General features: G+C 49.2%; 1 protein-coding gene and 1 non-coding gene across 3 annotated transcripts; both read right to left on the bottom strand.

Annotated features, from left to right (window-relative positions):
• Positions 1–2,030: 2,030 nt before the first annotated feature.
• On the bottom strand, positions 2,031–2,142 carry LOC114114293 (U5 spliceosomal RNA). The gene has a single exon (XR_003589115.2). It is a non-coding gene; the product is annotated as a U5 spliceosomal RNA (small nuclear RNA).
• Positions 2,142–58,775, bottom strand: UXS1 (UDP-glucuronate decarboxylase 1). Of its 2 annotated transcripts, none has more exons than XM_015094365.3 (15): positions 58,651–58,775; positions 45,537–45,564; positions 44,280–44,328; positions 43,224–43,267; positions 39,212–39,272; positions 25,976–26,156; positions 19,437–19,541; positions 17,142–17,201; positions 15,444–15,565; positions 12,251–12,370; positions 11,738–11,781; positions 8,304–8,364; positions 6,656–6,713; positions 4,960–5,063; positions 2,142–2,963 (listed from the first exon to the last, which is right to left on the bottom strand). In XM_015094365.3, the coding sequence occupies exons 1-15, from the start codon at positions 58,742–58,744 to the stop codon at positions 2,832–2,834; spliced, it is 1,263 nt and encodes a 420-aa protein (XP_014949851.2). In that variant the 5' UTR covers positions 58,745–58,775; the 3' UTR covers positions 2,142–2,831. The 2 variants fall into 2 exon arrangements, with proteins under 2 accessions (XP_014949851.2, XP_014949849.2); XM_015094363.3 differs by having other exon boundaries at positions 44,280–44,343.
• Between the last annotated feature and the right edge of the window lie 12,943 nt (positions 58,776–71,718).

The raw sequence follows: 71,718 nt of genomic DNA on the forward strand, positions 1-71,718 counted from the left end.
TCCATTTATTTAGTTTTGTTATTTCTATCACTCTAGAAGAGGGATCAAAAAAGATACTGTTGCAATTTACATCAGAGTGTTCTGCCTATGTTTTCCTCTAACAGTTTTATCAATACCCAGTGTCACATTTAGATCTTTAATCCATTTTATTTTTGTTAGAGTATTCTAATTTCATTTTTTACATATAGCTGTCCAGTTTTTCCAGCACCGTTTATTGAAGAGACTCTTCATTGTATATTCTTGCCTCATTCGTCATAGATTAATTGACCATAGGTGCATGGGTTTATTTCTGGGCTTTTTATCCTGTTCCATTGATCTATATTTCTGCTTTTGTGCCAGTACCATACTGTTTTGATTACTTTGTAGCTTTGTAGTATAGTGCGAAGTCAGAGTGCCTGGTTCCTCCAACTTCATTTTTCTTTCTCAAGACTGCTCTGGCTATTTGGGGTCTTTTGTATCTCCATACACTGAAAACCACAAAACTGTCACCATTTTTGCTTCAACCATCAAAGGTAACCCAGAAAACTTGAGAAGAGAAAGAAAACCTATTCCATTTACCCATGTTTTTACTTTCCGTGCTCTTCCTTCCCGATGTCTCAAGGTTCCATTTTATTGTTTCCTTCTTGTTTAGAGAGCTTTTCTTTAGTCATACTTCTAGGGCAGGTCTGCTGGTGAAAACTTGTTTTACTTCTGAGAATGTCTCATTTCCCCTCCCTTTCTAAAGGATATTTTCACTAGAACTCTGGAATGACAGTTCTTTCAGTCCACGAGAAACGTGCTACTCACTTCCAGGTCCCCTGGTTTCTGAGGAACTTGCTGCCATTCTGTGTTAAGACATCACCACCTGGAGGAAACGAGTGTTCTCTCTGGCCCATTTTTAGGTTCTTTTCCTCCAGCTCTAGTTTTGAGTCTTACTGTGAGGTCTTGGTGTAGACTCTTTTGGTTTTATCTTATGTTCATCAGCATTTTGAATCTGAGCCTTTACGTGGCTTTGCCAAAGTCAGGAAACTCTCAGCCCTTTTTCTTGGAACATTTTTTTCAGCTCCCCCTTTCTGTCCCTTGTTCTTTGAACATATTCCATGAAAATCATGGGGAAGAAAGTTGAAGGAATTAATCTCAGAAGAGTTCTAGATATTAGCCATAAACAAGGTGAGAGAATTCTGGAGCCTGGGGCTTTGGGGTTCTCCCAAACGCACTACACAGCCGAGCACCATGGAGCTCCATGTCTGTGTGCTTTCCTTGGTGACCCCGGGCACTACCAGTAGTTCCCCAAAAAAGGTGTGTCACTCAGTTCAGGCCAAAATAATGACAACTGAATATAAGAAGCTATCCTCAGTCCTCTCCCTCTCACACCTTAACACTCCTACTCTGCATGACAAATACAACAATACCACAGCCCCTCTGTGAGCCCAGAGATTCTGACTGGAAAAACAGGTCTGATTAAATCATACATCCCCAGGAGATTCTGAAGGACAGACAAGCCGAGGTCACCCTGGTAAGTATGGAAACAAGCACAGTGCCCCGAGTCGTGCTTTGATCCCTTTGATGCCCGTGCAGGATATGCCACCACCACGCAGTACCAACTGACTCAAAACTGTGTCGCTTTACCTGTCTACGTGTCCTCCCATTTGTTATAACAGGAACTGAGAAAAGGCGAACACGAAACTTTGAAAGAAGTCTTAGTGAAAGTGGAAGTTCTCAGTTTCTACAGCACAGGTCGGTAATGGCACTTCCTTTTCTCCATCTGGTCTGTGCTCCCAGAGAAGGATACACAGTGACGCTAACCTTGGTACACACAGCAGAGAACACTGTATGCATAGTTTCAGCCCACATCCATGCATCACCTTACATATTATACCAACCTGGATGTTTACAGAACTTTCTTTAAAATCAAATCCACCATTATTTTTTGTAGCCATTCAATCTTTAACATTAAATTCTCTAATATTTTTCTTAACATTCAAAGATGCACCATGCAAAGTAGAAAACCAACTGTTAAAGTGAGCTTAAATTTCTTTTTTTGTTTTTTTAGCCTTGCAAGAGCAAGGCCTCAAAAAATTGGGTACACACTCAGAATTGTTCCTCTTAGAAAAATTAGTAAAAGGCAGAAGATTTATATTGTCTGAAGAGAAACCAGAGTATGAGTTTCAATATTTTATTAAAATAGCATATTTAACAACTGTTAACCAAGAATATTAATTTTGTCCCACCCACCCCAACCCCATATGCAGCACAACACAGTAGTGATTTCAAATATCCTTGATCGTGGTAACAAACAGAAACATTTCAAAGTCAAGTTTGCAACTAAAAACTAGACCTTGGAAAAATTCTGCATTAGAAGAAACATCACAAGGCTCTCGAGCAGAATTCTTTTCTCTGCCTGAGAATTAATGCAGTATGCCACCCACCTGACATTACTGCTGGTCTGCTTTTTCTCCTCTATGCATAGAATAACGTCTCATTTATAAGTACCCACTTCATAAATAAATCGGCATTTTCACCTCATTTAATGTTCCTTTTCAGCTTCACAAAGAAACCAGTAAATAAAACTGTCGACGACAGTCACGACATAGGCTCTCACAGCAAGATAAAAAACTTGAAAATATGCAGAGATGCATCGACGCTATTTTACATAAAAAGATTTTAAAAAGTGCAAGGCAAAATCTGCAGTTTTTTAGGGGAGTTTTTAGGCACATCCATTTCTTAAAGCAAGCTTCAGTATGAATTCCAGTTTTTTTCTTCATGACACCTGTTTTAGTCTTTCTTTAAAAAAAAAAATACATCCTGTCAAGTGTGAAATAGGGCATCTACGGTCCCGAAAGGCGAGGTTTTCAGTTATGGCGTGTCCGTCCTTTTTTTATCCTTGCCGGCTTTGGTTTGGGGATGTACTGGTTATTTGCCTGGTACTCAAGTTCTTTCCGGAAGTAGTGGATGGCTTTGTTTAACCCTTCCTCCAGCGGGACCTGTTTAAAGAGAGGGTGAGGATGAGGGGCAGCCCCGCCTGCATGGTGCACTGGACCACCAGGTGTGCCCTTCTCCTTCTCAGGAGTCTCCACGGAGGAAGATGCTCAGGAAGGCAGCCAGGTAAGAGCCACACGCCTGACTCTCCTGGGGACACCCACCCTCTGGACCTTCACCCCTGGGGACCTGACACCTTCTGCTCTGTCACCACCCCCATGGGACCCGAAAGCCTCTGCATCATCACCCACCCCTCCGGGGACCTGACACCCTCTTCTCTGTCACAGCCCCACCCCACCCCCTCACCCCCTCACCCCAGAAACTGACACCCTCTGCTCTGTCACTCCCAGGGAATCGAAACCATATGCACCTTCACCCCTGGGGACTCTTCACCCTCCGCACAGGGACCCGGGACAACCACTGGGCAGCCTCATAATGTGGAGGCCGCCAGAGCAAACACGGAGCAGGAATCACAGCAGGTGCCCACACTGTGCAGACACCACGAAGGACAGGGAAGCAGCAGCCCAAGGGCAGCCCACCTGGAGAACCTGGGGGACAGTCAGCCCGGGGAACGGGGGACCCTCACCCCAGGAGGAGGGCAGTCTGCTCAAGGGGCAAGGGACCCACACCCAGGGAGCGGGGGCAACCAACCCAGTGGGGACAGATGAACACACGCTCCGGGTGGGGGGGGGGGGCGGGCGGGGGGGCGGCAGTGAGCCTGGGGAGAACCCAGACCCCAAGGAGAGGACCAGTCAGCCCAGAGAGGACTCACAGCCCAGGAGGGGGGCAGTCAACTGGGGGGAAAGGGGGTGGGGAGGGGGACCCAGGCCCAGAAAGGAGAGCAGTGAGCCCTGGAAGGACAGTCAGCCTGGGGGATAGAGGGACCACAACCCTAAGGGGGCCAGTCAGCTCAGGGGGAAAAGGGGACCCAAACCCCAGGTGGACTCACTGAACCCGGGGAGATGAGGGGCCCATGCCCCAAGAGAGGGGCAGTCAGCGTGGGAGGACATGGCGACCTTCACCCGAGGAGGGAGGCAGTCAGCCTGGGGGTATGCACTCCTCAGAGATGGGGCACTGAGTCCCGGGGGGACAACCCATGTCCCAGGGAGGGGGGCAGCCTACCAGGAGGAGACAAGGAGAGCTTTGCCCTGGGGCGGGAAGGAGACCTTTGCCCAAGGTGGGGAGCAGTCATGCCCAAGAGGGGTGGGGGACCCAGGTCTCAGGACAGGGTCAGTCATTCCCAGGGTCGGGGGACAGGGGATTCTCATCCCAGGAAGGGGCAGTCAGCCCGGGGAGGACCCAGGCTGCAAGGTGGTGGGCCATCAGCCTGGCGACTGTGGGACCTTCATCACAGGAAGGGGCATTTAGCCCACAGGGTGTAGTCAGTCCGGTTGGGCCAGTCAGCCAGTGGGATAGGGGACCCACATCCCAGGAGGTAGGCAGTCAGCCTGGGGGACCCTTGCCCCAGGGGGGCAGTCATTCTGGTTGAGGGGGGGCCCATGCCATAGGGGGTGGGAGTCAGCCTCTGGAACCTGGGGACACCAGGTCAAGGGCATAGCACTCCTGGCTTGGGGAGCCACACTGGGAGGCCGAAGGCCTTTAAGAGGGCAGGAAAAGCTGGGAGGTCCGCAGTTTGCAGGCTTTGGCTTCTCATTTGCCCACCCTGCTTGACCTTGGATGAGGTCAGACAGGTAACGGACACCAAGTTGGCCCCCCTCACCCATGATACCCTGGCTGAATGGACGGCCAGACCCTGCAGGGCTACTCAGTTCTAAGGCTGCACTGTCGCCCCCTCAGTGAGGCTTTTCAAGTGGAGCCAGCGAAATGAGACCCTCGATGGCAGATGCCCCAAGAGTCCAGGTCACAACCCGTAACGGAGGAGGAAGGACACAGGCCTGGAGAGGACCCTGCCAGGGCCACCCCACTCGGCAGTGCCCGTAAAGGATTAACATGGGGAAAGGCCTTCTCCAGGGGGCAGCGATAGCCCCGACCCCATCTTACCACTGGCTCCCACCCCAGCATCAGCTTTGCTTTCTTGATGTCTGGTTTCCTTTTCTGGGGGTCATCCTGGGCTTCAGAAAGAAACTGAATTTCACTCCCACTGCCTGAATTTAAGAAGAAAAAAAAAACAGAATCAGGAACCACTGAGGTGTGATTTTTATACACCTGCACAGGAACACAGATGCAAGTCAAGTCCCACCTGCACGGGAACACAGATGCAGATGGTGTGATGTGTCCAAGTCTTCTCACTCTGACTCCACAGGCCTGAGCCACCCTGAGGTGGGTGAGTGGGCAGGCCCCACACTGACCACCACCCTCAGCCAATATGGCCCACTGCCCACACTCCAGATGCGCCGACAAGCCATCCTCCAGGCATGAACACCCTACCAGAGCCCCTCGCCTGCAGTCAGGCTGCCTAATGAGCAGCATGCAGGGGAGTGAACGTGGGCCAGCCCTGGCCAACACCTTACATGGGCCTGCCCACTGACACCCTACAAGAGCCACCCTGAGCCTACACAAAGATGTCCAGCCACCCTGGACAGACCACATGCAGAAGGACGGGAGCCTGGCCGGTCCAGCTTCCTTGCTGGGCCCACACCCTGCCAGCCAGCGGAATGAAGCCATCCCAGCGACCGTTGGCCAGGCCTGCAGAGGGAGTTCCCACTCCAGAATCTGGAGTGAATAGAACAACTGCTGTCTGAAGCCACTGGTGTTTGGGGCTGGGTGTCACACAGCCGTCCTCCTGGGATTTAGACAAACTTCTCCACTTCAGCGTGAGCACGACTCTGAAGATCTGGTCATGTGCAGGCTCTGCTCCGGGACATGTGGGCAGGTCTGTGGGTCTGCGTTTCTCACAAGATGGTGATGAAGCTGCTGGCTGAAGGGCCTCACTCAGGGTGCCAGGGCCCGGGGTCCAAGGTGAGCTTCCCCACTGGGGAAGGGTGGACAGACCCCCAGTGGAGACGCCAGGTAAGGATGTAAACAGAGGCTACTGAGATTTCTGTCTCAGGAAGACTACCCCGTCCTGTCCGACTGTCCAGGCCCACATCTTGCTCACGCAGTTTAGCCAAACCCATTCCAATCTGGTTGTGTCTGAAACTCTGATTTCCTGATCGACCGTGGGAAGCAGACTCTCCTGAGACAGGCTCCTGGGAGCCCCAGGATACCTGTGACAAAGGGCACAGCCCGTGGACACCAGCAGCCCACGGACAGCTGGAAATACACAAACTGCTCGTGGCTTAAGAGCACACCCTCTCTGGAGCCACTCCCAGCATCCACACTGCCTGCCCGCTCAGCCAGGCCTGCACACGGGACCTAAAGCTGGCCACCAGACTGTGTCAGGAGCACACAGGCCAGCGCTGCCCTCCTGCTCCCTGCAGTCCTGTGCTCGTCATGGCCAGCATGTGGCACCAGTCAGCGGTCACCAGTGCAGAAATGCTGACCACGTCACATCTCAGGCACCGGGGACAACTGGACATTCCCTCTACACAAAGACCTGATGTCACCATAGGGACCCAAGCCAGCCCCTTCCCCTTCATCTTTCCATTACTTAAAGCATCTCAAAACAGTGGGGCGCTCCTGACCCAGTTCTGCTTCCCATCCAATTCAGTCAGCGAGTGTTAACCATGCACTTGTCCAGACAAGGTGTTACTAACTGACAGGCCAGCTTCACTCAGGGAGGCCCCGTTCTACTCACCAACGAGGTTTTTGATGAGCTGAGCAAATTCTAGGATGGTGTGTTCTTCTGGGTTCCCCTGAGGAGGAGAGGGTCTCTGGTTAGCAGTGTCGATGCAACAGGACGCCACCACCCACGTCCTCCGGGGTGCCTGCAGGCTCACGAAGTCACTGGACTCCCACCTCCGTGAGGGTTCCGCAGGAGGCACAGCACAGCTGGGGGCTACACTATGCCTGTCCCCGCCTTGGCCTTGGTCGGGGCCAGCTAATGGGGACACGTTCCCTGTTCCAGGTACACGATGGTGTCCAGGAGCAAAGGTTCCGTAACAGCAGTGTTGCTAGGCAGGAAAGCCTGGTTCTGCCAGCAGGTTCCCCCGGGACACTCGATACCCTGATGGGGCACCATGCTCACCACCTCGGTAGTGAAGACCCCTGAGCTCAGACACAAAGCCCAGAAACAAAAGGTATTCAGAGATGTGGGCTTCGGGCAGCCAGCAGGAGAGACAGGACGTGGCTGAAGGTGAGCTGACTTCTGGGGGGTTTGAGGAAAATCATTTTCTCCTTCTCTTCCTCCCCTATACCTTCTAGCAGCCTTAGCTCCTTCCGTTCCTAGTACTGCTCATCCCATCATGACAGACCACCATGAAGTCTGGCAATTGAATGTCCTAAGTACTCTTTGTTCTCAATCTCCTAATTTCCTCTGAAGCAAGAAGATGACAGAGGCAGGCACGGGTTTTTTTGTTTAACTGCTAACTCATGTCCGACTCTTTGCGAATCCTGGACTGCAGCCCACCAGGCTCCTCTGTCCACGGGATTTTGCAAGCAAGAATGCTGGAGTGGGTGGTTATTTCCTTCTCTAGGGGACATTCCCAAATCAAGGATTGAACCAGCATCTCCTGAATTAGCAGGCAGGTTCTTTACCACTGAGCCACTGGGGAAGCCCCTCGTACCATAAATACATGGAGATTTTCTGCCAGCAAGAACCAAACACGAGCTGCTCTGTAGAGAAGCATATCCTCTGGCATAAGGGGTGAAAGGCTGGAGGAGACAGCAGGATAAACCACCTCCCAACCCTTCCAGGAGTGTCTGGGGCTACAGGAAGCCAGACATAAAGCTGTCTAAGGCGGGTCTGGGCCTGCAGCCCTGACAAGGGAGGGAAACCATCCTAATCCTTCACTTTCTATGTCCCTGGAAAGCGAGCTTTATAAAGACTAGCTGCGGGAAAAGAAGGGGATGACAGAGGACATGGTTGGATGACATCACTGACTCACATGAGTTTGAGCAAACTCTGGGAGACAGTGAATGACAGGGAAGCCTGGCATGTACAGTCCACTGGGTCACAAAGAGTCAGACATGACTGAACTACTGGACAACAAAACTGCACGATACATGACGGAGAAAAGATATACTAACACCCCCACAACCAGAAGAGGCTTTGTGAGCTCCAAGACCTGGCCTCCAGGTGGATGGAGTCAGGTTAGTGTTTATTATGCGGTTCATCCATCTGTTGCAGACACCTTACATCTTGGCAAACTCCTGTTTCATTCTGTTCTATGATTTTTCCTCTAGTGCTGGTTAAGTGGCAAACAGGCGCATGGGCTAAGCTTGCTGACAGCAAGTGAACCACAGCAGGAACTGGACTGCTAAGTGGGCAGTGGGGATGGACTCACCAGGTTGACGGGGCTGCTGACGTTGCTGTTCATGAGTGCCACAAGGCCATTTACCAGGTCACTGGAAAAGAGGGGAGGCCACTCAGGCGCCCGCTGATGCCCACAGGTGTGGTGCATCAGACACAGGCCACCTCCCGGGAGGAGAGATGGGACATCAGAGTAAAATCCTGCACGACAGAGGGCGTGGAGGATGCTCAAGTATTCTAGGAGACAAGGTAGTGCTAGGGAGCTGCCTTCTGTGGGCAGGTGTAGGTAGACGACTGGACAGGATGGGTGCTGAGAGATGGGGCTGAGTCCCCTACGCTGTGTATTTCTGAAACTGTTTAACGATTAAAAAGTAAAAGTAGACACACATCCGAAAGAGATGGTGTTTATGCAAGTTTCTGAGGAAAGACGATGTTTAACGTGAACCTAGGTAGTTGACCCATACGGAAAAGCAGATGATTTAAAAAAAAAAAAAAAAAAAAACCAAGCTCCCCTGCAAAAAAAAAAAAAAAACCAAAAAACTCCAGTATGTGAGTCCTATACTGACAAGTCAGATAAAGCAGACAACCCTGAGCATTAAAACGAGTTCCCTAGCACTCTGGGCCTCACCTCCACCCCAGAGCCCTCAGCTCCCAGAGGGGACGGTCGGGGTGTCTAGATGCTGCCAATGGACCGTGAGCGACTGGGCCATGATGCGGACTGTGAGGAGGCAAACTTCCCCTTACCAAGGTTTGCTTCTTATTTATAGAACCATTAAAGAGTGGTTTTGTCAAAAAAAAAAAAAAAAAAAAGTGCCTTTGTAAAAATGACACCTCAGTGCTACGTAAGCACAGGCTAAGGCACTCCCCAAGCTGTGTTTCCGATGAGGCTGTGGGGGTTCTGCACACGCAGCCACTGGGAGCCTCTCCTTCCTCCTCCATCACAACCAGTAAGGAGCACGTTACTGTGCTCACCTCCGAAAGAACATCTTCATTTCCCCCTCTCCTTTAAATCAAGGGGAAAAAAAATCGAGGGGAGGGGGTTGCTATTTAGCAAACACGATTTTCTAGGATCTTGTTTACAACCAGTGGGTGTTTTGGGAACATGCCTGAAGTCCACTCTGCTCTTGCAGATCAAGCACAGATGCAGATAGACACTCGGTGACCCAGGATGTTTCCTCTCTGCTAGAAACGAACACAGGCCCCTCCATCACTATGGCGGTAGTGACCACATCCCAACTCCCCCTCTGATGACACACGTCTCTGCCTGTTTGGAATGAAATTGAAAGCTGCTGTTCAGTAGCATCCATGGGTTTTTAACACTGAAATGGAGGGGGAGTGGTCCCCATACTAAGCTGGAAGGTGATAGCATCATGTAATCATTCGGTGGAGGTAGAGATGAGGCATGCATCTTTTATGCAACAAACCATCCACTTCTAAGGTCAGAGTTGCATAGATCATATCCATTTAACCTGAAGTTCTTTTAAAGTGTCATTTTGACAAAGCTACTTTCTAAGACAACACTGCATTGCCTCTGTGATGGGGTGAGGATGCAATCTGCCTACGAGAGCACCAGGCACAGACAGGACAGGACATCAGCGCACAGGCCACCCTGAGACCCCAACAGTCACTCAGAGACTGTGCCATGCTGCTTCAAGGCAATCGTGGATTTTGGAAATGGGTAACTTAGTTCAGCAATGCAAGGTCCCGACACTGTGCCTTTTGATTAGTAACTGTGAAGTAGAAGAGTCTCAGTTTCTATAAACTAGCTTATTTAAAACAGCCTAGCCCTGGTGAGCTGACCATCTTGGCCAAGCCTTGAACAACGTAGAGTGGAGGCCAGGGAAGCTCATTCCCCAAGTTTGGGGAGGTCGGGGAAGCCTCATGTATCAGGGCCCAGTGACCCCAGAAGCAAGACCAGCAGACAGCAAAGCCCCATGAAGAGATATTCTGCCCAGAAGGTCCCCAGCAACACTCCAGTGACCGCATCAAGGTCTCTAAAACACCAGACACTGGTGTCTGGTCAGTAAGGGGCACATGGGCTGTGCAGGGTGGGCAGCAAGGCGTGTCCTGTCCTGGCTGGGACAGAATGCAACCCACGTATCACGTGATGCTTAAAAGACTTTAACCATCAGCAAAAAAAAGCATCTGAGAGGCTACTTTAAATGATTTCATATCTGATTGATGCCTTTGAAATAAGAATGTGTTTTGATTGATGTCTTGTTTACTGTACAGACTTTGGAATATTCCACGAGGTGGTATGGCTGGAGGAGTCTGGGAGCCTTGATGAGGCTGTTGGAGAAGATTCAATGTGACTAAGATGCCAAGATCCCTGAGAAGTGCGCAGAGGGGTGGGGGGGTGGGATGGAGATGTTTCACTAAAGCAGGTGGTATCTGATGCAGACACACCCCTCCCCCCAGCAGTCCCCACACTGACACAGACCTCGCCCATTCCCTCAGAGTGCATGGCTCTGAGGTCAAGTGCCCTGACCTGGAAACAGGCTGCTAGGTTGTGCTCAAATCCCTTCTTAGAATATTTGGGCAACAAAGTGGGCCAGTGACAAGATGGTCTCAGGCACTTTGCCCTCCTGGCCAACATACTAACAGGTGTGAGAAAAAAACACTGCTCATTATATACATTTACTCACAACGTTCCTCTGGACTGAATGTGAAAACTCACAAACACTTGCATGGAAAAAAAAAAATCTATAGTGGTTACATGTTTAATTTTTTCTCTCTTTTAAGCCAGGCAAAAGTTAGGGTGACTCCCTGGGCCGGGGTGGGGCTGGTGGCTACCTGCCTCCACTTCCCCTGACAGCACCCCCGGGGTGGCCACAGGGCACCAGGAATGGCGTTTCCTAGTGCACAAGGTACCAAAACACACAACTAGCATGTGCCCAGTGATTCAGGACACCACAGAACGATGCAGGACTCACCACCTCCTGGCACGTGGGAGAACAGTCTGGAAGATGTAACTGCTCACACAGTAACTCTTAGAATCTAGACTGCACTGTAAAACTTGTCACCAACCAAACTGGCTGACAAAAAAGCTAGATTTAGGAGGATGACCGAGAAAATGTAAATATTACCTGCGAGATAATTCAACAAAGTTATTAAAAATGCCTTTAACTGCGTGTAGTTTTGACACCACACTCCTTGACAATATGACACTCGGCCTTATCTTTCCCTCAATGATGACGATCTCGTCCACCCAGGAGGCCGTGTCCACAGGGTCTGATTCCAGCATCTGCGAGCCTGCTGGATGCAGAGGCCAGCGCCTCACCAGGCTGACCTGGAGCCCCCGGGGGGCCGGCAGGGCCGGTGGGTCTGCCGACCAGACACTAGGGGGCAGCAAGGGACCAGCATGTCTGACCTCCGCTCACAGAGATCCCAGGCACCCACGGAGGAGCAGAGCAGTCAGTCCAGCCCGAGGCGGAGTAGCTCACATGGGAGCTGCGCCCGGAGTCTTACCTGACGTACTGGAAGGCCCTCGTCTGCGATCCAGATCCGTACACCTGCGGGGAGATGACAGTGAGGGTCCTGAAACCGCAGACAGGGACCTCAACCCTGATGCCCTCGGGATCCAGAGGCTGCGGCTCCAGGCCCTGCCAGGTCACGTGGGAGAGGGTCCAGCCCCCATGGATGACACCCCAGGGTCCTACTGTGGGAAGGCGGCCACCAGACCTGGAACCTCCCCCAGAGGCACCTTGAGGGGCCCTGAGTTCAGAGACACCCCTCCCAGGGGGAGGGGCCAAAAGCATGTAGAGGGGTCTTCACAGGCAGACCCTGTGCCCAAGGCACCAGGGTGTCTGTGGCTGGGGACAGGGTGACCTGAGCCCGTCCTCAGTCACAGCTCCCAAAGGCTCCCTCCCTCCCTCAAGGGCAGCAGGGACATGGGACTCAGGGCCAGCTCCCCTGGATGGGACGCCCTTACTCTGAGCCCTCCCCAGACAACATCCCCACGCCCGCCTGCTGGCCACGCACTGTGAGCGGCTCCCCCTGCAGAGCCTGCAGGATGAAGTTGCTGACCACCCGGCCATCATTCATGTGCATTCGGGGCCCGAAGGTGTTGAAGATCCTGGCCACACGCACTTCCACGCCCTCCTGCAACAGAGAGAATGTGAGCCCCATGCCTCGTGGCTGCTCCTTCTGGATACAGGGGTCTTGCCCTGCACACACGGGATGTGTGTGCTCTGTAATTAAGCCTGGAGTCTGCAGAGTCACCCCAAACTCACAGGAGCCCCTGGTGTGAACACACTGCAGAAACCCGAGGCAGTTAATCGGGGCAAGAGGAAATGATGGGTGTACATTTTTTGCCCCAGGAAATAAGTATCTATTTTCTCAACAAGCATCACGCTATGCATCTCTTTCCCAATCTCTTTCACATAGTTTTGTGTGAATTCATCACTCAACAGAGATTTAAATGTCAGTGAATGTTTAATAGCTGATTTGAAGGAAAGTAAGACAGCACTTTCCCCTGGGAAAGGACCACATTGTACCTACATCCCCTCTGTTCTGCTGAAAAACTCTTCTGTTTAGTGAAAAAATAGACCACCTAGCACCTGATACAGGCGATCAGCTCAATGCCTGGGAAGATACACGCTTAACACTGATCACAGCAATGGGAGTCCCACGTGGTGAGATTGTACAACTTTCACTCTCTTCTGCACGTTGTTTCCAACGTTCCTATTTTCATTACAATCAACATCTATTACTTCTGTAATTGGGGAAAACACACTTTCAAACATGTAATCAGGAAAGTATGTATTTTTTAAACCCCCAAAGCCTTCTGCAAACTATTAATTTCACAGGCTGCTTTGTCAGTGATAACTGTTTCTATCACCTACTCTGAAACAGTGAACTCTTAGAGCAACCCACCAGACAACAGACATGTGTCTCCTGGACTGAAGGGCCCCCCCACCAGGAGCAGGTGAGGGCTGTGGAGAGTGGGGACCCACACATGCCCCCAAGCCCACAGGGCAGGCCTTGCGGGGGGGCACTTCCAGACAGCTGGGACGCACTGCTCACCTGGGCAGACACAAGTCCTGGGGCAAGTGTGCTGACCAGAACCCACAAGTTACTTGGCACTGTTGGCCCAGACCCCAGTGTCACAAAAACTGCTGAGCCTATGTCCACGGGCAACTCCTAGACCGGACACCAAGACAGGGATCAGTCTGCACACTGTCCCCAGGGGGATGCCCACTGTCACCCTGCCTGCCATGTGACTTCTGCACACAGGCACCATCATCTGCTCGGGTTCTCGGTGGGCAGCCCTGGCAGGCAGCATCTGCAGCAGATGCGTTGGGCAGTGAGTGACACCTTCTGAGGGCCACCACCCAAAGGACTCCCAGTGGGTACATTACTGTACAGATTTTCAAGAGAGTGTGACTCTCTCAAGACCTGTGTGTGGGCCACAGGTCCTGGCATACAGTCAGTGCTCAATAAATGCTGGCTATGCTGCTACTAAATACCCTCAGTTATTATGAGCTCATCTCTTAATATGTACACTTACAACATTAAGTTACACTACTAATTTTTTAACAAAAACTGAAAGTTCAACAAAAATGACCTATTTGTGCACCATCTTTATTTAGCTCCGAAAAGCCAAGAAATACTCCCACAGACTGAACACAAAAGAAAACAGCCTACAGTCTACAAACTTACCACCCAATAAAGTGTAATTATGTCCCCTCACGCACTTGAGTTAGTGTTCTTAGGCACCAATACACAGAGGCTGTTCCTGGGAGAGACCGGTTTAACTTTTGGTGTCAAAATACTCTGGGCTCAAAAATGATACAGGTAGCACTGACATAACTACACTACCCTGTAAAACAGACGGCCAGCGGGGAGCTGCTGTCCAGCACAGGGGGCTCAGCTCGGTGCTCTGCGATGGCCTGGAGGGGTGGGGTGGGTGGTGAGGTGAGGTGAGAGAGCCTCAAGAGGGAGGGGATATATGTACACGTAAGGCTGATTCACGTTACTGTACAGCAGAAACCAACACAAGACTGTAAAGCAATTATACTCCAATTTTAAAAAAAGATGATATAGGTATGTCTTTTCTAAAACTGATTAAAATAAATGAATAATACAAGAGAAACTTTGAAAGCGATTAGTTCTGCCAAGAAATATGAAATATGCAGAAAAATGTAAATACCTACATCAGCACAAGGTTGTTCTGTGGGTCTTCAACACTTGTAAACGTTAAAAATATAAGGGAAAAAAGGCTCTGGTAATTGCACCCCCCTCAAAAAGAAACAAGTGTTCAGGGCCTCCCAGCCCAGCCCTGAGTTCTTGGCACTGGGTACCCAGGAAGCGCCCACCCCACTTTGCACAAAGCCCATGGCCAACTAAGCTCCAAATGGGCCAGGATGATGAACCCTCAATCCAAGGCCGCTCCCAGGATGGACGCCTGCTAGTCTCTCAGTCCTCAGAGCTCTCGGTCTCAGAGGTCTTGTCTCTCAGTCCGAGAGAGAGAGGCCTCTCTGTCACAGAGGCCTGCCCTGAAAACACCTGGCCACAGTCATCTACCTACATGTCCCTCCAGTAAAGAGTATGTCAGTGAGGACCCCAGAGCTGATCAAGCACAGTGGATGGCCTGGACATCTCTTTGGTGTCTGCACAGCCTTCAGGTGGGTGGGACACGGCCTGTGAGCAACAGCTCACGGCCCAAGGCAGACAGCGGGAAGCCAGGTGGGAACCCAGACCCCCACTCCTCAGCTGGGAGTGAGCAAATCCATAACACGGAAAGATCCATGGGCAGGCCGCAGCACGGGGTGACTAAGGAGGCAGGGACTCAGAGGGTGAATAACAATCCCTGAAGATGCCCACATAAAAGCAAAAATGAAGTATACCCACTAGATAACAGAAAGAGAAGTAAAAAGTTTAAAAAAAAAAAAAAAAGTGTCCACTGACCCAGAGGCCTTGGGAAAAGCAAAGCACTTATTATTAACTGCTGATGGGCGGTTAGTCATAAAGCTCATCCAGCCACGCTGGGGTCTTCAAAACCCAAGGCTTCATCCCCAGAAATCATTTTTTAAGAGAGACATGGGAAAGGCTGCTGACAGCACGGTTAATTTACGACAGTGGGGAACCGGGGAATCTGTCCCTGGACAGGGTCAACCACGGTCAACTGTACTCAATCCAACAGTGACCTGTCTACACCACCAGCCCCCGATACCTGCTTCATGTAGGCATAGCACATGGTCTCGGCGACTCGCTTCCCTTCGTCATAGCAGGCTCGGGGGCCTATGGGATTCACGTGGCCCCAGTAATCCTCGGTTTGTGGGTGGACTTCAGGGTCTGCGGGAGAGCGGGGGATGGCGGTGGAAGAGGAAGTGCTTTCAGAACCTCCCTTTGTTCAAGCTCACATGTTTTACAGACAATGGATAATGATGATGCAAAAGGGAGTTTGGGAAAGACCAGGATAAGCATCTCACCTGGAAAGACACCTATCAGAGGGGATTTGGGATTTCTGCTAAGGGCGTGGCAGGCTGGACACCCACAGAGAGGCCCTGAATGCCGCAGAGGACCAACAGAAAAGGGTGGGCACAGACACCTGCTCCTCGGCTGGCACCAGTGGAGAGGAAATGCCAGAGGTTCAGAGGGGGTGCCAGCTTCACCCCCTCACAAAGCCGCTTTGCTACTACAACAGTGAGGGTGCAGGGACACATCATCTCAAACCCGTCCCCCCTTCAGCATGGGGGGCCGGCAGACCAGACGGGGTTGCCTGCAGGCACCACTGCTGGAGCAGACCCGGGGACCTCTGAGAGTCACCCTAACATCACTCACAAGCTGACGTCAGAGGCGAGATGCTAAGTGAGGGTAGTAGGGGGTGGTGGAAAAGACGTCCAGGGCAGGATAGGGACCATCAGGGCACTGAGACAGGAACAAGGACACAGCCTTGCTGCCTCTGGGACACATGCTACAAAGGGCCTCCTGGTACCGTGTGGGGACCTGCCAAGCTCTGCAGAGTCCAGAGGCGGGAAGCACAGGGACACAAGGTCCCCACCTCTCAATGCCCCTTCCTGGAGCTGGTGGGAGGAGGGCACTGCCTGGACGTCAGAGTTGTGAGGGTGTTCTGCCTTGCCAGTGGAGGCAAAGAGCAGAGCTGCGTCATCAGAACTGCAGCTTCTATGATTTTTTTCACTTGGTTCCCTTATTTATTTTTTTAAAAGGCATCTCTTCCCACATTGCCCTCTTACTTCCTGGCAGTGACAGCAACGCCTGGAGAAAATCACACTGCATTAGCATCTGGTTTCTGGTGCATCCACTAACTGGTTCTCCAGAACCCTGTGCCTGTGGGCAAGGGTGGGCAGGAGCCCCTGAGTGGACGGGGCCCTCAGCCCCATCTGAACACTTATATCCTCAAGGTTTAGGGCGGGGAGGGCAAAGCAGGCGCCAGGGTTTTCTAGCTCCGCCTACTTAAGGCTCTCTCAGAAGCTACCCTAAAACAGCGGAGGCAACCAGCACACATTTGTCTCCCCACCATCTGTCTCCTAATCCCTGAGCTTTCAGGGTTTGGAGAGCGGAGGGGGTGGGGGGTGAGGCTGCTTTCACTGAAGAGCAAACCCTCTGGCTGAACCAGCAAAACCTCCGTGATCTGACTCCTGAGGTGCCTCTGGAGCAAAGACACTTCTGCGGATTTTTAAGTGGCTGCTGCTTGTTGGCAAGGTGACATAACCCAGTCCTGGTGGGGGAGGTCCTGCAGCAGAAGAAGAAGGCTCATCCCACCCGGAGGAGGGAACCCCCTGGTCGCTGCCCTCTGGAGAGGAACAGCCGGGAGGGCCTTTTGGAAACAAGTCTAGACTCACTGGTCCCATTTCCCTCCTGCTATGACAGGAGCCAGCTCCAGGGGGCTGGCCTGATGCCCACTCACCTCCATACACCTCTGAGGTGGAGGCCAGGAGTAGACGGGCTCCAACTCGCTTTGCCAGCCCTGCAGAAACATGACAGGACACCGTCAGCTTCAAGGATCAAAGAAAACACAAACGCACAGGCAATTCAAGGAATGTTTTCATACAAATGGTATCTGGTCATCCGTGCATTGTACGTTATCCACTCTTACTGCATCTACTTTGGAATCTAAATTCAAACTGTAAGAAAAGCACAAATGAACTCCCAGAAACAGCAGTTAGCTGGACACATGTAACTGTAAACAGGGCCAAATGCACGGTCTGTGGGCTTTATTATAAGGTATGACTTGGGGAATTTTATAAAGATCCCTTCATCTGAACGTAGCAACCAGCACTCCATCAGGTAACTACCCCCACCCGTGTAGGCAGAGGGCAAGGTCCTTCGAACCCTGGCTGCCACTCTCTCCCTGATGGTCAGCCTTCTATCCTCTGCTCCCCACGTGCCCTGGGCACCTCCCACTGTGCCCAAGACCATCTCCTGTTCAGGCACCTCTGCCCCACTCCCTCCTTCCTTTGAGGTCCAGCTTCCGCAGTATCTTCTCCAAAGCAACTGGCCATGTCCGTGTCTAGCTCTGACCCCTTTTCGCCTTCACCCCTCCCAGCAAGAATGGACTAGAGCATTGTCACCTGCCATGCTCAGGTCCAGCTCTAAGACAGCAGTCCCCAGCCTTTTTGGCACCAGGGGCCGGTTTAATGGAAGACAATTATTCCAAAGACGCGGCGGGGGTGGGGGGATGGTCTGGGGACAATTCAAGCACGTCACATTTATTGTGTACTTTATTTCTATTATTATTACACTGTGATATACAGTAAAATGATGACACACTCCGCCAGGTGCAGCTTAGCTGTCACTTGCTACTCACTGGCAGGGTTCTGACATGAGTCTGCAGCTGATTTATTTGGGTCTCTGCAGTCACTCCTCTCTGCTAGTGATACTCTGTAACTGCAGCCACTCCCTGGCACTAGCATCACCGCCTCAGCTCCACCTGAGATCAACAGGCAGTAGAGTCTCGTAAGGGGCTCTCAACCTAGGCTCCTTGCATGTGCCGTTCACACTGGGGTTCATGATCCTACGAGAATCTAATGCTGCCCCTGACCTGACAGGAGGCAGAGCTCAAGCAGAAATGAGAGTGATGGGGAGCGGCTGTAAATACAGATGAAGCTTCACTCACTGCTCACCTCCTGCTATGCAGCCCGGTTCCTAACAGGTCATGGACCAGCACCTGGGGCCCCTGCTCTAAGGGCATTTCACGGCATCAGCTTTGGGAACCTCTCTATCCGCCGTGGTCGCCAAGCCCCCGACTGTAAGCCTCATCTGACCTACCCCCCGTCAGCGGACAGGAGGGAGCATCCTGTAACAGGTGGGAGGACGGTCATCTTTCTAAACATCGTGAGCATGGTAGCTGTTTCTGCACTGCCTCCAGCTCCACGTGGAGGCAGGGTGGGGGGCTGGAGAGAGTTGGGGGCAGGTGCGTGCAGTGCTAAGAACAGGGGCGTCTCCACCAGGTGACCTCACAGTCAGGACACCAGTGCCCTGAGTTAGAGAAAGCATCCTCCACCTTCTGCAGAGCCTGCTGCCCCGAAGGTTTTGTCTAACAGACCGTGCTCCCCTCCCTGCTGCCCTTTTATCAAATTGAAATGCAGGGCTATTTCCCAAACCCAGTTACAGAATCTGCTTTAAATATTCCATAATTAAATCCACTTTTCACTTGACATTTAAAGAAGTGGTTCCTGTCTTCACTTTGCACCTAATCAAAACCCTTGGTTCTTAAAGCCATGGAAACCGAAGCGGCTCTGACCTCAGCCACCCATGTGCGTGTGGCCCACTCTCTGGGTTTGTCTGTGGGCTCACACGCAGCCACCCGGGGCAGTGCTCACGCCCACCTTCCACTTTCAGGGAGAGGCCTGCAGTTAGTCTGGAGCTCAGTTTCCTCAACCCCACGAGGAGGCTCCTCCACCCTCAACTGTGTGGGCCCAGCCCATGCCCACCTCACATCAGAATCTATAGCCCCCCTTCTAGCCCCGAGGCACACGTGCCACAAGTGCAGGAGGGGCAGGCGGCCACTTGGAAGGCAGGGGATGTCACTGAGGCAACGTAGACCGATTCCCACAGTGACGGACCCCCATGTCGAGTTGTGACGGCAAATCCAGTCACCCTGAGAGCACGCATGGGGAAGGGGGACTGAAGAACACAACTGTCAGGATCCAACACCTGGGCCCGACACCTTGACCGTCTGCAGGACAAGGGGCTGACTCACCCAGCATGTTCAGGGTCCCGATGGTGTTGGTCTTCAGTGTCTTGATGGGGTTGTACATGTAGTTGGGAGGAGAGGCAGGAGAAGCCAGGTGGTAGATCTGGTCCACTGTGGGGGATGGCAGGAGGCAATTCACACCTGTTACTTCCAGGGAACACACTGGAAAATGCTGACCTCCCAGAATTGGACCGTGTGAAAACAGCGCTCATGTATCTTTCAGCGAAATTCTACTTTTATTCTTCTTAGAAACTAGCTTACTTATGCGGCTGGAAGAACTTTAAACAGAAACAAAGTCTGATCATCTGGAACAAGAGTGTGCCGGGGCCCCTCACGTGGCCTGTTCCCCTCTACCTAGAATCGGTCTGATTGCCGAGTGGACTGTTCTCTGAGAAGATCTATCCGGATGAAGTGCTCAGATTGGAAGGCAGACTGAGTTCTCAGACACAGAGAGAAGTGTGACTATCAAGGTGAACGACATTCTAAGTTTATAAAAACAAATCTGACACAAAGGGTAGGAAATGTGGGAGATGAAAGCTTTTGTTCTGTTTCTACTTATCCTGCATATAAACACCAGATCTGGAGGTGGTTTTAGAGCCAGGAACAGCAAAATGTCTGTATCCCACATGACTACCCTGGTGGAGGTAACGCTTTAATGTCTGTGCCCTCGACCTCAAAAAGGAAGGAATGCATGAAAATCTAAAACAACATTCATACCGAAACTCAAAGGTGTCCAAATAGCTAAGGTAAGTTTGAAAAAGCGCAAAGTTGAAGGACTCACATTTCCTGATTTCAAAACACAATACCAAGCTACGGTAACAAAAAGGTGTGTTACCGGCATAAAGACAAAGAGACCAAAGGATCAGAGAGGACAGCTCACAAATAAACGCTCTGTGTATGATCACACGATCTCTGATAAGGGTGCTGAGCCATGCAGTGGAAAAAGGACAGTCTCTTTGACAAATGGTGTTGGGAAAACTGCACATCCACATGCAAAAGAACAAGACTGGACCCTGATCTTACACCACACACAGAAACCAACTCGAAACAGACTAACAGCCTAAATACAAGACTTAAAGGAATAAAACTCCCAGAAGAAAACACAGGGGAAAAGCTGCATGACACTGAATTTAGGCAAGATTTCTTGACTCTGACACCAAAAGTAAAGGAAACAGAGCAAAAATAGACAAATGAAACTACATCAAACATTCTGCCAGGATCAAAGGACACATCAACAAAGTGAAAAAACAGCCTACAGAATGGGAGAAAATACTTGCTAATTATATGTGATAAGCTCATATTCAGAATATATAAAGAACTCCTAAAATGAACAACACCACAAAATCAACCAACTTAAAAGATGGCTAACACTGAATATATTGAATTTATCATCCAAAGATGATACACAAATGGCTAATAAGTGTATGAAAAAATGCTCAATGTCACTTATCAGAAACACCCAAATCAAGACCACACTGAGGTATTGCCTTACATGGATCAGGATGTCTACTACCAAAAAACCCCCAAAAAAGTAACAAATGCTGTCTTCAAGGATGTGGAGAAACTGGAGCCCCTGTGCACTGCTGGTGGGAAGGCAACACTGCAGCCACCATGGGAGCAGTGGGGCATTCCCTCAGAATATTAAAAATGGAATCGGCATAGGAGAAGACATTTCACTCCAGGGATTACAGCCAAGGGAATGAAAAAGCAGAGTCTCAAAGAGATGCTCGCTCTCCCACATGCCCAGCGGCATTACTTACAGTAGCCAAGAGGTGAGAGCCACGCAGTGTCCCTGGACAGATGACCCAACGGGCAAATGACTGCCCCCTTCGCCCCTCCTAGGAGGGCTAAGGCACGCCCTGTAACACTAGACCTCACATTGCCCGTGTCTCCGTCCTACAGGGACACATCCTGCCTGTAACAGTAAGGCCCCAGTGCCCTCGCCAGTTACTGACAGTCTCGGAAGGAATTACGGGCAGGACAGCAGGGGAAACTTCAGAACAAGCATAAAAAATTAGTCATGAGAGGTGCTAGGAAGATACCATGAAGCAGTAATAACCAAGGTGAACTCTCACCACCCAGGAAAAAATGCTCAGAGCCTGCCCACTGCAGGGCACACTGCACCCAAAACAAGCATGATGTTCAAACCCGAGTCGGGGGAGGGCGATTGGCGTGGCGATCCGTCCGTGCTGGCTGCCAGCCACCAAGCGACTCTCCCGCCACTCTGTCTCATGAACAAGGCTGCATGCCGGAACCGCAGCTGGGAAAACAGGAGCCTTGAGAAATGAGCCCGAAAGAGCTCAAGTTAAAGAGTGATTAAAACAGTAAGTTCTCGAGTTCTCCTTTCTCACATAATTAACTTAAATAGGTTCAAAGTAGTGTTCTTGGCAGGCTGTGGGCATGTTATTTTTATGCTGGGAGGAAGACGGGCCCAGGGTGGGGTGGCCACAGTGCACTGGCCGTCCTGTGAATTCTGAAAACCCAGGCAGTCTAACCCCAAATGAATGAATTCAGCACACATGAGACACAGATACGGAAAGAAAAAGCACTCAAAACTAACAGCTCTTGAGATAATTAAAAATTACTGCTCAGAATCCATACCCCCCCCAAAAAAATCAAGTGCTATCTCCTACCAAAAGGGAAATCTACAGAAAGACAGACGGAATATTTATATCTTCCTGCAGTATTTTTCTTTATACCATGTTTTTTTAACTAAGTTCCCCACGTGACCTATGTCAAACCTCTGCCGTGTCACGGCCACTCACGGCCACATGGCACACACAGCCTGACCACTGCTCCCCGACACCAGCATCTGTGACGTAAAACAGGGCTTAAGAAGATACAGAGCTTTTCAAGGTGTAAAGACCAAATTTCTTTTGGCACGGAAAATTAAGAGTGGGATTGTGCCTTGACTTCGTATCAAATAATACTGACTTAATGCCAAGGGGAGGCTGCCTGCTTGAGGTCTGGCCCAGCCCCGGATCAGCCACCAGCTGGCATGCCTGCCCCGCCCCCCCACCACGATAACAGGTGGCAACCAATGTGCAGGCTTCCCTGGAGGAATTCCATGTTACATGGAGGGTCTCTGAGCTCCACAGACTCTGCGTTCAATGCTTACACTTGCACCATCACTGTAAGTAAGAAAGTTTCTCAACTATTGAATATAATTCTACAGAAACAGTCCAATCTGAGGGGCACTCTTCAAATGACCACAGAAACATGGACCCAAAGCTCTCAGCAAATGCCGTTTTCAGTCCCACCTCTTACCATCACCTGGCAGGGTTGCAGCGGGGCGGCGGGTGGGGTGGGCAGTTGACAACTCCCCCCTCCCAGGTCTCCCCTTGGATTCCTCTGCCTGGTACAAGGCACTAACAGAAAGGGCCCAGCACCCAGGGCTAACAGCCCACCCGACCCACACGTTCAGAGAACTAACTGTGTCCACCAGAGAGGTGGCAACAGTGCCCGGGACATGGCAGAGCACAGCGGGGTCGCTACTGTCCCCTGCCCGTGGCTCTGCGCTCCTGGATGTCCTCCCAGGGCACCGTAGGTCCAGGACCCAGCTCCCCAGACACGAGGGCCTCTCTGCTTGTTTCCTTCTCTGCAGACACGCTGCCCATGAAGCGGGGGGACAAGCTCTCAGGGAAGCTCTGGGGAGTCACAGGCTACACACATCAGGAACCCAGACACAGGCCACAGGTGACGACAGCAGTGACCTCACATCTGTCTGGGCACTCCCGAGCCACGCCCACTTCCTGGACGGCCAGCACACAAGCCCCGCCCCCAGCAGCATGGGGTAACGAAGCTGCGCTATGTTCACGGCATGGGGGAGACATGTCTGCAAAAAGACCTGGTGCAGCCGCTCAACAGAACACGACTAAGTGCCAAAAAGCAAAATAATGATAAAATAATAATGAAGCAGCACTGCATGAATGATACAGAAAGATCACCAGGATACGAAAAGCAAGAGGGAAGATATTCAGAGCAACACAAAAAATGCTACTTTCTCTACTGTGGGGAAGAATCATGAATACTTGCTTGTCTTAACTGGGTCACAGAAGGAAACTGCAGATGAGCGAACGTTAAGCGCACCCTCCTGGAGTGAGGTGGCAGACAGAGGCAAGAGGAAGACTTTTTAAGGAATTTCTTTTTTTTTTTTTTTTTAATTGAACCATATAGTTTATATTGCCTATTAACCATACATTTAATCTAAAAAGATCACATTTAAAGAAATTATTAGATGTTAACAAGAACAGAGAGAGCATTTTTGGATAAGAGGATTAATTTTCTATTTTCTTTTTTATACTTTTCCAAATGTTCTTTAGCATCTGTGTATTACTTTTATCACTAGCAAAGAATCATCTTTTGAAAGGAGAGAAAAAAATTAAGATTCTCTTCTATGTAACTTTTAAAATTTTTGTTTATTTTTTATTATTTCTGGCTTTTTAGTTAGTTAATTATTTCTGGTCTTTGTGGCTGCTCGGACTTAGCTGCTGTGCAGCATGTGGGAGCTCCCCAGATCAGGGATCAAACCTGTATCCACTGCACAGAAAGCCAGACTCTTAACCCGTGACCACAACATTCTATCTCTCAGCCCCCGTGACCCTCCCATCTCTGCAGACTCCACTTTACCCATCTGTGCCCTCTGCACATGGATCAGAGGTATATAAACAGTCATTCTGGTAACTCCATGTCCCTGCTACATCTGCTCCAGGTCTGATGTTGGCTTTGCCTCTTCAGGCTGAGTCTGTACTGTGGACGTGCACCATGCACCAGGCACAGTGGGGATAAACAGGCTGGACACAAGCTGCGCTCGCTGCCCTGTAGCCCTCGGGGTCAGCCTCTGGCCTCGGTGTGGTCTCCCTGGTTGTCCCTGGGTTTCCCTAGAGACTTCCTTACCCGGGGCCCTGGGATTCCTTTGGTGCACCTGTTGTCCTCGGAGTCTCCACTGAGAGGAGGGGGGAGTGAGGTGGGGGGAGGGAGGTCCCAGGATGGGGTCCCCTCGTTGTGAACCTGGGCTGGGGGCATCCCTCCATGTTGGTCAGGCTGTGGGAAGGCTCCCTGAGGAGGCTTCAGGGGAGAACTGGGTGCTCTGGGTGGATTTTTAGGAGGGCTCATTCCCCCCGCCCCCTTGCCCCTTGCTGGAAACCTGTCACTGAGAATCCCCTTCATGGGGCTCCTGGAAGGGAAACTTAACACAAGGGCGCCCGACCTCCAGAGCTGAGGCTGGGACTTACAGCCTGTCCACACTGTCCCAGCCCCTGGGCAGCTCCCACTCATTTCCGCCCAGCTGGGGTTCTGGGTCCAGCACCATCTCGGGATCCTGGGGGCAGTGTGCCCTGGGCACCCCGTCCCCTGCAGGAGCAGAGAAGGCGGCCAGCCATCAGTCTGCTCACCTCCCAGCTGTGAGGACAGGAGGGGCTACTCCAGGCTCCCAATCGGTCAGACCAGAAACCTGAAGTCCGCCTGCCCATGAAGACAGCTCCTTCCTCTCCCAGCTCATCTTCCGAGGGGCTCCCCCTCCCTTCAGGAGCATTTGATCAGCTCTGAGAACCTGGTCACCGCCCGCTGTCTTGTTCCTAGGGCCCTCTCCTGGGACAGACACCTGCCTGGGTCCAAGGAGCTGTCCCGGGCCACAGCTCAGCGACCACCATTGCGGCAGCCTGGTGTCCACCCCACAAACCACACACCCTCCACTGGCCCTGGCTTCTCAGAAACCTCCCATGTCCTGAATGGGTTGGAGGGGTGCGGAGAATAATTCACTTTACTGCTTCCAGAGCCAGTCTGCAGGGTAGATTCAACATCAGAAACTTAACGCTGTGGTGGGTAAAATCCAGAATTGTTTTAAAGCCATAGACAATCCGATTAAGTTATTTCAGTGATTACAATTCCTTCCAAAGCAACAACTTTATTTCCCAATCCTCTAACCCCGACAATGCAGAGGCCTCTGTCGCAACCCCTGTGATTACAATAAGGCTTCCTGTCTGACCATTTCATAATTCATCACCACAAGGGGGCCCTGAGGCCACTGCGCCCGCCCAGACCCGAGCCACCCCAGTTATTAGCTCCTCCTCCACACGGACTACCCCGTCCTGAGTCCGGACAACATCTACTTTCCCACTGGAAATAGGAAATCAGAATAAACCACAGTGGTCACACTGAAAATAACAAGATGTGTGCCAAGAAGACGCTGGTAGAGCTCTGCTGGGGAGATGAAAATCAAGTGGTACCACTGGGACCCTGTTAAAACCCACACAGCATGCCAGCCCGGGAGACAAACAGACCAACCCAGCCCCACAAGATGCTTGTCAAAGCAGGAGAACATTGCTTCCCTGCTGTAAATATGAGATCAACAGCCAGGTAACAGTGAATCCAGACCGTTCCCCAATCCAGTCTCCATCACAGAGGCCAGGGTAGTGCCCGAGATGTGGTGAGACTGTTTCCAAAACCAGACAGGGACTCAGCAGGACCAAGTCAGCCACCCATCCGGGGGCCCTGTCGAGCCCACCACCCACCAGGCACCAACCAGCACAGCAGCCTTCGCTCACCTTCGATGTACAGTGGCTCCACCACGTCGTGGTTGATCAGTTCAAAGTTCTCGTGGCCGATCCAGTGCTCCACGTTCCTCTTCCTGCCGGTGAAGAAGTTGTCCACCACAGTCACTTCATGACCGTCCATCATGAGTTTGTCTGTGAGGTGGGAACCCACAAAGCCTGCGCCCCCAGTTACCTGCATGGGGACAGCAGGGGAGAGCATGGTGATCACTCTGTACAAGGGATGTGTACCAGTGTATCCCCTACTGAACAGGGGAGGTGTGTGTGGGCAGGGAAGCTTGTGTGTGTGGGGGGGGGGGGCGTGTTGTGTGTGCAGGCAGGGGTGTATGTGTGTGTGGGCAGGGGAGGGTGCATGTATGGGCAGGGGTGTGTGTATGCAGGCGGGGGCATGTGTGTGCGGGCAGGGGTATGTGTGCAGGTAGAGGACGGTGTGTGAGGACAGGGGAGGGTATGTGCGGGGAGGGGGTTGTGTGTGTGGACAGAGGGGTGCGTGCAGGCAAGGGAGGGTGTATGAATCCAAGGGGTTATGTGTGCGGGCAGGGGAAGGTGTGTGAGAGCAAGGGTGTGTGTGTGCAGGTGGGGGAGGGAGTGTGCGGGCAGGGGAGGATGTGTGAGAGCAAGGGGTTGTGTGTGCGGGCAGGGGAAGGTGTGTGAGAGCAAGGGTGTGTGTGTGCAGGTTGGGGAGGGTGTGTGCGGGCAGAGGAGGGTGTGTGAGAGCAAGGGGGTGTATGTGTGGGCAGGGGAGGGTGTGTGCAGGCAGGCTGTTGAGGTGCAGGTCCTCTGACTTCAGAGCAGGGAGTTGGACCTGTATATGTCTAGGCAGCCTGGATAGTTCAGATTAGTCGCTCAGTCGTGTCCGACTCGCGAACTAAAATGGACTGGAATGGGTGAATTTAACTCAGATGACCATTATATCTACTACTGCGGGCAGGAATCCCTCAGAAGAAATGGAGTAGCCATCATGGTCAACAAGAGAGTCCGAAATGCAGTACTTGGATGCATTCTCAAAAACGACAGAATGATCTCTGTTCATCTCCAAGGCAAACCAGTCAATATCACGGTTATCCAAGTCTATGCCCCAACCAGTAACGCTGAAGAAACTGAAGTTGAACGGTTTTTATGAAGACCTACAAGACCTTTTAAAACTAACACCCAAAAAAAGATGTCCTTTTCATTATAGGGGACTGGAATGCAAAAGTAGGAAGTCAAGAAACACCTGGAGTAACAGGCAGAATTCCTGGCCTTGGAATGCAGAATGAAGCAGGGCAAAGACTAATAGAGTTCTGCCAAGAAAATGCACTGGTCATAGCAAACACCCTCTTCCAACAACACAAGAGAAGACTCTACACATGGACATCACCAGATGGTCAACACTGAAATCAGACTGATTATATTCTTTGCAGCCAAAGATGGAGAAGCTCTATACAGTCAAGAAAAACAAGATCAGGAGCTGACTGTGGCTCAGATCATGAACTCCTTATTACCAAATTCAGACTCAAATTGAAGAAAGTAGGGAAAACCGCTAGACCATTCAGGTATGACCTAAATCAAATCCCTTATGATTATACAGTGGAAGTGAGAAATAGATTTAAGGGCCTAGATCTGATAGAGTGCCTGATGAACTATGGAATGAGGTTCGTGACATTGTGCAGGAGACAGGGATCAAAACCATCCCCATGGAAAAGAAATGCAAAAAAGCAAAAATGGCTGTCTGGGAAGGCCTTACAAATAGCTGTGACAGGAAGAAAAGTGAAAAGCAAAGGAGAAAAGGAAAGATATAAGCATCTGAATGCAGAGTTCCAAAGAACAGCAAGAAGAGATAAGAAAGCCTTCTTCCGCGATCAATGCAAAGAAATAGAGGAAAACAACAGAATGGGAAAGACTAGAGATCTCTTCAAGAAAATTAGAGATACCAAGGCAGCCTGGATAAGTGATATGGAAAGTAGCAATTATGAGTTCAAAGTGCACTCTTCGATGGAGAGCCTGACATTACTAAAAGATCCTTGTTCTATATGGGTGGGACGCTGAGCATCACTAAGGGGATTCTAATTCTTTTAGAACCACTTTTGTAAAAAGTGACCAGAACCTGCGTCTATTTGGTGAACTACCAAAAAGAAAGGACGTCATGTTTAAACTAGACTCAGAAACCTCATAAAAAGCTACGATCTTTCAAGCTGTTCAAGAACCAAATAAGAAGCAGTGGACACTGTGCAGATCAAGGCCCCGAGTGAGTAGCTGCACTGTTCGGTTGTGCCCAGTCAGAGACCCAGCCGAACAGGAGTGGGCAGCTCTGAATGACCACCAGGGGCCAGAGATCACCAGGAACGTGCTTCTAAAACAGACACCCAGCAAATGTGAAACGGCAATTATGACTGAAAAATATTTCAACTAATAAAAAGACTTGATCCAGATAATGTAAGTAGAGGGGGCTAGATAAAAAGTGCATTTTGTTTTTGGAGGGTAGGAGCAAAAATAATAAACCGATGGAAGATACATCCTCTACTCATCCTGGCGACCCATCTCATCTTCTCCTCCTTCAAAATTCACATTCCTGTCTCCCTCCTGTTCCAAAGTGAAAGAATTAGCAGTAGAGAAAACACGCACTCTTTTTACCTAAGGAGAAAGCATCGTAACCTCTAGGTCTATGGTTGTAAAACATTTACTCTGCATGAAGTCCTCTGTTCATAGAAAACCTGATGTGTCTTTCCAGTGTTTATCCCAGGTGTGAGCAAAGCTGCCTGGGGAGCAGGGGAGAAGGCTGACTGTGGCAGGGGCAGGGGGCACGGGGGAACGACACACCAGCCCAAGAACCACCTGCCCACCACCAGAGGATGTGCTCAGATGAAAATACAAATATGAAGGTTTAGAACATGCACAGCCAAGAAGCCCTGATGCTCCTCAGTCTCCCATCAGCTGCATCTGTTCTCTGTCGGGAACCCTGTTATTCTACTCCCCTTTACTTCAGGGATGAGAACCGACATCTCGGGGCTGGGGTTTTGGGCCAGGATCCCTGAGAAAGACACATCAGCCTGTCCTGCTGATTCCACAGTCTGTCCGCCACCTGTCCACTTGTCTGGGGTGCGTTTTATCTTCAGTGCTCCTACATTTTCATCTATACACCTGCACAGTGATTTGAAAGAATAATTCTCCGGAAAAATAACTAACTTCCAATCTGGCTCACCTCTAGTGCTGGACTCAGGTGAGATTTCATTGTGTCTTACCTTTGTTTAATTGTGTTTTCCCACAGTTTCTACATCAGTAAAATTACATCTTTTCAGAAGAAATTTAACACCTCTTAATGTAACTCTATATTGATATGCAAACACTTCCTAAAATAAGATATCCCAAAACATGCCAACTTTATCTCTGCACCTAAAATAACTGGGTGAGACCTGGGAGCCAGCAGAAAGACAGGGTGTTAAGTCATACAGGACAGCCACCAACATTTCACTAGTCTCAGTGGCGACAAAAAACTGCCTGAAGCACCATTGTTACTGTTTAGTTGCTAAGTCATGTCCGACTCTTTGCAACCACATGGACTGTAGCCCACCGTACTCCCTTGTGCGTGGGATTTCCCAGGCAAGAATATAGTTACAGTTCAGTTGCTCAGTCCAATCTGACTCTTTGCAACTCTATGGACTGCAGCAAGCCGGCAACCCTGTCCATCACCAACTCCCGGAGCCTGCTCAAACTCACGTCCATCGAGTTGGTGATGCCATCCAACCATCTCATACTCTGTCGTCCCCTTCTCCTCCAGCCTTCAATCTTTCCCAGTATCAAGGTCTTTTCCAGTGAGTCAGTTCTTCACATCAGGTAGCCAAAATATTAGAGCTTCAGCTTCAGTCCTTCCAATGAATTTTCAGGACTGATTTTCTTTAGGATAGACTGGTTTGACCTCCTTGCTATCCAAGAGATTCTCAAGAGTCTTCTCCAACACTACAGGTCAAAACAATCAATTCTTCGGTGCTCTGCTTTCTTTATGGTCCAACATATATACATGACTACTGGAAAAACCATAGCTTTGACTAGACGGACCTTTGTTGGTAATATCTCTGCTTTTTTAATATGCTGTCTAGGTTGGTCATAGCTTTTCTTCCAAGGAACAAGCGATAATTTCATGGCTTCAGGAGTGGTAAAGAAAATGCCTGGAGATGTGGGTTCAGTCCCTGGATCAGGAAGATCCCCTGGGGAAGGAAGTACCTTAGCCTTTCTTAAAATAGGTTAAAGATTTTTTCTGGAATAATTCCTTTCCATCTAAAGTATTTGTTTATGTAACACAGCTACATGTGTGCATGCTAGGTCGCTTCAGTCATGTCTGACACTTTGTGATCCCATGGACTGTAGCCTGCCATGCTCCCCTGTCTATGGGATTCTCCAGGCAAGAATACTGGAGTGGGTTGCCATTTCCTTCTTCAGGGGATCTTCCCAACCCGGGGACTAAATCCACGTCTCTTACATCTCCTAAGTTGGCAGGCAGATTCTTTACCACTAGTGCCACCATGTAACATAGCTGGGTGGTTATAAAATGTTTCTTCTACTCAGCTTCATCCCCTCAGGCAATTCAAATAGAAACAGAATGGGCAGAAGCTTGGCACTCAGACAGCTTCCTGAGGCCTCGCCCATGGAACACATCAGGCCCTGCGCAGCTCCGCTTGCCTCTGCGGTCCGTGATCTCAGTCCCACATGCTCCTGAGGGAGCCAGCAGGGTCCAGCTCAGGTCAGCACCCAAACTTATGCCTCATAGTTCATCAGCAAGAAGAAAAAAATATCTGTTGGAGCAAATCTCTTCTTTGTGCTGAGGCTTCAACAATTACTGAGAAGGCTTTAAGTTTCAGCAGCCATATGCCAGCCTTGGGCTCCAAATGACTCTGAAATGAGACTTAACCAATGAGATGGTAAAGAGTGGAAAACACTAAGCCTATTGACTGTAACTGTACAGAAAGTGAAATTAATTCCACAGGGCTCAGCATTAACAGGAAAACCATCCCCCCTGGCAGTGACAGGAACCCTCGAGAGGCTATGCAGGTCTCATATATCAGCACGGAGTGTCAGATTTTCTGATTACTGTGATGTTTGGTAGCAGGAAGATTAGGAAAATCAGCTTTTCGCTGATGTGCGTGTAGCTAAGTCACTTATGTTATATCTTTGCGACCCCATGGACTGTAGCCTGCTAGGCTCCTCTGTCCATGGGATTCTCCAGACAAGAATACTGGAGTGGGTTGCCATGCTCTTCCCTTCAGGGGACCTTCCTGACCCAGGGACTGGACCCTCTTATTGTCTTAGATCAAACATCTCTTATGTCTAACCTGAATTGGCAGGTGGGTTCTTTACCACTAGCACCACCTGGGAAGCCCTCTTCACTGATGTCTCTCCCGATCTGTGCCTAAAGGCTTGCATGTTTTTGATATGACAGAAAATATCCAGAACACAAGGGTACACAGGCTTCAGAGTCTGCTCGTGGTGAGATTTATGGAGCCACTCGAACAGGCAGGGACCTTCTGTAACTTCTAAAAGAAAAGGGAGGTTGTGTGCGGGAAGCAGTTTAACTCTGAGTCACGAGTGTCAACTCTGGTGTTTGGCACTCATGGTCCCTCAACAGAGATGCTGGCTATCAACAGACTCCTCCGGCATCCTAAACTCTCATACATCAAGGTCACAGGTCAATCAGGTGCTCCACATATCTGGTGAAACTAGACAACCACAACTGGTGAAAACTAACTCCAGAACCCAATATTTAAGTCTTTGGATTTTGTCCTAAGGTAAATGACAGATGAAGAAACCTTCACCCAAGAAAATCCACTAAAGTGCAGTCTGGATACAGGAGCCCCAGCCTGCTCACTGCCTCACCTTCCACCACCCCGCCATCCCCGCGTCCACCAGTTCACAGCAGGTGAGAAGGTGAGATTCTCAGGGATGGCCAAAAACAAGGGCTCCCAGTGACAAGATTCGGCATCTCACTGGGAAGGGCAAACCCTGTCCCCAGCATTTCTCATTTTTGGTCCCCTCTGGCCTGGACTCCTGACCCCTGAGCCTGGTAGCCAAGTGCCCCCTTTCCCCACCCAGCTCCCACCTGCACCCTAGAGCAGAAGCTCCTCCCCACCCTCACGAAAGGCTGTGACTCTGGGGCCCTGGTGACCCCGGCTCAGCCCCCATGTGGCCAAGGGCGAGGCAAGAAGATCAGGGGCTACTCCTCCTGCCCCACCCCTTGCCTGTAAGCAGGGTTCACTCCCTCCTCCAGCTCCAGAGGTTTCCCGTCAGGTGGCTCAGAGACTGCTCCCTGGGGACAGAAGAAGTCAATAAAAAAAGAGAACAAAGCTGTCCCTTAAGGAGCTGACTTTATTTGGAATAAAGGGGGAAAAGTTCAAGCATAAGGGGGACGGGGATGGAGAGCAGCGAAGAGGGGCTGGTGCCCCACAAGGATAGCTGGTTCAGCAGGCAGACCCGGGAGACCCTGGAGCCCCCAGGGTCAGGACAAACCTCCACAGCTTGGCTCAAAGCGCCCTCTGCAAAGGGGAGAGAATTTAACTGGGTAGGACCAAGGGACAATTTAGTAGGTCCTGATGAAAGGACGGACCACAGCACAGGCCAGTTATAGGAGCCTAACAATTGCTGTGACCCCACACAAGGGGATTGGCTCAAGAGGGCCATCAGGGAAAGAAACAGTGACAAAGACTGCGCTGGGACCACCTTCCAGGGTGACCGTGTCCACGCCCGAGGCTGCAGCCTCTGAGGAGCAGCCACCACTCTCACACTCCAGGGGAAACTTGTCAGCAACACAGACCAGCCAGGCCACTGAACAAACACAAACACACCAACAAACCAAAACACAACAGGCCTGGTGGGGAGGGGTGAACAGGATCCAGAGCTGCCGCAGGTCCCAGCCAAAGTGGCCAGTTTTCTATCAAAAATGTCGAGATGCACAAAGAAACAGCTGTGTGGGATTCACGCATAGGACAGCAACCAGGCGGCACACCTGCCCACGGGACCCGGACGTCAGATTCAGTGGTCGCCGACGCAGCCACCACAAGCATACGCAAAGAACTGGAGGAAGCCAGCTGAAGACGCGGAGAGAGACTAAAGAGAAGAAAGCTGTAAGACAGAAATGGATGGAGATTCTGCCATCGAGTGCAGTAACCAGAGAGGAAAAGGCGCCAGAGAGTCAACAATCTGGATCCAGCAGAAGAACGAACATGCAAACGTGAGGCCAGACCAGAGGGGGTTTATGCAACATGCAGAACAGACAGAACTTGAAAGGGAACGTGAGCAGAGCTTCTAACAAACATGAGGTGCCGAGGACCACCCCAACATGCAGGTAATGGGAAAATACTAAGGAAAGAATAGCTGCAGCTCCCCAAAACTGATGAAACATGGTAATCCACACATTCAAGAAGCTCCACAAGCTCCAAGCAGGAAAACGTAAACATGGGTAGACGCGTCACAGGCAGATATGTCACGCTAAAAATGATGACATCCAGAGACAAAGGTGAAGTCTGAAAGCAGCTGCGTTGGGCTGAATACTGTCCAGCCTCAGGACGTGACGTCATTTGGAAACAGGGTCACTGCGGGTGTGATTAGCTAAAGTGAGGTCACTATGGAGGAGGTCATGAGTCCAGCATGAGACACAGGGAGGGCAACATGTGACAGTGGAGGCAGAGACTGGGGTGAAGCCCCATAGAGCAGAGGGCTCAGGGGCTCCTAGCCAAAGTGCAGTGGAGAGAAAGGCCTGGAACAATCCCCCGCAGAGCCATCAGACAGGACAGCCCTGCCAACAGTGTGGGTATAGACAGCCAGCTTCCAGAACTGGGAGTGTCTGCTGGTGTAAGTTACAGGGTCGGTGGAAATGTTACTGCAGCCACAGGAAACTGAACAGGAGGAAAAGAAAATGACCCCTGACGTGCAGGGAACCCCGTGACCCACTGCTGACGTTTCTTAACAAATGACAGAGGAAGCAGTAGAGAGAAACTGCAGCCAAGACTTACAAACACCAAAGATAACTTCTAGAGATAAAAAACAAAAATAAGATAAGAAACGAGTGAATTCATTGCTAGCAGACCTGCTATACAAGAAACACTAAATTCTTCAGGCTGAAGGCAAATGATTCTAGGAAGCAGGGGGAGAGCAAAGTAATTGAGTAACTAACTATAAAAGGTAATATAATCACATTTTTTCTTCTCTTCTGAAATACTTTCAATTTAATACCAAACTACTTGGCACAGCATTGTGGACACACTTATGGCCAAAGAACTAAACACTTACTGGTTAAAATAAAAATTTTATATGTTTTAGCACTACAACAAAAAAGAAAAAGCCAGTTGAAAACAATATGTATATAATTGTATTATGTATCCCTATAAAAATGTATTATCCTTAAAAAACTGTGCTATTTATCCTTATAGAAACATATTTGACAACAATAAAACAAAGAAGGTAGGTGAGAGCAAAGTCGTTTGCAGTAAAGAAATGACACCAAAGTTAATTCAAATCCACAGGAACAAAAAAAGCAAAGTGGACTTGGTGATAAAAAGATTAACATTCTGTAAAGAAATGGCAACCCACGCCAGTACTCTTGCCTGGGAAATCCCATGGACAGAGAAGCCTGGCAGACTACAGTCCATGGGGTCACAAAGAGTTGGATACAACTAGCAAGTGAGCAGCAGCAGCACACATGGTCTAAAGGGGTCACTGGAGACTCAAAGGTATAACACACTGAATGTAAAAATGTAAAATACAGTATCACAGAAATAGCAATAAGAAAGAGGGAGTGGCTGTAATGCTACCAAATAAAGTTAAAACAAAAAATGTTCACAGACAAAGAGGGGGCACTGTGTAAGGATAAAAGAGTCAATCTATCAAGTGAATACAATAGGTATAAACATTTACACACCTAACAACAGAGATACAAAATATGTAAAGCAGAGCTGAAAGAGCTGAAGAGAGAAACAGAATTCAACAGTAACCGGAAACATCAACATCTCATTCTCAACACTGCACAGAACTACGCAGCAGAAATAAAGGAAATAAACACTCAAAAAGTACAAGCCCGCGGGACGTGCCAGATGCCTCTGCAACACTCCATTCAACAGCAGTATAATACACAGTTCTTCTAACACATTATTGACCAGGGGATCTTTGTAGAAACCAACACCTGTGTCAGTAATTTGTTATATAAGTGAATACTGATACATCTCAGATCAATACCATTTGGGTAACAAAAGGCATATTAATACATCTCTGGTCAAGTTGTTAAGAGAACAGGAAATATTCTCTAAGACAGACCATATTCTAGGCCACTAAACAAGCCTCAATAAATTTAAAGGGATTCAAATCATACAAAGCATGTTCTCTGAGAATAAGGGAATGGAATATAAGGCTACAGTCTTATATTTGTTGTTTAGTCACTCAGGTGTGCCCAGCTCTTTTGCCAGCCCCAGGGACTGTAGCCCACCAGGCTCCTCTGTCCATGGGGTTCCCAGGCAAGAATACTGAGGCGGGTTGCCCATTTCCTTCTCCAAGGGATCTTCCTGACTCAGGAATCAAACCCATATCTCCTACACTGGCTGGTGGATTCTTTACCCCTGAGCCACCTGGTAAGTCAAGTACTGTAGTGTGTATCTACTGAAAAAAAAAATCCACCAGTGCAGCTCAAACCCATGTTGTTCAAAGGTCAATTTAACATGAAATCTACACAAAGTCTTCCCAAAAAGTAGAAGAGGAAGAAACACTACTCCACTTATACAAGGCCATTACACCTCTGAGGCAAAAACTAGGAAGAGACATCACAAGAAAGCAAAGTTACAGACCAATAGCTCTTGTAAACACAGACATAAGAATTATCAAAATACTAGCAAATGGAATACAGCAAGACATGAAAAAGGATTATACGTGGTAATCAGCTGAGATTTATCCTGGGTATGCAAGATGGGTTGCAAAATGAATAAACTAGGAAGAGATGGGAAATTCCTTAGTCTGATAAAGGCACCTCTGAAAACCCACAGGTAACACCATATTCAATGGTGAAAGGCTGTAACCTCTCCCCTGAGATCAGGAACAAGACAAGGAGGTCTGCTCTTCTCACTTCTATTCAGGATCAAGTGTTAGAAATTCCAGCAAGGACAATTAGGCAAGAAAGTGAAATACAATGCATCTATATTGAAAAGGAGGAAGCTAAACCACCTGTATTTACAGGTAACATGACCTGCATGAAAATACTAAGGAATCCACTTAAAACTATTAGAACTCATCAGTGAATTCAGCATGGCTGCAATACATTAAGAAAATACAAAAATTAATTGTGTTTCTATTTACCAAGAGAATTTCTTTTTTGGTTTCTTTAGTCACTAAGTTGTGTCCAACTCTTTGTAAACCAATGGACTGTAGCCTACCAGGCTCTTCTGTCCATGGGCTTTTCCACGCAAAAACTGGAGTGAATTGCCGTTTCCTTTTCCATGGGATTTTTCCGACCCAGGAATGGAATCCACGTCCCTGCATGACAGGTGGATTTTTCACCACTGAGCCACCAGGAAAGCAACAAGAAAAAATGAAACTGACAATTCAATTTATACTAGCACCAAAAAGGATAAGACACTTTAGAATAAATTCAATGAAGGAAGTACAAAATTTATATTCTGAAAACCACAAAAGAAAAAATTAAAAGAAAGTAATGAAGACCTAAATAAATATAAAGACACCCCATGTTCAAGAACTAGAACACTATTAACATGGCTATATGTCCCAAACTGACCTACAGATTGAATTCACCTCTATCAGAATCTCAGCCAGCTTCTTTGTGGAAAATGACAGGCTGATCTTAGAATTCACAAGGAACTGTAAGGGGTCCAGAACAGTCAAAACTATCTTGAAAAAGAAGAACAAAGTTGAAGAACTCACAACTCCCAATTTTAAAACTTACTACAAAGCTACAGTAATCAAGACCGTGTGGTCCTGGCACAAAGACAGACATCAGTCAATGGACAGAATTGAGAGTTCAGAAATAAACATTCGGGTTTATGGACAGTTCATTTTTTATAAGGGTGGCAAGACAATTTGATGGGTACTGGACCACCGGGCAGTCAGATGCAAAAGGATGGGAGACCCTTATCTAAATCCACATATAAAAATGAACACAAAATACCTAAATGTCAGAACTAAACCTATAAAACTCTTAGCAAAAAACATGGCAAATCAGTGACCTTGGATTAGACTATGTCTGCTTCAATGTGACATCAAAGCACAAGGAACAAAAGAAAAAATAAACTTCATCAATATTTAAATCTTTTGAGCTTCGAAGAATACCATCAACAAAAGACAACAAACAGAATGGCAAAAACAAGATATCTGCATATCATGTATCTGATAAGAAACTTGTATCTAGGATAAAGAACTCTTATAACACAAAAATGAAAAGAAAAAGAATCCAACTTTAAAATGGGCTAAGGGTCTGAAAAGACATTTCTCCATGGAGATAGAAGAAATGGCCAACAGGCCCATTAAAAGACGCTCGACATCATCAGCCACTGAGAAACTCAAATCAGAACCACAATGAGAGGACGTCCCTGGTGGTGTGGTGGTTCAGACTGCGCTCCCAATGCAAGGGGCCCCGGTTTGATTTCTGGGTGGGGAACTAAGATCTTGCGCGCTGCACAGAGAGCCAATATAAATAAATGAAGAGACATTATCTGAAACAGACACACAATTAGACACCATGTGACACCATGAGGAGGGCTACTGATAAGAGACATATGATGACAAACGCTGGCAGGGGCAAGGAAAGATGGACCCCGCACACACTGAAGTTTGTAATGCGATGTGAAACGGTGCAGTCACTTCACCAAAAGGTCTGGCAGTTCCTCTAAAGGTTAAACAGAGCTGCCATGTGACTCATAGGATAAATGGATAAAGTGTGGCCTATCCATACAATGAAACATTACTTGTAATAAAAAGATATGAAGTACAGATAAATACTGCAATGTCCGCAGATGCTCCGTCGTGTCTGACCCTTTGCGTCCCCATGGGCTATAGCCCACCATGCTCCTCTGTCCATGGGATTTCTGAGACAAGAACACTGGGTTGCCATTTCCTTCTCCAGGGGATCTTTTCAATCAACCTGGGGATTGAACCTGTGTCTCCTGCACTGGCAGGCAGAGTCTTTAAAACTGAGCCACCTCGGAGGCCCACTGCAACATGAATAAATCTTAAAAAATCACTAAGTGAAAGAAGTCAGTCACAAAAGGCCAAATTGTGCATTATTCCACCTGTATAAGAACCCAGAGTTGACCCATGTCCACAGACAGAAAGTAACCCCATGGTTGCCTCGGGGTGGCAGGGCTGGGGGAATGGGGAGTGACTGCTCATAGGCTTGGGGTGTCTTTGGGGACAAGATGTTCGGAAGTTGGTGATGGCTGCATGACTGTGGACATGCTAGAACTAACGAAATATACACCTCAGGGCATATCACATCTCAACACAGCTGGCACCCGCTCAAAACGCAAAGGTGCCAGTCTCTGGGAACACACTTTCCTACACAACACCCACATGGGGTTGAATTTGTGGCTCATATGGTGAATTTGTGTTCATGTTTAACAAGGCAACCACTAGCCGGGAAAGCCCCCGACATATTCATCAAGGTGGTCTGTGAACCAGAAAAGGTTTTTTAAGACCACTGTTCTGGGAACCGTTTCACATTTCTTCAAGAAGTTAAACACAGGGTCACCACATGACCTGGTAAATCCTTTCCCAGGTATATATATGCCTAGAGGAACAAGAAAACTATGTTCACAGAGCCTTTATCTTATGTTCACAGTAACCTCAAAGCAGAAACCACCCTAAATGCCCATCAAATGATGACTGGATAACCAAAACATGGCCCAGTCTCATGATGGAATACTATTCAGCCAGAAAGAGGAATGGAGCCTGGATTATCTGCAGCATGGATGAACCCCAGAAACATTACTCAGCTTAAGAAAAAGACCACATATTACAACATTTGAAATACACAAAACAGACAAATCCATAGAGACAGAAAGTCATTCCCGTGTTTGCTAGGAGCTTTGGGGACAGAGGGGTGGGTTAGGAGATGACTGCTGATGGGCATGGGGTTTCTCTGAAATCAGGATGTGAACAAACCATAAATCACTGAACTGTACCAGTGACTTTTATGGGTTGCAAATTACATTTCCATTTAAAAAGCAAATTCCTTGATATCGCCAACATAAATCAGATGTGTAAACTTACCAAAATTCTTTTACGGTCCTTTTCTGATAAAAATTTTACTGGTGGGTATTTCTGGGTGAAGCTGTAGAGCATAAAGAGGTTATAAAAGAAAAAGTCAAACATCTATGTGAGTCTTTTCTCCCCTGGCCCCAAAACAAACGCGGACGTGAGAGCTGCTACTGTTTGGTCCCCTCTCCTTTCCAAATGAGTGCTGTAGGAACCAAGCTCTCACTGGCTAACTTGAGTTCAAGATGAACCTGCTCCCTGCCTAGGATCAACAGGTGTGACAAGAGATGTTATCCCTGGGCGGGGAAAATTGAAGGATGGATCAGCCACTGGCAGCCAGAGCTAAACGCAAACCAGAGATCACGGCATTGAGATGCTGGGCCCGGGCCGGGGAGGGAGACGCCAGCTGTGTGGGGTCACAGACCCAGCCCGGCCAACTATGCCTCTGAGAGTGAGAGAGGAAGGTGCTGACCACAACTCTGTCTGCCTATCCCCTGACTGGGCAGCTTCACGATTCCAGCCTCCCCTGCCCAGAGGTCCCGGGACAAAGTGACTGGGAATCAGTCCTTCCCACCCCCCAGAGTCCATCTGATCTGGTCTTGAGTCTCGTCTTCTTTCAATGCCTCCCACCCCTGTGAAGGCACTACCAGTCCCCCAGCCCATATGGATGTCCCAGGACCTGTACAGCACAAACAGCACACAAGTATCAAATGAGACTCGATAAATGCAGATTGGAAATATCCCCTTAAAGTGACTCGGTCAGAAACAAAACTGCTTTAAAGAAACGTGGAGAGACCAGCTCTGGAGTCATTATTTTAATTGGAGAGATGCTGGGCGGGGGCCCAGTCTCCATCCTGTCCACCTCCTCAGCACACCCAAGATATGGAACACATCCTCTCTGTGCTGGTGGAATTGGACAGAGCAGGACAGGTCCTCGGACAGACACCGGGGCTGGGAGCTGGGCATGGGGGGGTGGGGGTCCTCTGACCGGGCACATGATTCCCCCATAAGCACTTCCAGACTCTCAAGACGTCAGTTCCCTTTGCAAACATCAAACACAGGCAGACAAGTGGGAGATGCCCAGGGGGTGGATGAGAATTCCACACTCACTGTTAGTTCTGTGACCCCCACTCCCCCTCCAGGAGAAAGGCCCCCCCCCCCAGGTGCTCCAGGCACACGGGGACTCCCTGCTCCGTGGAGCCAGGGGCACCCACAGGCCGCCTGAGCTCTGGCTGCCATGTAACTGCTTGATGCAGTGGAGGTGGGAGGACAGCAGAGCAAAGCCTGGCACTGGCCAGGGCACCTCACACCTGCCCGGCCCCCTTCTGTGTGTGAGGACCCCACACCCCTGGCTCAAGTCCCAGTCTGAGCTCCCAGCAGCTTCACGCACAGCTGACCCAGCTCCGTCCCACCTCCCAGGCCTGCCAGTCTGCGCCTTCTCCCGATCCTCCTGGCGCCTCCCTTCCCTCACCCACTGAGGTTCATCCTCTGCAGTGTTTATAGACAGTGTCACCGGGAGCGGACCAGGGCTGCACTTGGGACAGAAGGGGTGGGAGGAACAGTGGGTGAGGCAGGGGTGGGGCCCAAATGTGGACACTGAAATCCACGTTCATCCAAGTGATGAGCTTAGAACAGTACCTGAGCAAAAACTTAACATAGAATTAGATATGCTATCTATACATGGGGCTTCCTTGGTGGCTCAGTTGTAAACAAATTTCAAATCCTGCCAATGCAGGAGACACAGAAGATGTGGGTTCGATCCCTGGGCTTGGAAGATGTCCTAGATGAGGAAACAGCAACCCACTCCAGTATTCTTGCCTGGAGAATCCCATGGACAGATAAGCCTGGTGGGCTACAGTCCATGGGGGTTACAAAGAGTCGGACAGAACTGAGCAACAATTTAACCCAGGCAGAAACAGCAAACATTTTCTTGCAGGAAATAAACTTAAAAGAAAACTGCTTCAAAGAGTGTGTGCTACGCCTCTGGTTTACAAAACACGAAAACACCACACTAGCTGGGTTTCGCGCCTTGTTTCTCTTCCATGTGTAGCGACTGAGTTTCAGATCCCACATATGTGACTGTGTTACTAAACTTTGAAAAAATGATCTCACTGCCCTCATTTCTTGCTTTGAGAACCCAGGGCACAGAGGTCCAGGAGCCAAGCAATGGCCCGCCCAGGCCACAGTGACAGAGCTGGGTGACCAAGGTGGCCAGGCCCGGGGCCCCATGCTGGGTGGGCAGGGCAAGGCATGGGCTTCTTCTAAGCCTGGAGCCCCTTTAAAACTCTGCTCAGGTGTCGGCTCAGCCACGTATCTGTGTATTCAAGCACCTTCTCCTGAGCACCTATTCTAGGCCACGCTCTGTCCTGGGGACACACTGGCCACAGGGCAGACGTGGGAGCCCGCCCACCAGAGCCTATGTTTCTGAGTGAGAAGCAGCGAGAAGACAGGAGGAGTTGTGAATTCAGTAATAATGGACCTTCCTTCACCCCCAAATCAATCCTGCAGTCATTACTTACCCTATTTCAGACTCGAACCTTCCTGTTTATTAGCACAGCCTCAGTACTTAGAATTTTTTTTTTTTAATCAAAGGTTTTATTTTTTTGGCCGTGCTGCATAGCATGTGGGATCTTAGTTCTTCAGCCAGGGATCAAACCCATGTCTCCTGCAGCAGACGCTCTGAGTCTTAACCACTGGACCACCAGGCAAGTCCCTAGAATTTTAATTAGCATTGAAAGTGAAAGTGTTAGTTGCTCAGCCGTTGACTCTTTACAGCTCCACAGACTGTAGCCCACCAGGCACCTCTGTCCATGGCAAAAATGTTGGAGTGGGTTGCCATTTCCTTCTCCAGGGTATCTTATCGACCCAGGGATTGAACCCAGGTCTTCTGCACTGTAGATGGATTCTTTATCGTTTGAGCTACCAGGGAAGCCCTAATTATCTTTATTACCTGCTATCTATCCAAAGAATATTAAAAGATGGGGAGATGGAATCAAGCACATAATCAAGTTATTAGGGCGTGTGATCAAGAAGACAGAAAGACTGCAGAGTCACAACACTGTGGATCAACTATACTTCAGGAAAATTTAAAAAAGAAATCAAACTTGCCTGCATATGAGAACAACTTGGGGAAATCTGCAAATCCCCAAAGCCCAGTCTGCACGCTCAGTTACATCATAACTTCACGGAGTACGGCCCAGGGGGTCAGTACTCTTTTCTTAAAAAAAAAAACAAAAAACAAAAAACGGTCCATAGCGTCCACAACCCAGGCTCCTGAGATAGCACTGATCCCCGAGTCTTCCTGTGTAAACGGGCCCTGACCTCTCAAATGCATCCTTCCTTCTTGTGGGCCCAGGGCCCCCACGTAATGAGTTCATGTTCCCTTCAGGGCCGTTCTTATGCTGCCAGGGTCAGGACGGCTGTGTGGACATCCCTAACACAAAGTCAGGAAACATGAAACGAGACAGAGCTCCGTCGGTTTCCAGCACAAGGTCACATCCACATCTGCCTTTCTAACTCCACCAGCAACCTGGTCAGCCAGAGGCCACCTGCCTGGCTCAACTACCTGGGGGACAGAACTCTTCAGGATGAGTCACCAGGGAAGCAGCCCCAAGTTACAGGTAACTCTCCTGTTTGACGGGAACGAGTTACCAGAAAATTCTTCAGGATGATGGTCATACGTGTGGCACCGAAAGGAGTCACGCAATTCTCATATTTCAAGAGATCCTGTGTGCAAAGCCACTGTCTTAGAAAAGTTACCCAAATGATTCACTTTCTTTTCAAAAAAGTTAATGTGAAAATGATCACTGGTGGGCAGATTTTTTTTCTCTTTCCGCCAACCTAAAACTTGTGGTGGGTTTCTTCTTAAACTGTTTATTTTAAAGCTTCAATTAAAATTGCTCAAACTATGGCAGTCCTGTCAAAGGCAGAATTTCTGAATCCCATCCACTGAAATGTTATAGGCAGTATAACTTCAGCACCAAATGGTGGCAAGAAAGATTAAACCACAAATAACAGGTACACATACCTCTTTTCCAAATCTCTGATTTTCTCCCTTAGTGGTTCAATGATCTGAAACAAAAATAACCAGAATCAGTTCTGAAGCAGAAACACAGTCCTCCAGCACTTCCACCCACTCTGATGTTCCAGGAGGATGGGACATGACACAAAACCGATTTCCAATTACTTCTACGATCCACCTCCAGCTTGAAATTAAGTCAGAGCCCCTAAGTCACAATTCCAGAACCAAGATGCTGAACTGCATGCTGGAATCTCTGACTCCAGAGATGCCTGAACTCTGAGGAAATTCACCTTCTTCCTTCCAGACCACACGGGCATTGTTCGATGTGGTGCAGGCTCACAAAAGCAGGTGAATCTCCACCCCTGCCTCTCTTCATGTGAGACAGAGAACCGCCAGGAGCTGCCTGTGTGTCACCTGCCGTCAGCCCAGCACACACGTCCACCGCAGGCTGTGTGTCCACCGCACCCACATGTCAGGGCTGGGGCTGCGTGGAACAACCAGCAAGTGGCTCCCAATCCCAGTGAGCGACCCCCCAACCAAGTCCGTGTTAAAACAGTCTGTCTACACAGACACTGGACTAAAACACAAGCAATTGTTCTAAACAGAAGGTGTGGAGCAGGCCAGACTTCCCGGCTCTGGTCGAGGCTCCCCCGACCCGTGTGCCCCCGCTGCCCTGTGAGCTCCCAGGGTCCTGGCATCTGAGCCCAGCCATGTTTCCATCTACACCGGCTCAGGCAAGCAGAGGCGGACCCCTGTCTCCATCCAGGTAAAGATCCTCACTGCCCTTTCTCTTCGGAACCCTGGAAAGGCTCTCCTGAAAAGTCACATAAAAGCGTGAATCCATCTTGCCTGTGGGGCAGAATTTAACATATCGCACCATTATAAATGGGCAAAGCTGACACAGAGGTGCATCCACAGCCTCACAGACAGCAAGTCTCCTCTTAAATAAGGTAGGGGATCACGGTTGGCATGATGTGGCCACAATAAAGGTACCGGCACAGACAAAGGAACTAAGTGGAGAGACAGCAGACAGAGCGGGAACAAAACAGAGAGGAGACTCACCTCTTCGATCCTGCTCTCAATTCTGAGCTCCCCGTTTTCCTGGATGGACCTGTTGAGTAGAACACTGCAAGACTGAGACAGACTGAAAGGCTCTGTGGCCACGAGGTCTACTTCTGAACAAATCACCGCAGCATGCAGCACAGCAGTGCAGAGCATCGCCTCCTCCCAAGCAATCAGCTCAGCCCAGCCCCACCCCGAGGGGAGGCCAGGGGACTGGAAAACTGGGGGGTGGGGCTCCAGGGATCGCAGCCACCTCCAGGGGGTTTCTGCTAAACTAAGATGCCGCACTTTCCTGTGATGCCCAATGTGTGATTTTAAATCAGAGGCAGGAAGTGTGTCTACAGGAGCACAAGTTCCTGCTGGGCTGTCCTGGGATTTAAGGCAAAGTGGAATTTTTCCAACTGAAAAGACTGAGCTCCTTTAATGGGACCTGAGCAGCCCTCCAGCCACATACAGAGGCCTCTGTTGGCAGACACACACCAGCCAAGGGGGAGGAGTCGGTCCCCGCAGCCCCAGCCGCCCTGCAAACCCCACTGGGCATGCCGAGCGGGTGGGGCAGAGCTACCCTCCCCACAGCCCTGTAGCCCCCGCTGTCACCACAATGTGACTGCTGTTCTTTGACTGTCACACAAGAAATACGAAGTGGAGAGGGATGGTCTTTAAATGTGAAGTTGTACTCATGGCACCAAATCTGGTTTTACAGTGAATGCCTATTACTTTGACTGGTCTTTTTTAAGAAACAACAGTTGACACAGGATTTGACTTTTACAAGGGCCCCTCGTTCTCTGTTGAGCAACACAAACGATGCCCACCCAGAGTGGAAGGTCCTCGGGCCTCTACTCCCTCGTGATGGAAGGTGGTCTTAGCATCCACTGGTCTGCTCTTCGGGCTATGGGCGGTCTCGGTTTCCCTAATGGGCTTAGGAAAGGCACCCCAGGACTCGGTCTAACCACCCAGAAATGCCATTTACATCTCAGGAGCCCGAAAGCCAGGAAGACGGGTGTGGACAACATCAAGGAGCCACCACTGCTGCCCAGAGACCCCTCTTCTCATCTGGGCTGACCTGGGGCAGCATGAACATTCGCTACGTCCTCCAGAGCATCCAGGAGGGAGATGCACACGGGTGTGTGAGCATCGAGGAGCTTAGTTCCACTTTTACACTGTCCTCAAATCGGCCTGTGCCACCGAGCTATGTGTGTGACAGTGGTGTGTCATTTCAGCCCAAACAGAACAGTCAAGTTATTAAAAATCAATTACCTCATGTTAATCAAGTTGCCCCAAACAGCTGTAAGAGAAAGAAAAAGGAAAAGTCAATATTTAAGTTTACAACATTCAAGGACTCCAACTAATACAACATTAATTTTTAACCTATATCTTAAAGTACACTAAGAAAACTATAGCTCAGGAAGACAGTAAAATGCACACTTTTAAAATAATAAGCCCTACTAAACTTAAGTGGGAAGATGATCCTATATATCTCCTAATTTAGAATAACATTTTGGGATCTGGAGTGCAATGGTGCACATGTTTTTTTTGGTTTTTTAATAGTTCTTATTTTGGGGGAAGGGGTATCTGGACCATTTTTAAAGTCTTTTTGAAATTTGAATGTTATAATATTGGTTTTGTTTTGTTTTGTTTTGGCCACAAGCCATGTGGGATCCTAGCTCCCTGACCAGGGATCAAACCCACACCCCCTGCATTGGAAGGCGAAGTCTCAACCACTGGACCAGCAGGGAAGACCCAGGGCAGGCATTGTGATACACAGTATGTCCAGCCTTTGGGGATGAGCCAGTCACAGAAGTTAATGAACCACGTGAATAAAAGAGATGCCAGGGCTCAGTCCCACAGCTTCCATCAAACGTCAATGAGACCCAGAGAAGCTACAGGCGGCCTGACTCTGTGGTTGGCCCTCACTCATCTCCCCTACATCAGTTTCCCCTGCAGAGCTACCTCCTGGATGACAGACACCTGAATAACTGTGAACCAGTTATAAATATTTCACCAGGGGTGACCACCGACACAGGAGACCGTGACATTCACTTGAAGCTCCCAGTCAGAGGGTTACTTCGCAAAGAAACCTTCACAGAGAATGCTGTGGCTGCTGCTCTGTCCACATCCCGACGCAGGCCCCATATGGCTGCTCCCCCAGTGCTGCTCACCTTCAGGGACCAGGTGCCTGGAGAGGCACAGAGCAAACACACACACCCTGGAGTCCAGAACTGGCGATTCTGTGAGTTTGGGTGGGGGGCGAGGTGAGGGGTGACCCCAGGCATGCTCTCACTGCATCTTCAGGTACACAGCAGGGATAACATGTTCACTGGATAGCTTTCAGGGTCCAAAATCACAATCCCCAGATCACACCCCCCGACGAGAAATTCCCACTGTTAACAAAGGAGTGTTGAAAGCATAAAAGCACAGCCCTTGTTCAAACAGAAGAAACTATGACAGCAAAAGATCAGCAATAACTAACTAAAAAGTGGCAAGTAAGCATGAAATGGGAGGCTTTTAAAATAGAGTTGAACTATATTCACTATTTGGGCTTCCCTGGTGGCTCAGATCTGGTAAAGAACCCACCTGCAGCGCGGGAGACCTGGGTTTGATCCCTGAGTCAGGAAGATCCCCTGGAGGAGGGCACAGCAACCCACTCCAGTATATTCTTGCCTGGAATATTCAATGGACAGAGAAGCCTACAGCCCATGGTGTTGCAAAGAGTCAGACACGACTGAGCACACAGCATATATTTTTCACTATTCACTAAAAGAAAAATATATATATATACACACATACACACATACACACACACACACTTTTGGACCATGTAACCTTACTTTTGAGTATTATCCTCAGGAAATAAGTATACACACAAGAAAGCTATCTTCACAAATGACAGCCTTATTTATAATTTAAAAAATGGCATAAATCACAGTATCTAACAAATTGGAGAACTACCATATAAAGTATGATATCAGTTCATCTCAGTTTAGTCACTCAGTCATGTATGACTCTTTGTGACCTCATGACTGCAGCACGCCAGGCTTCCCTGTCCATCACCAACTCCCAGGGCTTACTCAAACTCATGTCCATTGAGTCGGTGATGCCATCCAACCATCTCATCCTCTGTCGTCCTCTTTTCCTCCCACCTTCAATCTTTCCCAGCATCAGGGGCTTTTCAAATAAGTCAGTTCTTCACATCAGGTGGCCAAAGTATTGGGAGCTTCAGCTTCAACATCAGCCCTTCCAATGAATATTCAGGACTGATTTCCTTTAAGACAGACTGGTTGGATCTCCTTGCAGTCCAAGGGACTTGCAAGAGTCTTCTCCAAGACCACAGTTCAAAAGCATCAATTCTTCGGTGCTCTGTTTTCTTTATAGTCCAACTCTCACATCCATATATGACTACTGGAAAAACCACACCTTTGATTAATAGACAGACCTTTGCTGGAACAGTAATGTCTCTGCTTTTTAATATGCTGTCTAGGTTGGTCATAACTTTTTTTCCAAGGAGCGTTTTTTAATTTCATGGCTGCAGTCACCATCTGCAGTGATTTTGGAGCCCAAAAAAATAAAGTCTGTCACTGTTTCTATTGTTTCCCCACTATTTTATATGAAGTGATGGGACCAGATACCGTGATCTTAGTTTTCTGAATGTTGGGTTTTAAGCCAACTTTTTCACTCTCCTCTTTCACTTTCATCAAGAGACTCTAGTTCTTCTTCAGTTTCTGCCATAAGGGTGGTGTCATCTGCATATCTGAGGTTATTGATATTTCTCCTGGCAATCTTGATTCCAGCTTGTGCTTCATCCAGTCCAGTGTTTCTCATGATGTACTCTGCATAGAAGTTAAATAAGCAGGGTGACAATATACAGCCTTGACATACTCCTTTCCCAATTTGGAACCAGTCCGTTGTTCCACATCCAGTTCTAACTGTTGTTTTTTGACCTGTACACAGATTTCTCAGGAGGCAGGTAAGGTGGTCTGGTATTCCCATCTCTTGAAGAATTTTCCACAGTGTGTTATGATCCACACAGTCAAAGGCTTTGGCAAAGTCAATAAAGCAGAAGTACATATTTTTTTGGAACTCTCTTTTTTGATGATTCAAGGGATGTTGGCAATTTGATCTCTGGTTCCTCTGCCTTTTCTAAATCCAGCTTGAACATCTGGAAGTTCACGGTTCACATACTGTTGAAGTCTGGCTTGGAGGATTTTGAGCATTACTTTGTTAGTGTGTGAGATGAGTGCGATTGTGCAGTAGTTTGAACATCCTTTGGCATTGCCTTTCTTTGGGACTGGAATGAAAACTGACCTTTTCCAGTCCTGTGGCCACCACTGAGTTTTCCAAAGTTGCTGGCATATTGAGTGCAGCATTTTCACAGCATTCTCTTTTAGGATTTGAAATAGCTCAACTGGAATTCCATCACCTCCACTAGCTTTGTTCAGAGTGATGCTTTCTAAGGCCCTCTTGACTTTGCACTCCAGGATGTCTGGCTCTAGGTGAGTGATCACACCATTGTGGTTACCTGGGTCATGAAGATCTTTTTTGTATTGTTATTCTGTATATTCTTGCCACCTCTTCTTAATATCTTCTGCTTCTGTTAGGTCCATACCATTTCTGTCCTTTATTGTGCCCATCTTTGCAGGAAACGTTCCCTTGGTATTTCAGAATGAAATGAAGAGTACAGAATGAAGCAGGGCAAAGGCTAACAGAGTTTTGCCAAGAGAACGCACTGGTCATAGCAAACACCCTCTTCCATCAACACAAGACAAGACTCTACACATGGACATCACCAGATGGTCAATACCGAAATCAGATGGAGAAGCTCTATACTGTCAGCAAAAACAAGACCAGGAGCTGACTGTGGCTCAGATCATGAACTCCTTATTGCCAAATTCAGACTGAAATTGAAGAAAGTAGAGAAAATCACTAGACCATTCAGGTATGACCTAAATCAAATCCCTTATGATTATACAGTGGAAGTGACTAATAGATTCAAGGGATTAGATCTGATAGACAGAGTGCCTGAACAACTATGGACAGAGGTTCATGACATTGTACAGGAGGCAGTAATTACGACCATCACCAAGAAAAAGAAACGCAAAAAGGCAAAATGGTTGTCTGAGTTGACCTTACAAATAGCTGAGAATATGATATAGCCATTCATTTAATGAAATCATAAAGTCATTAAGTATGACTGTAACTATTATCAAAAAGATAAGAGATAACAAGTGTTGGCGCGGATGTAGAGGAAAGGAAACCCTAGTTCACTCACCATGGATGGGAATACAAAGTGGTGTACTATGGAAAACAGTATGGAGGTTCCTCAAAAAATTAAATATAGGACTACCATACAACCCAGGAATTCCAATTCTGGGCATTTATCCAAAGGCAATGAAAACACTAATTCAAAAGGATACATGCAACTCCATGCTCTTCGCAGCACTATACAATAGCCAGGACATGGAAGCAACCTAAGTGTTCAAGAAATAAGGGTGGACAAGGAATATATGTGGTGAATATATACAATGGAATAGGTTTCAGCCGTCACAAGAAAGAAATCCTGACAACTGCAGTAACATGGATGGATCTTCAGGACACTGCGCTAAGTGAAATAAGTCCGGGAAAGACAAATGTACGATCTCACTTATGTGCGTGCATAGTAAGTCGCACAGTCGTGTGCAATTCTTTGCATCCCCATGGACTGTGGCCTGCCAGGCTCCTCTGTTCCTGGGATTCTCCAGGCAGTCATACTGGAGAGGGCTGCCATGCCCTCCTCCAGGGGGTCTCACTTACATGTAGAATCTAAAGACAAACAACAAAAACCTAAGCTCACAGATACAGAGAACAGACTACTGGCTGCCAGAGGTGGAGGTTGGTGAAGTGGGTGAAATAGGTGAATGCAGTTAAGATGAATCCTAGGAACTGAAACACACACTCCTGTATACAAAACAGAGCACAGGGAAGTCTACTCAATACTTTGTAAGACCTGTATGGGAAGAGAAGGTCAAGGCAGACCTGCTTGCAGGGCCTCTGGAAGTGGACCCTCCAGTCCCGCTGTCTGAGTCCCAGCCATCATCCCAGATAACACCAAAAAGAGAACAGACTCTTCAAACTCCCACCCTCACAGAGCTATAAGCATGGTGAACCACTGCCGCTCCATCCCACCAGGTCCTGAGGTGGTCACTTATGCAGCACAACCACCAGAACCAGAGCACAGACAGGAACCTAGCCTTTAATTCCCTGTCAACCCTGGATCTGGGCTACACTCCTCCCAGTGCCCAGCACCCACATCACAGGCCCAGGGTGCCCACCTGGGCAGAACACCTGGCTCCAGACTGAAGTTCTGGGGGACCCTGCACCCCAACCACGCAGGCTGCCTGCCTTGTGATCAAAGCATTAAGCATGCCCAGGACAGTGATGCCCTGCTCACCCCACGAACCCCGACAACCCCGGCCCCAGAGAAGCAGACACCTGCCTGCCCTGAATAAACTCCACAGTGGCACAAAGCATCGTCAGTTTAACAAGAGAAGCATCGGAAGAGCTGTTTAAACAGATCAGAAGGTTCAAATCAAAGATACTCTTCTGCTAAAATTCTCCAACTACGAAATGAGGTTATCAGAGGAGGGAACCTCCCCCTCAGCTCCCCTGAAAGAATCAGGTGCTCAGGCTCAGACAGCATCACACACAGAAGAGCGGGGAGCCTTTCTGCTCCCTGACCTGGAGAGAGCTGACCCCAAACCCCACTCCTGTGTCTAACTGGCCAGGCCTGCATTCACCCATGTGGTTACACAGGAGGAAGCTGCCCAGGTGAGGTGACCTGGGGAGCCCAGCAGGCTGGTAAGCTAGCATCCTTCACAGGCCGCATGTGGGGCACTGTTTGTGGGGCCCTGCGCCAACCCTGCACTATCCCCGTCCCCAGGCTGGCCTCCGGGATGAGCCTCAGAACAGGCTCCCCAGTTCTCTGCTCTGTAGCCCCAGCAGTCCCCACTGGCAGGTCCGAGCTCCAGTGATAAAACACCTTTGAGTGACTCACAGACTTTCCTAAGAAAACCACACTAACATTCCCATGGGAAAATTTTTTTTGCCCGAAGATGTTCCCGTTTTTTGAACAAAATGGTTAAAAAGGCAAGAAACTGTAGGCTTTGTAGATGACATTTGTTCCTTCAAAAAGTCTTCACGTGTAAAATGTCACTAAGTGAGATGGGAAACCCAGAAGGGAAACCTCCTAGAAACCATTTCTGCTGTCACACGAGACTCATGTTTAAAATGCCAAGCGGGCATAGCTGCTCAGAGATGGAGCTGGGGAACACTAGGAAGAACCTTCTGGGCTCGGGCATTACTGCAATCCCCACAGCTTGCAGTGAGAGAGCTCAAAGGATGGTCCCTCGAGGTCTGCTGAGGAGCCGAGGGGTTCTGTCCATCCAGGCAGGGGAGGGCCTCGCTTGCAAAGGACAGGGTGACCAATGAAATCCCCCAACTGGCCAGTTAGCAAACCCCAAATCCAATGGTCACTTCGAGGAATCCTGCAGGACACCTGGACGATTCTTAAGAACCATGTGGGAAAACAGGAAAACTGTGCTAAGGTCTGTTTCCACTCCCAGAACACAGCTGACTCCCAGAGTGTGGGTTTTCCACATTACCGACCAGCCCTCCAGCCCTGTGGACACTAATGACCTGCGCTGAGCGCAGACCCCACAGGCAAGGGGCCCAGGCCCACAGGACACCCCACTTCAGATGCCTGCCTCCAGGCCCAGGGCCACCTGTGCTTCTGACTAACCGACCAGCTCTGGTTTGATCATTTTCTAGAAAGGACTCAGAGAAACAGCTTCCTTACAACGACTAGTTCGTCGTGAAGGCTACAGCTCAGGAAAGAAGGTCTGGTGTGGGGGGAGGGTGGGGGCAATCTGAGCCTCACCTACTGGGAAGCCATCAGATCTCATTGTTGAGGAGTTTCTTTTATTTTTCACAAAGCTCCACCTTCAGCTCCAACCCCTTCCTGGAGGTGGGTGGGTAAGGCTGAAAGTGACCTGCCTCCATCCCAGGCCAACCTAGGGCCCACCCTGAGTCACCCCCTGGGCAAATATTCAGAGTGATCAGAGGGGGCTTCTTAGAAACAACAGAAGACGCACCTACGGCTTGGGAACGCCTGAGGGTTCTGGGAGACCTGTGCCACAAAGGGACCGAGACCACAGACATTTTTCCTCTGTTCCTCCCAAGGCGTGAGAAAACAATTGTGATTCACTCCCCAAAGGCCAGCTGACATTCCCACTAGATGAAGAGTTCTTAAAACGAGGAGAAAGGCGACACAAAGTTCAACAGAAAAGTGGGCAAAAATGGAACAGTTTTCAGAAGAAGAGGTATTAACAGTCTTTTAATGCTTGCAAAGATGCTCAACATCACTCCTATGAAAAAGGAGTCCCCTTGAAGCAGGACGGACCATTTCTGCCTGGTATGCCATCCACAAGCTCTGATGGTGTGTGTGGTGGGGGGGCGGAGGGTGGGCACAGCTGTTCTGGGACATGGCTGGGGGAAGCGGGCACAAGCTTGCTCACTGCGGTGGTTATTTCTAAGAGCAGGGCATCTGAAATAAGGAAAGTGTCCTGCACAGGAGGTGGTCATGGAGAGTTCAGGGCATGTACGTGCGAGTGACAGAGCAAGGGTGCGCTCCATACACTGATGCCAGAGCTTTCCAGGAAATACAATGCAGGGAAGAAAGAGAACAAAATGGTCCAGGTGGTTTGACACCTTCTGGGAATGATGAATAGCATGTGCTTCTACACACGCAGATGAATGCCTGCATTTGCAAAGAGAAACCTAAGATGCATAAAACGGACTAGTAACAATGGGAAAGAGGGTGGGGCCAGCAATTGCAGCAAGACAAGTCTGCACATAACTTTTCATTCAGTCTGACTTCTGAACCATGTAAATGGCTTATACGTTTTAACAACTGGAAAGAAAAAAGCAAATCCTAAAGTAAACGGAACACAAACAAACAAACAAAAAGGAACATGACTTGTATCAGGCACAGAAAAACACTTTTCACGGAGCGTTTTCGACACAGTAACAGCACACCCTGAGCAAGACAGAGTCAAAGGACAAAAGGAATGCCAGAGGAATTCTGAATTTTCTTGGTACTGGTAATGATGCAGTAATTCTGAAACTGTTTTGCCTGGTGGTACGCATCAAAAGAGTTTGGACTGATGTCAGAGACGATTTTCATTGTGGGAAGAAGGAACTAGCAAGATGGGAAGGAGGAAGAACCTCGTCATGACTTAAATTGGGGGTAGCAGCATAAACTCATGGTGGGAAAAAATCTGTACCTGGCTCCATCCACTAAGGGCACCTCAGCCAGTGCTGAGACCCTGAGTTCAAGTCCACACTCTCCACTGAAAGGAAGCAGAATGCCTTGGAAGAGTGGCTGCTCCATCCACTAAGGGCACCTCAGCCAGTGCTGAGACCCGGAGTGTTAGTCCACACTCTTCCCTGGAAGGAAGTAGGGCACCTTGGAGGAGTGGCTGATTGCAGGTGTGGGCATGGAAAACACAGGATGAGCACGGAGCATCTGCAGATCAAGGAAGTGCTCAAAGACTGGGAGAATCTCTGAGTCCTCAGTGATTAAAAAAAAAAAAAGAGGGGTGTAAAATCAATGGTGTCCTCAAAACATGTCCACAACCTAATTCCTAGAACCTGGGGATCTGATTTGGAAAAAGGGTCTCAGCAGGTGTAATTTAGCATCTTGAGACCAAAGATAACCCTAAATTATCCTGTTGGGCCCTCCATCCACTGACCCGTGTCCTTATGAAGGACAGGGAAGACAAGGCAGGCAGAAGGGGGAGGAGCCCTGGGAGCAGCACAGAAGAGTGAAGCGCCTGCAGCCTGTGGAGGGTGAGGAAGGAGCCTGCCTGGTACACCCGGACATGGGGCACCTGCCAGCTGCAGCCCTGCCCAGTCCCATCTCTGCAGAGGGTAGGATGGAGGATCTGCAGCAGGCGAGCCCCTGTCAGCCGGCGAGATGACTAGGGTACCACTCAGCCCCACAGCTCTCCCTTGGGGCCCCTGAGATGTCCAGGCAACCTAGCACTGAGTGATCCACCAACAAAGGAGGCAGCTGAGGGTCTGGGGCAGTGGGGGGCCCTCCACTCACCTAGGATCCGCTCAAATGGAGCAGATGGCCCAGGGTCCCTCCCAGGAAAACCTCCCAGGAAAAAGGAACCCCCCAAAGGAAAGAGACCCTTCATGTGAAGGAAAGAGAGCCAAGGACCACCAAGCAGAAGACTCTGAAACAAAGACCACATGCTTTAGTTTTTTAAATTAAGAGAAAAAAAGTCTCATGAGCAAAAAATAATAGCAAAAACAAACGTTTTACATCACTGGAAGAGTTCGGTTATAAAGATTACAAGTTCCCGAAAAGTTGAGCAAGAGTCTAAAATGACAGACGTGAAGAAACAAAATGGATGAGACCTGGCAACCCCAGACCTGTGGGAGAATGTTCCAGGGAGTGGGGTAGCCAAAGGGCAGTTCAGAAGTTTTCAGAACTGCAAAGCAAGGACCCTGGTGGCCAGGGCTTGGAGGTGCCTGGCACATGTCACCAGCATCCGTGGACTGGCAGGTGCCCCTGGTTCCCCCCCTGCCGCCCACCCCTGGCCCCAGCACAGAGGCCTCACTCTGGGAGGGGCTCTGCATGTGAGCACCGTGGTCCTGAAGGAGGCCAGTGATCCACCGCAGGGATACCATTCACAAGGACACACTCTGGGCACACAGGCCAAGAGAGGCCACCAGAGTGAGGAGGGACCAAGCCCAAGCCAAGGTGTGTGGTGGAAGGATGGCATCGGGGCAGAAGGGAGCACCTAGGATCTCTCAGCAGAAATCAAGTCGCAGAGAGAGAGAGGGGTGCCGGCTGGAGCCTGGAGCCTGGACCCAGGAGGGACGGAGACTTGCCTGAGAGGCTTTGAGGGGCCTTTTCTAGAATTCTGTACCACCTGCCCATCACTTAAATGTGAAGACAGAGAAGGCACGGCCAACACCTGCCAATCCTCCTCCCTGACATCAGGTGAGGTAAGTAAAGGGACAGGTGATCTCCAGGCCAACAGAGCCGGGCAGCTGAGGCCAGGGGCCTCGCCTCGGGGAAATCTTGGGGGAGATGATACGGGTGACAAGCGCTAGAGTCCAGTGTGTTAACACAGCAGAGTCATCAGCTCCAGGAAGAGCAAAAGGTGACGGGCATACAACCTGGCTCAGTGGATTACACTTAGTCGTACTGTGAACACCGGATGCTGTACTCAGGCCCTCAGTCGTGTCTGACTCTTTGCAAAGCCATTGATGTAGCCTGCCAGGCTCCTCTGTCCACAGGACTCTCCAGGCAAGAACACTGGAGTGGGCTATCATTTCCTCCTCCAGCATTTAGTCATACGCATAAACATGAAATGCTGACCTCCTCAAAATCACACTAAGTCTATGTGGGGGTGAGCATGGGTGGGGGGAAAGTAAAGAGAATAGTCACAAGGTATACAACAGTATCTACAAATGAAAAACTGGGAAGCATAGGATGCTATGGCACAAACACCAAGATCATCAGTTCAGAGAAGAGAAGCACCTGCCCCTGGGCAGGGAAGAGATGCCCGGGGACACCAAGAAACCAGGCAAGGGCAATCTGACTTTCTAAACTGTACTCATGTCAAAAACACTACAGGTAATTCCAGCTGAGTCTCTGCCTAGGGATTCCTAGGAGCAGGTTGGTGTGACTCTCAATCAGGCCTCTGAGCTCCTCTAACCAGTGACCAGCACTGACCTGAGGGCTACAAGGACTGGAAGTCCATAGGAGAAAACACGTGCAGGCAAAGAACCCAGGGCAGCATAAGCTGGCCGTGCTCAGGCCCTGGGCCCTAGACTGAAGAGTTACGTGCCAGCAGGGAGGAGGATGGGCCCGCACGGGCTCAAGAAACAGAGGAAGATGGGAGAGAGCCTGAGAGGACCAGGGAGAGACTTTCCAGAAGGGGCTGTGTCATTTGGCAGCCAGGACAGTTTTCTCAAACAAGGAGACAAGATTATTACATTAACCAAGGAGAGCCAAGACTAGAAATCACCGCTCTTGGACACTGTCAGGAGTCACCATCTCGCTTTTCCTATAAAGCATCTTGGAGTTACCATCCCACGCCCATTACAGACACTGCCTGCACACCTATCTTAAACCTCACAGTTAAATTCACCCATACAGTGAGCTGGCACAAGGCCCGCCTGTCCCAGCCTGTCAGCCAAGGCAGCCTCATCACCACTTCATGTTTACGCTCCAACCCCCCCCCACTTCCCGCCCCCCGCCATTCTCTGCATTCCTAGAACACGCCCTGCTCTGGATGCCACAGGGCGTCCCACTCTTTGCGACCCTATGGACTGCAGCCTGCCAGGCTCCTCTGTCCATGGGATTCTCCAGGCAAGGATACTGGAGTGGGTTGCCATGGCCTCCTCCAGGGAATCTTCCTGACCCAGGGATGGAAGCCAAGTCTCCAGCAGTGGCAGGTGGGTTCATTACCACTAGCGCCACCTCGGAAGCCCATTAACTCCCACACATGCCTCACTTCTCAGCTCAAGCCTCACTTCCACGAGAAAATGTGCAGGTTCCCCTTGTCACGAGTCCTCGTGCATTCCTTCCCTTCCTTCCTACCAGTTTGTAATTTCACCCTCATTTAGGTGAGAATCTAATTTGTGGCCAACTCACCATCTAAGCCAGTGGTTCTCAAGTGCAGGGTCCCCCAGAACACACCAACAGTATGTGAGGTGAAACTATTAGTTGGGCCACAGCCCAGACCTACTGAATCAGAAGCTTGAGCTGGGAGGCAGCAGCCTGTGTTTGGAAAGCCCTCCAGGTGATTCCGATGCACACAGCAGGTTGAGAAACACTGCCCAGGTGTTCTGCACGCCTTGGGGATCCCTGGGACCTAGCACAGGGACAAAGACAAGGGCTTGGCAGACAAAAGTAAGGACCCAGGAGGATTTCCTGATCTGCAGAATGGTGAACGACATTCCACGACCTCTGACCTGCAGAAGCCTCAAAATCAACATGGAACCTGCGGGCAGACCTGGGTTCCAGTCCCAGGTCCCCAGCCCTTCTGGGTTCAAATTCTTGGTCTTTGTAGCTTCTCACCTGTGTGATCATCATTTGCCTAATTTCTCTTGGTCTTAAAAGATTCACCTCTAGAATGCCAATAACTAGGAACTATTTCCCAGGACTGCTGATACTTAAATGAGACAAAGAAACAGACTCACCACACATGGGGAGACTGGAAGCAAGTTTGAACATTGTTCCTATAGTCCTAACAGGAATTACGCAACTTGAGGCAGTCTTCCCCCTGGGGTCTCCGCTTCCTGACTCAAGACTGGCATACACTTCAGAAGCCATCTTCCTCCTCGGCAGACACTTGCATCTAACAGCCCTCCGCTGGGCTGTAGACAGGCCAAGTCTCAATGACTGCGCATCTGCCTAGAGCTCAACTGAAGCCACGTCCGGAGGCCCCCCTCAACTCCGGAGTCAGACCTCGGTAACTCAACCGGTGAGCAGGTGTTTCGTCTCAGCGTGGATCAGCCTCGTGGCTAGGATTCAAACGAGCTCACACTTGGTCCAATTTTGGTACTTGGGGAAATATTTATAGCATCAAGGAAAACACATTCCCATCCAATAGTTTTTTTTTTTTTTTTTTAAGGGATGGCTTCTGCCTCTAAGACACAGGGTGTACCACCTGTCAGCAAAGTGTCCCCTCCTGCCCTCTGTCCCGCAGCCTCCGGAGTGATGACAGGGGAACCACACAAAATGGAGCGGCGCCGAGACACCCTGCCCCCGCGCTGCGCCTCAGCTCTGGGTCGACCCGCACCCTCAGAACACAGGCGCGGGGAACCCCTGGGGCGTGCGGAGACCTGGGCTCGGTGACCCCCAGCCTTGGCGCCAGTACCCCTGGAGCGGACAACTGGGCGCGGGGATGCCCCTAGGCGCCAGGATTCCCCCCGCCCCTAGGTGCAGATACCTGGGGGCAGAAAGCCCCCCTGGGCGTACAGACACTTGGGCGCCAGGACCCCCGGGCGTCAGACCCGTGGGCTCCAGGACCCCTGGGCTCGGCCGCGGGCCGGCGGGGTCGGGCGAGACACTGGGCTCCCAGCAGCCAAACGCTCAGTAATTTTCCTGGGAGCAGACAGCCGCGATGGGGGCTCTGCCAGCAGACAGCCTTCGCAGCCCCGCGTCCCACCCGGCGGCGCCGCACGCTCGGGAGCCGTGGACCACAGCCCGATGTGCGGCGGGGCCGAGGGCCGAGGGTCCGCTGTTCGGCTGCCGGCCGCACGCGGAGCGGGAGGGAGCAGGCCGCGGGCGGGAATGAATGGCCGAAGCACTCACAGGCCACGTAGGCGAGCAACGCGATGCCCAGCAGCAGCTTCATCCTCCTGCGGCTGACAGCGGACGCTAGGCGAAGCAGCGGCTGGCTCAGCATCCCGGGCCGCGCGCTGCGGCCGCCCGACTCCAAGCGCGGCGGCGGGGGCGGCCCGGAGGCCCCGCCCCGCCCCGCGCGCGCTTCCTGCCGGCGGGGTCCGCGCGCATGCTCCGCGTTCGCCCCGCCCCACTCCGCAGGCGCAGTGCGGCGGCCCCAGCGGGCTCCGTGTGCGCATGCGCGAGCGAAAGCGTGGACGCCGCGGTGGGCGGTGCGCCCCAGACCCGGGTACCAGCGCACCAGGCGGTCGCCGGGCTGGTTTGTGCTATATTTGGGCAGGTGTTTGGAGTTCTTTACCCTCTCACTCTGAAAGTTACCTGTTCTCCCGACTTCTTTAGTTGAAACAGCGGCAACGATTAGTCCCCTACATATCACTGATGTCCAGATTCCGTGCGTTTTCCCCTCTGATCGGCTAGGACGTCTTCCTTCTAAAAATAAGGCGTTTATTATTATTATTTTTAAAAGTAGTGCTAGTGATGTAGAGTGAGGATAGACTAGGAAGGAAAGGGTGGACCGCGCTGTTTGCCTGCAGAAAAACGGATGCCTCATTGCAGGAGAGTGAGTGCACTAGCCGTAGCTATGCGTCGAGAGCACACGGATGCACCCGCTGTCCTGGCTCATTTCTTCCATAAGCGGGTATTGCATGCCTGCTCTCAGCGAGGAGCTGTGCCCAGGGACGCACAGATGCCAAAGCAGTCCTGGACCCGCGGGGAGCTGGGTCCCTGGCGGGGGAAGACAGGGGCTCCGGACCTTAGCCAAACCTGGGGTGGAGCGACCCGGAGGGAGACCCAAAGTGCAGGGGCTGCAGGCTGACCTTGTAGACCCTGCAGAGCGGCCCGCAGCGCCTCTAACCTCTGTGGACGCCGGGCTCTTTTGCTAAACAGTCGAATGCCCTTCTTCAACTTTGTTATAAACCTCCGAGAAAAATAACCATCACAATTAGCAATAAATCAAAGCAGTAATTGGTTACATCCTTCTAGCTACTCAGCACAAATGCCATGACTCTGTGATTGTAAGACAGCCTTCCCCGTTCCAGTTCTCTCCATTAACCTTGAGAACTGTGGAACAAGAGGAAAATCTCTAAGCCCTTTCCCGGACATGACTGAGCGACTACACTTTGACTTTTCACTTTCATGCATTGGAGAAGGAAATGGCAACCCACTCCAGTATTCTTGCCTAGAGAATCCCAGGGATGGGGGAGCCTGGTGGGCTGCCATCTCTGGGGTCGCACAGAGTCAGACACAACTGAAGCGACTTAGCAGCAGCAGCAGCAGAGGACGATACTCACATCTGAAGTGGCCTCCTGTCAGGACGGCCACTCCTCAACACGCTCTCAATCCATTCCAGTATCCAAGAAGGCTGCCAGGTGACACTTCATTTGGAGGCAGAGAGAGACCCCCCTGGGTGGGCTTCCAGATGAGCACACCAGCAAGGACAAGTTTCTCATTGTCCGGGAGTCTTTTTTCCTTGCTGACTCCATAATATCTTCCAAGTAGAGAACTCCAATTCCGTCCCTTAGTGGGGAAGATCCCCTGGAGAAGGAAATGGCAACCCACTCCACTGTTCTTGCCTGGGAAATCCCATGAACAGAGGACTTGGCAGGCTACATTCCATGGGGTCAAAAGAGTACAACACAACTTAGTACCTAAACAACAACAAAAGCAACTTTATTTCCTCATTGTTAACATTTTAAGTTTGAGTTAAACCTCTAATTTTTGAAAAGATATATCTAGAGCATGTAGTGCCCTGAACTCCTCTGATCCTATGATTTCATGATTTTTATTTTACTTTTTTATTTACTATGATCACTTTATTCTTCTAATTTTTGTATTTTATATTGGAGTATAGTTGACTGTTTTAGTTTCAGGTGTAAGCCAAGATTTAGCTATTCAGTTCAGTTCAGTTCAGTCGCTCAGTCGTGTCCGACTCTTTGCGACCCCATGAATCGCAGCACACCAGGCCTCCCTGTCCATCACCAACTCCCGGAGTTCACTCAGATTCACGTCCATCGAGTCAGTGATGCCATCCAGCCATCTTATCCTCTGTCGTCCCCTTCTCCTCCTGCCCCTAATCCCTCCCAGCATCAGAGTCTTTTCCAGTGAATCAATTCTTCACATGAGGTGACCAAAGTACTGGAGTTTCAGCTTTAGCATCATTCCCTCCAAAGAAATCCCAGGGCTCATCTCCTTCAGAATGGACTGGTTGGATCTCCTTGCAGTCCCTGGGACTCTCAAGAGTCTTCTCCAACACCACAGTTCAAAAGCATCAATTCTTTGGCGCTCAGCTTTCTTCACAGTCCAACTCTCACATCCATACATGACCACAGGAAAAAACATAGCCTTGACTAGACGGACCTTTGTTGGCAAAGGAATGTCTCTGCTTTTAAATATGCTATCTAGGTTGGTCATAACTTTTCTTCCAAGGAGTTAGCGTCTTTTAATTTCATGGCTGCAGTCACCGTCTGCAGTGATTTTAGAGCCCCAAAAAATAAAGTCTGACACTTTTTCCACCGTTTCCCTATCTATTTCCCATGAAGTGATGGGACCAGATGCCATGATCTTCGTTTTCTGAATGTTGAGCTTTAAGCCAACTTTTTCACTCTCCATTTTCACTTTCATCAAGAGACTTTTTAGTTCCTCTTCACTTTCTGCCATAAGGGTGATGTCATCTACAGACTTAGCTATACATAGACATATATCTTGGACTTCCTGGTGGCTCAGTGGTAAAAAATACGCTTGCAATGCAGCAGACATGGATTCAATCCCTGGGTCAGGAGAATCTCCTGGAGGAGGAAATGGCAACCCACTCCAGTATTCTTGCCTGGAAAACCCCATAGACAGAGAAGCCTGGCAAGGTACAGTCCATGGGGTCACAGAGTCAGACACGACTAAGTGACTAAACCACCACCAGACATATATCCATTCTTTTTCAGATTCGTTTCCCATTTATGTTATTAAGAAGAGTATTGAGTAGATTTCCCTGTCCTAAGCAGTAGGAATTCCATGGTTTTTGGATAAAAGATGAGCATCAGAGATACAGTGTCAGACTTTATTTTTTTGGGCTCCAAAATCACTGCAGATGGTGACTGCACCCACGAAATTAAAAGACGCTTACTCCTTGGAAGAAAAGTTATGACCAACCTAGATAGCATATTCAAAAGCAGAGACATTACTTTGCCGACTAAGGTCCTCCTAGTCAAGGCTATGGTTTTTCCTGTGGTCATGTATGGATGTGAGAGTTAGACTGTGAAGAAGGCTGAGCGCCGAAGAATTGATGCTTTTGAACTGTGGTGTTGGAGAAGACTCTTGAGAGTCCCATGGACTGCAAGGAGATCCAACCAGTCCATTCTGAAGGAGATGAGCCCTGGGATTTCTTTGGAAGGAATGATGCTAAAGCTGAAGCTCCAGTACTTTGGACACCTCATGGGAAGAGTTGACTCACTGGAAAAGACTCTGATGCTGGGAGGGATTGGGGGCAGGAGGAGAAAGGGACGACCCAGGATGAGATGGCTGGATGGCATCATGGACTCGATGGATGTGAGTCTGAGTGAACTCCAGGAGATAGTGATGGACAGGGAGGCCTGGCATGCTGCGATTCATGGGGTCGCAAAGAGTCGGACACGACTGAGCGACCAGAACTGAACTGCAGAGATATAAGAAAAGATTAACATTTGCCCTAAGGCAAAATCAGATAGAAGCTGTAAGTGGATTCCAAGCTTTTTGTGTGTAGGTGGTATTTCATTGATATATATTTATCTGTTCAAGCAGGCCAGAGATTGTGAAACAGGTGCTGCCTATGCACAAAAGTCCCTAGATCCAGCTTTCCTACCCGAGCCTCCATTCCACCACCAGACACTGCTGCCAAGGTCTCGGGCCCCAAGGGATGAAGTGTATGGGAACACCATCAACAACTACATGTAGATTAGCCACTGCTATCCTTATGACCCCCTCAGGAGGTTGTGGGTGGCCCTGACCCTGACTTTCAGCTCAACCAAAGCCAGAATTTGGCAGTAAGCAGCAGTATGTGTTTGCCCAGCAGAGATGAGAAGGCCCAGGGAAGGAGGTGCCACCTCGGGTTCTTCAGGGGAAGAACAGGGCTTGGGCAGGTCACTTCCCTGAGCTTCTCTTCCCTCTTCTGACTGCCCACGCCCTCTGCCCCAGTGAGTTCTGTGCTCAGGTCCTCTTCCTGCCTCAACCTTGCTATCAGCTACTCCTTATTTTCAGTGGATACATCAACAAGAATATTTCGACAGTGACTACTTAGTTACAAGGCAGTGTTCTTGACACTTGGGATGATTAAAAAATGAATCATAACAGGACTCCTGTCCAAAGAGTGTTAAAGGCCTGAGAAGAGGGGGCTTCCTTGGTGGCTCAGTGGTAAAGGATCTGCCTGCCAAGGTGGGTGCATGCATTTGATTCCTTTTGCAGGAAGATTAAACATGCCTCAGAGCAGCTCAGCCCATGCACCACAACTCCTGAGCCTACGTACCTAGAGCTGGTGATGCTCAAAATGAGAAGCCCGCACACTGCAACTAGAGAGTGACCCCTGCTCACTGCAATCAGAGAAAGCCTGTACAAAGCAAGGAAGATCCAGTGCGGCCAAAAAAAAAAAAAAAAAAACTGAGAAGAGTAGGGCTTCCCTGGTGGCTCAGACAGTAAAAAATCTGCCTGCAATGCAGGATGGATCCCTGCATTGATCCCAGGTTTGACCCCTGAGTTGAGAAGAAACCCTGGAGAAGGGAATGGCTACCCACTCTAGTATTCTTGCCTGGGAAATCCATGGACAGAGGAAAGTGGTGGGATACAGCTCATGGGATTGCAAAGTCGGACATGACTGAGTAACTAACACTTTTCAAGAAGAGTAGAAAACCTCTGTCTATTCAGTGTCCACCAGGAGCCAGGCAGGGACTGTGATGTGAGATGCTCGCACGTGTCACCTCACCCGAGTTCTGTAACAGCCCCAAGACAGTTGCTGATGGGACTGTGCTTAATAGACAGAAAACAAGCTCTGAAAGTTGTCAGTGTCCACACAGCTGGGGTGGGAGGGGGGCGGGGGAATGCTTTTGGGGAGGAGAGCGAAGGCATGCAGAAGCCACCATACTTCATGGTAGGAAGTGGTGAGGAGCAGGACAATGCAGATGGGTGGCCAAGGCATTCACAAGAAAGAGACATCACTCCCTGGGACTTCGGTTTGCCCAGTTAGTTGGCTGAACAGCTTCCTGGCTCCGAAAGCTGAGTGTTCACAGCTCTTCCTGGGGGGTGCTCATTCCCATGTGAATGAGCAATTGCTGCAGATCAGGGCTTTTTCTGTTTCTTGACCAGCGCACCTCCCCTTCCAGGTGAGAACAGCAAGAGGGAGGCTGTGCAGAGCCAGGGCTATGTGGGCTGAATGTGAAATCACATGTAAGGTTTTTGCTCACACACATCGGACAGGCGCGGTGGGGAAGGAGAAGACCCTATGGGACACAGTGGAACCTGTTTGGCTGGAGGAGCAGGAAAAAAAGGTGTAGATAATGTTGGATAAGAAAGCCTCTAGCAATGTATCAGAGAATGCAGACGCAAGGCCTCCAACCCCTGCGCATTTTACTTACTTTTCTTCCTGCTACTTTTCTTATTAAGCCAATGCTTCCCTGATGGCTCAATGAGTGGTGAAGAACCCGCCTGCCAATGCAGGAGATGCGGGTTCCATCCCTGGGTTGGGAAGATCCCCTGGAGTAGGAAATAGCAACCGACTGCAGTTGGTTTTCCACTTACCTGGGAAATTCCATGGACAAAGGAGCCTGGTAGGCTACAGTCCATGGGGTGGCAGAGTCAGACACAACTGAGCGACTAACACTTATTTTTTTTTTTAATACAAAGGGTTGGTTGTTGCAAACAGATACAAAGGTTAAGGTAAAAGGATACAAAGGTTAAGGTAAAACAGATCTGAGAGGGAGTCAGACGTGTTCTTCCTGTTACAATGTGACAGCTTTTCCCCTCTGCACCTCCCTGGTCCACCCGGCTTATGTGCCCCAGATCATCTGAGCAGAGGGTTTTACCGGCAATCAGCCAAGATCAGGTTGAGAAGTAGATCATGCTGCTGGGACTAGTCATTTTTAAAGTGCCTAATTCTAAACTTCTGTAGAACTTGAAAGGTCTGCTAAAGGACCTATTGAGCTCTTGTTGCTGAGGAGTGGAGGGGAGAAAAAGATGCTGCCTTTGGGGTCTCCTTAAGGCTCTCCCTCTGTGTCCTTTGGGAAACATAAACTGTGATTAGTATATCCGACTGGTAATATCGTCTCTCCGCTAGAGCCAGGTTTCTGATGAGCAAGTAATAAATTCCGGTTGTTAATGTGTGTGCCAGCTGTAGTGTGAATGCCTAGTGAATACTTACCAACCAATGGACTTGGGGGAAGTGCCAGATACAGGCAAATGACGTTTTCGACTTGTTATTTTCTGAAGTTTGCATTGGCTGTTAAAGAAGATGATTTCTCTGGGGTGTGTTGAGTAATTAACTTCCCATCAGTGAAGACAGAAAGCAGTCATCAGACATACATCACAATTCACAAAGTCCGCTTTTGACGATTATTATGTGCAGTTGAGAGGCAGATGCCTTGCCTTTACAACAGGCACTTTATCTACTGTGAATCTGTTCACTATTAGAGGTCCAACTAATTTTTAAGCACTCTAACTACATGGTTATGTAGTGATACCAGATGATTTTGAGTGAAAACTCAAAAGCCTTGCAAAAAAAGGGTGGGATTTAATAACCCATCTTTGTTTTTTTCTTTCCCAGGAGAAGAGTCGAAACCGGTTTGAAATGGAAAGGTCTCCCTAACTGTTTGGAAAAGATGATCCATTCCGAACTGCTTAATTAGTATCTAAATCACAAATTAGTATCCTATATCACCCTTTACGGGGGAGGACAGCCTTGTAAAATATGCTTGGTCAAGTGGGTTTGCGTAGTATCCACCTCTCTTCATTCCTTTGGCTGAATACCAACGATGTTCTGAGTGGGCTGCTGAAAATGTACCATGGGACATCACTTTGGCTCACCCAGACATAAGTTTGCGCTCGAAATTATAAACAAGTTTTCAAACAGAAAAGCAGTTGGGAAGTTTCCTGTGCATAGTGCAATACTTTCAATGCTTTCCTCAGGAGTAGGTAAAAAGGACACTGTGGTTTTCTTCAATGATCCTCTTAGCATTTTAAAACAAGACAGAGCACTTTGATAGGCCATCAGAGATCACACATCGGTAAGCAGACTGCTTAAAGTGGAATGTGAATGGTCCCCACTTGCCCATGATCGTGCAGGAACTGGCATCAGAACGGCTTTCCTGTTGTGTCCTACTTAACCTATCCTGGTCGCCCTGGGGTGATGCAGAGAAAGCAGCCTCCTATCCAGGAAAACCTGCACTCACTGGGCAGGCCCACCTGGAAAAAGGACAAAGCCTCAATATGAGGAAATGTATCCTGGAAGCTAGGCATCTGAGAACTGGAGGGGGTCATCTTCAAGTAGGGATTAACCTGGAAGGACCAATCCTATAAGGTTTCTTTAGGAGATGAGTTTTGAGTTGAAATTTTTAAAAAAAATTACAGGACACAGTCTGACTGAAAGAACAAGGGGAGGAAAGAAGAGGCACTTTAACTTTTTTGTTTTGTTCTGTTCAGTTCAGTCACTCAGTCACATCCGAGTCTTTGTGACCCCATGAATTGCAGCACGCCAGGCCCCCCGTCCATCACCAACTCCCGGAGTTCACTCAAACTCACGTCCATCGAGTCAGTGATGCCATCCAGCCATCTTATCCTCTGTCGTCCCCTTCTCCTCCTGCCCCCAATCCGTCCCAGCATCAGAGTCCTTTTGTTTGGTTGGTTAGTTATTTTGGCTGAGCAGTGCTGCTTTCAGGATCCCAGTTCCCCAACCAGAGTTTGAACCTGGACCCTCGGCAGTGAAAGCGTGGAGTCCTAACCACCAGGCCACTAGGAAGTTCCATGGAGGGACCTTAGGGATGCAATGCATGCTATATATGCACGCACGTTAAGTCGCTTCAGTTGTGTCTGACTTTTGCGACCCCATGGACTGTAGCCCGCCAGGCTGCTCTGTCCATGGGATTTTCCAGGCAAGAATACTGGAGTGGGTTGCCCTCCTCCAGAGGATCTTCCCTACCCAAGGATCGAACCCGTGCCTCTTTCGTCTCCAGCATTGACAGGAGGGTTCTATACCACTAGCCCAATACAAAGCTACACAGAGCTGGAATGCAGGCTGGCTTTTATTTGCCTAGGACCTCTGTTAAAGAACATTTGCAAATAATGTGAGACCTTTAAACCAAATCCTTTGAAACAATTCTCTTCGGGAGTCATCCATCAACTCCCAGGAGGACCCCTTTACTTGTTCTGTCAGGTTCTTTCTCAGTTCTCCTGCGCGGATGTTTGTATCTTGGGGTACGCAGAGGTGCCTTGTCTCCTGGTTTTGTTGTAAATGTTTTCTGTGGGTTTCTCATTTTGATGTCTAGTTGTTCTGTGTCCGGGAGCACCACTGATCTTCCCCCACCCTCCCTCCACTTAAGGAATCAGCTCACCACTGCACCTGTACTCCATTTAAGGGAGTAGGTAGGGTTAGGGTTAGTTGTTAACTTGTCACTTGTTTTTGCTCCCTCCTCCTGCTCCAGCACAAGTCCCAATAAAGCCTAAATTTCTCATCTGGCCTCAATTTTGATGGATCAAAGGGTCCAAGAACCCACGTCGGTAATACTTGCTTTGTATTGAGAAATGTAAGTCCTCCTACTTTGTTCTTCTTTTGAAAGATTGTTTTGACTATTCTGGATCCATTGCAATTTTGTAAGAATTTTAAAATCAGTTTATCAATTTCTACAGAGAAGTTGGCCAAGATTCTGATTGTTGTTCAGTTGCTCAGTCATGTCTGACTCTTTGTGACCCCGTGGACTGCAGCACGCCAGCCTTCCCTGTCCTTCACTTTCTCCTGGAGTTATGTCTAACTCATGTCCATTGACCCACTCCAGTACTCTTGCCTGGAAAATCCCATGGACAGAGGAGCCTGGTAGGCTGCAGTCCATGAGGTCGCTAAGAGTCGGACATGACTGAGCGACTTCAATTTCGCTTTCACTTTCATGCATTGGGGAAAGAAATGGCAACCCACTCCAGCGTTCTTGCCTGGAGAATCCCAGGGACGGGGGAGCTTGGTGGGCTGCCGTCTATGGGGTTGCACAGAGTCGGACATGACTGACTCGACTTAGCAGCAGCATGTCCATTGAGTCAGTGATGCCATCCAACCAATAGGAATTGATTTAATCTGTAAATCAGTCTGTGGAATATTGCCATCATAGCAGTAAATCTTTAGATCCATGATCATGGGATCCTTCCCCAGTTATGTAGATGAAATTGTTTCGTAGTTTTGTGGTTTAAGTTTGTACTTCTTGTAAAAACTTTACTCCTAGGTATTCTTTCTGTTTTTTTTTTTTTTTATGTTATTGCAGATGAAAGTGTATTTTAAAATTTTATTTTTGGATTGTCCTGAAAGTTTTCAAAAGTACTTTTTGTTATTGAAAATTTCAAGCATATGAAAAAGTTCATCGGCATCAGCTTCATTAATTATCAAGTCACAGCTGATCTGATTTCATTTTTATTCCACCCACTGTTTCCACCCTGAATTTTAGAACAAATTTCAGACACTAGCATTTCACTTATAAATATTTCAGAAATTAACTTCAAAAGATAAAGGTCTTAAAAAATCACTGCAATATTATTATTGCATGCATGCTAAGTCAGTTCAGTCATGCCTGACTCTTTGTGATCTCATGGACTGTAGCCCACCAGGCTGCTCTATGGGATTCTCCAGACAAAAATAGTAGAGTGGGGTGCCATGCCCTCCTCCAAGAGATCCTCCCAATCCAGGGATTGAACCCCCATCTCTTTCATCTCCTGCATTGACAGGTGGGTTCTTTATCACTAGAGCCACCAGGGAAGCCCCGTTGTTATTATGCTTACCATATTAACATGAATCTCTTTATAGCATCATAAATCTAAGTTATTTCTCTCTCCTCTAGGAAAAGTATTGTGTGATTAAATGTGTTGATAGAATGCTTTGCAGAGTTTTCATCCACTTTTGAAGATTTCTTAGAATTAACCAACAGCCAATCAACCAACACTGTTAACAGTGCTCATGCTTAGTTGCTCAGTCGTGTCCAACTCTTTTGTGACTCCATGGACTGTAGCCCCGCAGAGCCTTCTGTCCATGTGATTTTTCAGGCAAGAATACTGGAGTGGGTTGCCATTTCCTTCTCCAGAGGATCTTTCCAACCCAGGGACTGAACCAGTCTCCCACATTGCAGTCAGATTCTTTACTACTGAGCCATCAGGTAAGCCCCCTATTAACAGTAGAAAGAATGAAAGAAAACAGTATTGTGATTGGTAACATCGATTTCAACTTGAAACATTTTGTGACAAATTCCATCAGATTCACTGCCCAAAATATAAAAGAAACCATGACTGTTAATAAATCGGTCTAACCTTTTCAAACAAAACTCCCACATATTTATTGCTGAAGCAGCCTATAATTGTGGAAGCATAAAAGCAAAAAAAAAATCAATAAGATCAATAAAAACTAATAAAATATGTTCATCTGTTCAAAGAGTAGCCACTTTTCCAGCTTGCTCTGGGAAGATCCTAGTGACCCAAGCATTGTAAATGTGCCCTGCCAGTCATAAGATTCCTTATGGACCCAACGTGGCTGATTTCCTGATTTCATTACCGGCTTTTATTCAAATCCATTGAGGATGGATTAAAGTTAGCAACTAGTCCTAATAAGATAGAATGGAAATATCGGCTATCACAATGATTTAATTGAGGAACAGAGCTAAGCTTATGAAGGCGGCAAGTCTAGATTTTTATGTGACCTCATACTCCCATTAAATTTCACTTCTGAGGAGAGGAAGGGGCTTCCCTGGTGGTCAGCAATAAAGAATACTCCTGCAATGCAGGAGATGCGAGTGGCATGGACTCAGTCCTTGGGTCGGGAAAATCCCCTGGAGAAGGGCATGGCAATGCACTCCAGTATTCTTGCCTGAAGAATCCCATGGACAGAGGAGCCTGGCAGCCTACAGTCATGGGGCCGCAAAGAGTTGGACACGACTGAAGCAACTGAGCACGTGAGGATGCCCAGGGTCATAATTAAGGATTCTAATAAGACCAGTTGCTATCAAGTAAGACAGTTTGGGATGCAAATAATCCCAGGTCCATTAATGGAAAGCAGCAGACATCAAATGTCCACTGTCCTGCAGAGAAGGGGCAAGCGCAGCACTCCATCCTAACTTTAGGCACCAGGAGCCTTGTCCCCCCCATGCTGCCCTCAGCCTGGCCGCCTCCCACACTGCTTCACCATGAAGATGGCTGTCTAGGTGCCACATCCAGGTAGGACGAGGTCTGCTGAGAGGTGAGATGCTGTCCTGCCTGACCCCTTGGATGACCAAGGGAAAACTTTCTGAGAGGAACCCACAACGTCCCTCAAGTCCCTCAAGGCTCCTTGGGCCTCCTGGATCTATTCCTGAAGACAGAATACCTCAGATCAGTCAAATTCACCCAAGTCTCAGAGCAAAGCTGGGCTCTGCTCTGAGACTTCCCTGGTGGTCCACTGGTTAAAGCTCCTGATTTCCAATGTCCAGTCCCTGGTTAGGGGACTGAGTTACAACATGCTGCTCTTGTGGCCAATAAACAAATAATTTAAACAACAACAAGGTGGTCTCTGCCATCCTGGGAGGGGGAAGTGACATTACAGGCAGAAAACCTGCCTGCCTCTATGTTCTGGATTCAGAAGCAAGAGATAGAAGAGTGATACATACGATAACCTGAAGGTGAGCCCCTGTGCATCTTCCTTGGAGAGAGAATGGCAAATGAGGTGCATTGCTTTTCTCCATCATGAATCTCTACAAGAGGCATTTATCATCACCTATGAGCAGCTGTCGGTGGGCTTTCAATGACTCATTTGAATAGATGCCCATCACTTTGCTGGAATCTATTTCTGTTCAAATGAAAATAAAGAGAGGTTAATTAACAGGAACCGTGGTCACATTCTCAGTGGTTGTGTTAAAGGCAATTTCTCCCCAGTGCATGCCCTGTGTGGAGGATTGGATGAACTCCGGGAGTGATCCGGGTGGTGACAGCGTTTATGACAAGGGGCCACACGTTCAGGTTCTGGCCTTATGAGCGTACTTGGTGAAACGGGACAGGTGCCTGGTGGGGCTATGGGCAGCCGCTGGCACTGTCACTCACCCATCTGAGGTCGGGGTGCTGCCCTACCTGTGTGACTCTGGGTCACACTCAGAGAATGCGGGTATGTGTGAGGTTTGGGATGGGAAGACCCCACTCGAGGCGGGCTGCTGGTAGGACGGGACTGGTCTGTGGGTCTCTCCCCGGTGCCGATGTGGTGGGCACACAGCCCTGCAGAAGCTCCCACCTGATGGAGGCAGTAGAATTCCGGTTCTCGCCTGACACCTGCCCCTGGCACTTTCACTGATGTTTCCACTTCCGGCCTCTCTGACCTTCACTGGCAGCCTCCTGACATGCTCTTCTCCTGCTCTTCCCAGAGTCAGGAAGCCCAGGTAATGCTGTGAACACAGGATGTAGAGAGTGGAGACCGTTTCCTCATCAGACCCGGACACGTCAGGTCTTCTCACATTTCTCTTCCCAAATCTACCGCTACACACACACACACACACACACACACACACACAAGCACATGTGTGTACACATGTAAACACACACACACAAACACTCATATTCACACACAAACACTGTACACATGCATCTACACATGCATGTATACACACACAATACACACACAGATCTACACAAATATACATACACACATAAACACACAATATACATACAGGTCTATACAAATATACATACACACTTAAACACACACATAAACACAATGTACATACACGCATCTACATATACATACGCAGTAAACACACACAAAGG

Source organism: Ovis aries, chromosome 3 (genome assembly GCF_016772045.2).
Source record: "Ovis aries strain OAR_USU_Benz2616 breed Rambouillet chromosome 3, ARS-UI_Ramb_v3.0, whole genome shotgun sequence".
Lineage (NCBI taxonomy): Eukaryota > Metazoa > Chordata > Mammalia > Artiodactyla > Bovidae > Ovis > Ovis aries.

Excerpts from the sequence above, each read along its gene's own strand:
- UXS1 (XM_015094363.3), bottom strand. The coding sequence starts at position 58,744 with ATGCTGAGCCAGCCGCTGCTTCGCCTAGCGTCCGCTGTCAGCCGCAGG. Across the intron at positions 15,566-17,141 it reads CACCTCAGAGGTGTATGGAG|ACCCTGAAGTCCACCCACAA; the intron begins GTGAGTGGGCAT and ends GCTCTCCCGCAG. Across the intron at positions 8,365-11,737 it reads AGGGCCTTCCAGTACGTCAG|TGACCTGGTAAATGGCCTTG; the intron begins GTAAGACTCCGG and ends CCTCTTTTCCAG.